This window comes from Juglans microcarpa x Juglans regia, chromosome 4D (assembly GCF_004785595.1).
Source record: "Juglans microcarpa x Juglans regia isolate MS1-56 chromosome 4D, Jm3101_v1.0, whole genome shotgun sequence".
Taxonomy (NCBI): domain Eukaryota; kingdom Viridiplantae; phylum Streptophyta; class Magnoliopsida; order Fagales; family Juglandaceae; genus Juglans; species Juglans microcarpa x Juglans regia.
The window spans coordinates 8,464,529-8,536,617 of NC_054600.1; the positions used below are offsets into that span (position 1 = coordinate 8,464,529).

At 33.7% G+C, this 72,089-nt stretch overlaps 5 protein-coding genes and 1 long non-coding RNA gene across 10 annotated transcripts; 4 read left to right on the forward strand and 2 right to left on the reverse strand.

The window, feature by feature from the left end:
- The first annotated feature begins 1,582 nt into the window (after positions 1–1,582).
- LOC121259186 (calcium-dependent protein kinase 28) lies at positions 1,583–7,209 on the forward strand. The gene is made up of 12 exons (XM_041160690.1): positions 1,583–2,284; positions 3,177–3,307; positions 3,499–3,540; positions 3,716–3,827; positions 3,987–4,065; positions 4,234–4,403; positions 4,764–4,890; positions 5,143–5,258; positions 5,349–5,456; positions 5,579–5,641; positions 5,792–5,965; positions 6,661–7,209. Exons 1-12 carry the CDS (start codon positions 1,880–1,882, stop codon positions 6,823–6,825), a joined length of 1,692 nt encoding a protein of 563 aa, XP_041016624.1. The 5' UTR covers positions 1,583–1,879; the 3' UTR covers positions 6,826–7,209.
- A 10,283-nt stretch (positions 7,210–17,492) lies between these two features.
- On the forward strand, positions 17,493–21,260 carry LOC121259187 (transcription factor bHLH121-like). The gene is made up of 5 exons (XM_041160691.1): positions 17,493–17,975; positions 18,309–18,430; positions 19,956–20,083; positions 20,163–20,630; positions 20,705–21,260. The coding sequence occupies exons 1-5, from the start codon at positions 17,875–17,877 to the stop codon at positions 20,855–20,857; spliced, it is 972 nt and encodes a 323-aa protein (XP_041016625.1). The 5' UTR covers positions 17,493–17,874; the 3' UTR covers positions 20,858–21,260.
- Positions 19,368–20,905, reverse strand: LOC121259189. 2 transcript variants are annotated; one of them, XR_005939530.1, is made up of 3 exons: positions 20,764–20,905; positions 19,661–20,610; positions 19,368–19,563 (listed from the first exon to the last, which is right to left on the reverse strand). It is a non-coding gene; the product is annotated as an uncharacterized LOC121259189 (long non-coding RNA). The 2 variants fall into 2 exon arrangements; XR_005939529.1 differs by having other exon boundaries at positions 19,368–19,585.
- Positions 21,261–21,553: 293 nt separating the features above from the next.
- LOC121259190 (DNA-(apurinic or apyrimidinic site) endonuclease 2) lies at positions 21,554–27,022 on the forward strand. Of its 4 annotated transcripts, none has more exons than XR_005939531.1 (12): positions 21,554–21,756; positions 21,841–21,952; positions 22,061–22,285; positions 22,415–22,500; positions 22,970–23,085; positions 23,221–23,301; positions 23,608–23,811; positions 24,314–24,465; positions 24,878–25,593; positions 26,161–26,249; positions 26,401–26,485; positions 26,655–27,022. XR_005939531.1 is itself a non-coding variant. In XM_041160693.1 (12 exons), the coding sequence occupies exons 1-11, from the start codon at positions 21,649–21,651 to the stop codon at positions 26,233–26,235; spliced, it is 1,800 nt and encodes a 599-aa protein (XP_041016627.1). In that variant the 5' UTR covers positions 21,556–21,648; the 3' UTR covers positions 26,236–26,249; positions 26,401–27,022. The 4 variants fall into 4 exon arrangements, 3 of the variants coding, with proteins under 3 accessions (XP_041016626.1, XP_041016627.1, XP_041016629.1); XM_041160693.1 differs by having other exon boundaries at positions 21,556–21,756; positions 24,878–25,060; positions 25,136–25,593; positions 26,401–27,022; XM_041160692.1 differs by having other exon boundaries at positions 26,401–27,022.
- An 871-nt stretch (positions 27,023–27,893) lies between these two features.
- LOC121260805 (RING-H2 finger protein ATL79-like) lies at positions 27,894–29,040 on the forward strand. The gene has a single exon (XM_041162836.1). It carries the CDS (start codon positions 28,116–28,118, stop codon positions 28,698–28,700), a length of 585 nt encoding a protein of 194 aa, XP_041018770.1. The 5' UTR covers positions 27,894–28,115; the 3' UTR covers positions 28,701–29,040.
- A 7,099-nt stretch (positions 29,041–36,139) lies between these two features.
- On the reverse strand, positions 36,140–36,817 carry LOC121261641 (chaperone protein dnaJ 11, chloroplastic). Its single transcript, XM_041164108.1, has one exon. The coding sequence runs from the start codon at positions 36,727–36,729 to the stop codon at positions 36,289–36,291; it is 441 nt and encodes a 146-aa protein (XP_041020042.1). The 5' UTR covers positions 36,730–36,817; the 3' UTR covers positions 36,140–36,288.
- Between the last annotated feature and the right edge of the window lie 35,272 nt (positions 36,818–72,089).

Consider the following 72,089-nt stretch of genomic DNA (forward strand, 5'->3'; position numbering starts at 1 on the left):
GGCCATCACCCGCCACCCACTCTTTGCCTCCTCATTCGTCGTTCCCACCCAGACCACAAACCCCCGTCACTACCATTGGACTCCTCATCCCTCTCTTCACTTTCCTCCCACGGTCATGACCTCAATCACTCATTCGCACCCGACCCAGATGCCCCACCGGCGGTGAATCGTTCATCCGGGGCATACCCAGTGGCGGCGATGGCCAAGGTGGACCCTCGAGCACAAGACGGCTTCGTCAGCTTCGGAGAAGTTGAAGCAAGCACTATTAGCCGTGATGGTGCTAATGGCGGTGGAGGTAACCGAAGGTTAAGATCAAATCTTTCGATACTAAGGAGGATGAGGTGGGACAACATGGTGAAGAAGGCGTTGTCAAGGATTTCTGGGTTTGTGCTTTGCTTGATCTCCTTCTCGGTTATGGCAGCTGACAAGGATCAGGATACCGATACATGAGATATTAGTGAACCCGATCCCCAAGTATGGTCGTTATGCGTTGGGGACCGGATGATGCCAAGATTTTTCTTGAATAAATATAGATAGAAGTTATTGTTGGAAACAACCATTTTGTATACATGATGTGGCATCATTTAGACTACATATTTTTCAAGTCTAAAATAAAAAAGTAGAAAATTAAAAGTAATCATGTAGTGAATGCAAAGTGTGCACTGCTACAGTGACTTCTCTCTAATATTACTATTTTTCCTTTTATTACTAGTTGCAAGTTGAATCAAGACACCGTTTTTGTTTCTTTTTATTGCCATTATTGCTTTTTGAAATATGCTCGTCTTGTAAAAGCCTATGTCAGCTTCATTCAACGCGTATAGAAGTTTGATCCAACTTCTTTGAAACACGCCTCATTAGCAAAACCAGCTGATGGTAACTCAATATTTGTATTCTCCTTGATCTTTTCATGTTTGATTATTATGGGGAAATTGTTTACATAAACACTTGTTTATATTAAAAAAAAAAATCAGTGAACTAAAGATACTTTTATTAATTTAAAATTAAAAAAACAGTAATATTTGATATAATTTTAAAGTGTATAAATTCTCAATTTAAAAAGGTTATTTTATTAAACTAGAAGTGCATAATATTAATCATTATTCATTAAAAAAAATATCTTATGATTTGAAAGCTAACAGGAATTTATCAATATCTCAATTTAGGACAATTTAATTAGTTTAACAAAGAATAAAATAAAAATAATAAAAAATTATTTTAAAATATATAAAATATGTAATGTGCGATGATGAGTAGCCTTCCTATTTCTTTATTTTATCCATCCGATAATAGTATAAAGTCGAACTTGAACTTTGAAGCAAGAATGAATATCATAAGGCTGAGAAAGATGAACAAACTTGACACTGTCAAAAGGAAGATGATCATAGTTTATAAAATGAAGATGTGATAATAATAGAAAAAAAAAAAATTATTTTTTTAATAATCATAATAAATCCTACAAAATTGTGTTAATACGGATTTACAAGCAGCAAAAATCACCGAACCCAGTAAATGATGGGACATAAAAGGAAAAAAAAAAAAAAAAACTCCAAATTGTTTTTTCTGTTTGAAAATTTTAATTCTCCGGTCAGAAAAAAATGGGGGCTGGGGGAGGAACTCCTTGCCTTCTGCACCCTCCCTGCACACTCTCTCTCTCTCTTGCATTCTTCAAAAGTCTCTTTTTGACCATGCTCTCTTTCTTCCCTTCTTCCTCCTATCTGCTCCAGGCTTTCCTATTTGCTGTCCCCTCATTCATTAGCTGTATCTCTCTCTGTTTGCATATAAATGACTGCTATAATTTATTCATGACCATTGTCAAGGTTTTGATCCGTCAAGACCTCTAAAAACTCTGTTTTTCTTTCTCTATCTCTGTTTCCCAATCATGGGTTCTTGCTTTTCTACCAACAAAGTCATTGGCTCTAGCAGCAACACCACCAATACCCCCAACACCACGACCACCATCATCAATCACAACCGTAAACAGAACACCGAGTCCCATACGAGAACTACCACTACGACGAAACAGGAGGCTTCGAGCAATCAGCGACAGAACAAAGCGAACGGGAGGAATTCGCATCAGCTGAGACCCAAAGACAAGCCCGTCTCGAGGCGGCAGGGCGGGCTCATCCCCTGTGGAAAGCGTACAGATTTCGGGTATGCCAAGGATTTCAGCCAACGCTACACGATTGGGAAGTTGTTAGGACACGGGCAGTTCGGGTACACCTACGTCGCCACCGACAAGGCGAATGGGGATCGAGTCGCGGTTAAGAGAATTGAAAAGAATAAGGTAAATTTGTTTCTCTGTACGCGGCTTTCCCGGTCAATTTGTGGGATTTACTGGTCTTTCTGACCTCATTTGACTATATGTGAATCCGGGTTGTTGGGATTCGTTTATGTTCTCTGTAAATTTTGGGTTATTTCAATTGAGGTGTTATTTGGTCAAGGGATTTGGGAGAAAGCTGGGATATAAAAGTTCGGGGCCTTTTTCTGAACCCCGGTTCCAGACTTTGATTGTGGATTAGAAATGGTGGTCTTGGTCCCAATATGTCTGTAGGGCCTTCTCCTTTTGATATGAATACCTGGATTCGGCAGTTGGGTTTTACGTTGCCCTGTATTTGCATGAAAATGTTGTTTGAAGTCTTTTCTGTTTTCTGGTGTCCGGAAGATCGCTTCTATATATGAAGGTTTAGCAATCACCAGGGACACCTGGAGGATATGTCTGAGTCATTATTCATAAATATGATGAGTGGTAACCTGTTTTAAGCAGTGTTTCTATTTACGTTACTAATAGGTCAAGAGAACTTACACTGTTTGATCGCTATGATGGGCTAAATCTAAGTATGATATCGAGAGTAGCAGGTTGCAATATCGCAAGTGTTACAGGTAGTTGATTCATGGTATTGTTTTGCAAACCCACTCAGAATAATGGATCTCTTCTTAAGGTCTGTTTGGGGAGAGATAATTGTTTGTATTTTTCTCCAGTTGGGTAAAATGTGGTGCAAGAATCACTACCAAAAATGGTCATGGAAACAAAATAAATGAATATACCCGACTCAATTGAGCTTGAAAGCTTCAAAATCAAACAGCTCGAATTATCTTTAATCATGCAGAATTTGTGCCCTCTATTTTTGGTGAATATTTTTAATGAAGTTTCAGAAAACCTTTGGATCTGGTGGCAGATGGTTCTTCCTATTGCCGTTGAGGATGTGAGGCGGGAGGTCAAGATACTGCAAGCACTTACAGGCCACGAGAATGTGGTTCACTTCTATAATGCGTTTGAGGATGATTCATATGTGTATATAGTAATGGAGTAAGTTTAGCTTTTTATGAACTACTTTTTCATTTCATGGGCTTCTTTTCAACTATTCCAGTATTCATTGGTTTTGTTTTTCTGCTTGCTTGAACTTCATTTATTTTTTGGCCTTTCTTACCTCCTTTTATTTGATCCTACAATCTGTTAATATATTTAAATGATGGTTTGTTGTTTTTGTCCGTTATCAGGTTATGTGAGGGTGGCGAATTGCTAGATCGTATATTGGCAAAGTAAGTATCTTTTTAGTCATGGATATAATTAATTAGTGCTGCCAATAGTGGCTGCTTTTTAATGTGTCTATCTAGTCAACGGTTTGTTATAGTTTTTTCTGGAAGTCATATATTGCCATATTATTGTGTTTTTGTGTTTATATTAATTATTAATGACACTAGTTACTTAACTCAGGAAGGACAGCCGATATACCGAGAAAGACGCAGCAGTAGTTGTGCGCCAGATGCTCAAAGTTGCAGCTGAGTGTCATTTACATGGGTTGGTACACCGAGACATGAAACCGGAGGTATAGCCTAGTTCCCTTAAAGGCATGGATTGTTCAGCTTACCACCTGAACTCTTAAATCGAATTAAATCGAATGGATATAGTAGGTTTCACAATAGCAGTCTACTACGCAAACTGGTCACGTGCTTGAGACTAATTCCCTTGCTTTTGTTGCATGCAGAATTTTCTTTTTAAGTCAACTAAACAAGATTCACCACTGAAGGCCACGGATTTTGGTTTGTCAGATTTCATTAACCCGGGCAAGTAGAGCTTCTATTACGTTGCTTTTATGTGATTCTATCTTTTTAAATATATAAATATTTTTTCCAACTTTTTGCCTTTCTGTTCATCTGAAGCTGTTGTTCTGCATAGATTTATGGCTGTTTGTACATGATAGTTCTGAAGGCATACAAAATATAAACATGCAGGAAAGAAGTTCCAAGATATCGTTGGCAGTGCTTATTATGTTGCTCCTGAAGTATTAAAACGCAAGTCAGGACCTGAATCGGATGTCTGGAGTATTGGTGTGATTACCTACATTTTGCTCTGTGGAAGGCGCCCCTTTTGGGATAAGACTGAAGATGGTATATTTAAGGAGGTTAAGTACAGTATTCATTTAAACTATTATTTTTCTTTTTCTGTTTACCTGTGTTACAAATCATTATATATTTTTACTTTTATGTGAGTATTTTCCTGACTATATGTTCCAATTTGTAGTTCTAGTATCTGATGGAAAACTGCACACTGCCAAAAAAAAAAAAAAAAAACTTGCACGACCTTTCTTTTCCTTAGCCAAGTTACTGTTAGTTAGATTTTACTTAAATCTCTTTATGTTAAAGAACCATTACAATTGTCTAAGCAGTGCCTATGTTGGGAGGTCACCAACATGTGTCGTACTTTTTGCTATTTTTTAATTTGATTATTTTCTAGAGTATACCGAACTGTGACTTATTTGCAGGTTTTACGAAACAAGCCTGATTTTCGCCGCAAACCATGGCCAAGCATAAGCAATAGTGCTAAAGATTTTGTAAAGAAGTTACTGGTGAAGGATCCTCGGGCAAGATTAACTGCTGCTCAGGCCCTATGTATGTATCCAGTTCTTCTCTTTAGTAAATAGTAATGTTGAGTATTTTTGGCATATTGGAAATTGGCTAATGTGATTACAAATTTTTAGGTTTGTTGCTCTGAGTAATATTCCCTTGGTTTGTCTTATTTCTACATTTTAGTGACCAAGGCCAATTTTCAAACTGTGTTATGTTCTTCCCTTCCTTTTTTTTTTTTTTCCACTGAAACTATCAGAAATTGGTTAGCTCTTCTAATTGGTTTCAAACTTCCAGCGCACCCATGGGTTAGAGAGGGAGGAAATGCTTCAGAGATCCCGATTGATATATCTGTTCTAAGTAATATGCGGCAATTTGTAAGATACGGTCGATTGAAACAGTTTGCTCTAAGGGTGAGATTTTCTTTGAAATTTTTTTTTATGGCAGAGGCAAGAAGTTTTTTTTTTCTTCGATGACTCTTTTGAATAATGATTGTCTTGCAGGCACTTGCTAGCACACTTGATGACGAGGAGCTCGCAGATCTTAAAGATCAATTTGCTGCAATCGATGTGGATAAAAATGGTTCTATTAGTCTAGAAGAAATGAGACATGTAAGATTTCTCCTCCACATTCAACTTGGTTTACATGCATATATGTTATCATTTGTCTGATTGTGTTTTTATTTCTTTTGTTAGTGTCTTTTTTGGTCCTAACAAGGATGGCTTTCATGCAGGCTCTTGCTAAAGATCTTCCTTGGAAGTTGAAGGACTCGGGCGTCTTAGAGATTCTGCAAGCGGTGAGCATTCCCCTTGAATTGGAAATAAGAAACTATCAGGCTACTCTAACTCACCTACCTTCAGCAATCCAGCATCTATTCATAACTTTACTTGTCACTGGCTTGTGAATACAGTTACTTTTTAATTATAACGGCCTTTCGCTGATGCAGATTGACAGCAACACAGATGGCCTTGTTGATTTCAATGAGTTTGTAGCAGCCACGCTACATGTGCATCAAATGGAAGAGCATGACTCTGAGAAGTGGCAGCAGCGGTCTCAGGCCGCTTTTGAGAAATTCGACATTGATAAAGATGGGTTTATTACTCCGGAGGAACTGAGACTGGTCAGTATATATCTTTGCATCAAAAGCCCATCCTCTTTATTTTGCTGACCCTCTTCCCCCAAAGAGAGTAAGAGAGAGACCACAAGAAAAGAAAGAGCCAATACAACAAATTATCCAGGGCTGTTTCTTGGGTTATTAATATTTTATTATTAAGATAAGGATGGGGTTCATTCCTCCTTCCCCTGATTAATTTTGGTTCTTATCTTTGGCAAAATCAGATTAGAATTTTAGCAGTTCCGATCTTCTCCAGTGGTCTTGTAGTGGGCATAAGTTTGCATGAAATGAATAACAACATTGATTCAATGTTCTGAACCTAGAGTGGACTAGTGATTATTGTACATAAGCATCTATTTGGGGGGACAGTGTACTTGTAGGATATATTGAAGATGGCCTTAGTCCCTGCAGCCATCTTTTGATGTTATTCTATAGGTTTGCTCCTTCAGCTGTGCAAAAGGCCTCACTTTCAGTGGCAGAGTATCGATGCGCTTGTGCTGAATTTATTAGGACCAAATCCTACAACGTGCGGCCTATGCATATATAAACAGAATGTACATGAGTTCCGGGGTTGGGTGTGCTTGTCAGAGTATAAGTAAATTTTGTTCTTCAATATTTGAGCTTTATACTTTCATTAAATAATTGTTCTGATCATTTAAAAAAAAAAAATCCAGTACTGAAATTGCTTCATTGCTTTGTAGCATGCGGGTTTAAGAGGCTCCATTGATCCGCTTCTTGACGAGGCTGATATTGACAGAGATGGGAAAATAAGTCTATCAGAATTCCGCAGACTTCTAAGAACTGCAAGCATTAGTTCACGAAATGTGAGTAGCCCCACCGGCCATCGGAGTTCCCAAAAGATATAGATCCAAACTAGAGTTTTGAAGATTTAGAGAAGTGATAAGAAGCCAATAGCTGTGGTGTTCCTTTTCCCAGATTTCATTTACTTTGTACTTGATCCTAGAGATGTCCTCAATTACTTCTATCACCGTTCCATGGATCTACTCAAACTCAAATTTAATGGTAGGAGTCTGGATAGGATTGTGAATACATTACGCCCAGGTGTTTGCTTTTGAGTTGGTGTGGAATCTGCATGGGAGATGGCTCCAGGCATGATGGTTATGCTGGTGTGAATAACGAATTCCTTTTTTTGAGTATGGAGGATTTCCAGGTCATGCCATACAAAATTGTAATGTGACTTATAAATGAACTGTTGATGAAAATAGAGGATTAGAATTCATTTGTGTTTATATTATGTTCTTAGAAGTATTTTCTTCCAATTTATTTTCAGGAATTGGAGTGTATTCAGTGTAATATTTTATTTAATTTTTAATTTTTATTTAAAATCATTTCATCTCATCTTATTATTCGTATTCAGCCCATCAAAGTGTGTTCTTTGGAACTTGGATATAATGATCTCATCTCAAGCTGAAGCCTGACATCCCAATCTTGAAATTGTGGACCGTCCATTTTCCTGCACTCATCAGCAAACTCCATCCAGATTCCACCCTTTTCTCTATGCAGCTGACAAAATCCGACACTCCTATTTATTGTGTAATCAGTAATATTTTTAGCAGCATTGGTGATGGATGGATAATATTTAGTTTTGGGAAAATCTTCTTAAATTTTATTTTACAATTTTTAGGTGGAAGTTGATGATGATCAAGACATGTCAACACAGCTATTCCTGTGGATTTTGCTTGTAAAGCAAGTTATTGCATTATTTTTCATTGTGTCAGCTTCTTTGGGCTGGCATTGAACACAGTCAACACACATAAATACAAAATTGAGTGCACAAGTCGGGATGCAGAGTCTATTTTTGTTTTAAATACAAAATGAGTTGAAAATAAAATTAAAAAATTGAATAAAATATTATTAAAATATATTTTTTAATATTATTTTTATTTTAAGATTTAAAAAAATTAAATTATTTATTTTATTTTATGTGAAAATTAGATAAAGTTATAATAATGAGATGATAAGTTTTCAAAATTTTGAGTTTTAGTCTTGAAAACAAACCAGTAAATTGACTCGCGATAAATTTTTTTAACATATTTAAATTTTTTAAAAAATAAAAAAAATATCAATATATTAATAGTCACTTCTTTAATTAGTAAGTAAAAGAAAAATTAAATACATAAACGGTTAAAATAAATAAGTAAAATGAGACAGCATAGTAACATTATTCTAATTTTTAATATTTTTATTGACGCAGCAGGCACATTACTGATGTGGAAGCTGGGAGATCTTATTTTAGCATTATCAAACACCCCCACATACTTATGTTGCATGTGCTTGGTATAATACACCTTAAAAGTGGTAAACTTAAATATGTTGCTTTCACAAGCAATGGCCTGGTTGTGGTGCTTGCATAAAAAATGTTATTTCAAACTATATTATTTTTTTAAATTAGTGGAGTATCCTTTGTAAGCATTTTTTCCTCTTATTTTGTTATGCTGTGTGTTTCTTATTCTTAAGTTTTAATTTAAGAAAATACTCTAACTACAAAAAGATTATATAAAAATAATTTTATAAATTGATATAGTTTGATGTGGTTTATTAAATTATTAAATTATTTTTATTATATAATAAATCTAACAAATTATATGAAATAACATCAATTTATAAAATTATTTTTATTTATTTATTTTTTCCATTGTAGTGTAGCAGTGCTCATTAATTTATTTATATAGGGCTTCCACATCTTAAGTGCTGACGATTCTGGCTTTAGCTTTCTGCAAATTCTTAGAAGGTAGCCTTTAAGTGGGACCCCAAAAGGCTTGTCTTGTTCAAGTAGTGAGGTCCATGCAGATTCAATCATTCAGCACTCTGCAAAGCTTTCTTGCTCCTCCTAAAAGAAAGAAATAAATAGAGAAAGGAAGTAAACCTTTTCACAAACTCATCAAGTGGATAGAAGTATGATCGAATTAAGTAGATTATAAGTAATCTAGCCACTAGATTATGTTTTAATTGAGTTGATTATTAATTACATGAATTTAGAAAAATAATTTGTACAGCCTTAGGATTGCGAATCTCGCTCACTCATTTAAAAACAATGAATAAATCTAAAGCTCACATGAGAAATTTTACTTTTTAATAATGAATCATACTATTTTTAAAAAAAATTGCGTCAGATTCGCACACTCTATATTTATATTTAGCATTACTCATAAACTTAATTAGCTTGATTAGGAGAAATAAGTATTAAGACTTGACTTGAGTCTAAATTGTCAATTGATCCGTATCCAAGGACATTTCGGGCTCGTTTGGATACATAAACACTCACACCTCATATTATCTCATCATTATAATTTTTTTAAATCTAAAAAAAATAATAATATTAAAAAATAATATTTTATTCAATTCATCTAAAATTATCTCATCTCATCTCATTTCATTTCATCTCACTATCCAAACGGGGCCATATTCTTTATTCTGTGAGGTTCGCAGGATCCTGACTTGGGTTCAATTTAATACGATCGAGTTTAATGTTCTTTAAAAACATTGTTTGGAAGTCAAATTGGAGTTAAATTTGTTATTTCTTATGGTTATAAGAATGATAAAAATTGATAAGCCTGTTCATAATTCCAATAGTAAACTATGAGGCATCTAATAGAGAGAAATAAAAATAATTAAGAAATCCAAATAAATAATAATATATTATAAATTAAAGAAACATATAATGATTTGTTATAGAAAAACAAAAAGGTAACCGCATGACCACTTCAACTGTTAAGATTTGATGTGGGTAAGTTGCAACTTATATTTAAAATTAGACGACTGTGAGCACTTTTATCGGATAAAAAGGAATAATCATTCCCATGAATAGTAAAGGCTGGTATGTAATAGTTTTTATTTTATTTTATTTTATTTTTACAAAAGCAGGAGTTCGAATAGTATGTCATCTGATTTAAAGGAATAGTTATTCCTATTCTTTAATGTGGTTAGAGTTGAACAAAAAAACCATGCACCCGACCTAAAAGAAAACCCGACCCGTTTAAGGGCAAAAATGGAAATGGAAATGGGATACTTGAACCTGTTTTCTTTTTTAAACGGGTAATACCCAATACCTAATTTTAGCCTAAAACGGTGTCGACCTTTTTGGCCTTTCACATAATCATATCTCAATTCTCAGGTTTCCTCTCATTTCTCCTACTCGACGCTCACTCTTTTCCTCGCAACAGCAACTCTCATCCTCGATTCCTCTCGCAGTCTCACTCTCAAGTAAATTGGACCCAACAACTCAAGATGTGGTTTTGTACTTCAGAATCAGGGTTAGCGCATAGGTTTCTAGAAAACTCTGCTTTGTAATTTTGTTGATTTTCTACCATTGATTGTAGGGTTTGTTTTTGTATAAATGGATTCTTCTTCTGTGTTTTTTTTTTTAATTTTTTGTAAATAGTTGTTTCCATTTCAAACTATTCTATAGGAAGAACGAGTCAACGTGTTTGAATGTGTAGAATAATTAAGCTAAAAAGTAAAATCATGGTCCCATGTTGAAGTTATGAAATTCTTTGATTATGCTGTTGAATAATGAACTTTGCATTCAGACGGTGCAGTATGACTATTTACTTTAGAAAATTTTTATTTTCATTGAAATTTTTTTTTTTAATAAAAATAGATCATTGAATGAAACTGAAGTTACATTTGTGACTGATAAAAAAGGAAAAATTTTAGATTACAAGTTAAACTATTCATCTGTTTAGAACTTCTTCACACACAAATTTCTTTGTGATGAACATTGTTTTAACTTCTATAAACTCTATAATAACAAAAACTTTTGAGATATGAGATTCTATAATATCAAAGATTTCAATCTCAATTTATCTAAGAATATAACACTCTATAAAAATAAGATAACCAACCTCCACCCTCCAAATGAGGAGAGGGGACAACTACCCCCACCCTCCAAAGGAGGTGAGTGAAAATCACCCCCCATCCTCCAAAGGAGCAAGAAAACTATCTATTATTATGGACAACAAATCAATAGTCTATTTCTTTTTATTTTTATCTAACACAAGCAACTGAACATGAAAACATAGGAAAAACTGAAAAAACAGAAATACAACAAAATAAAAACTTGAAATACACTAAACATAAAAAAAAAAACTGAGCAAAAAGGCTGTAATGACTCGTGAAGGACACGCACTACGCTAGGAGTGTGCTAAACTATCGATCCTGAAACTATTGAGATCGTTGACTCCAGAAACGTCGCACTTGGCGACAACAGAGCCCTCTGTGTGGTGGTGCGTGGAGGTCACGCACTCACTTTGACCTGCGCGTGTGGATCACGCACCGCTCTTTTTGGCGAAACCTTTGGCAGTCTTAAAGATCGATGGTTTAGGAACCCCACAGTGGGGCGCGTGGTGGTTGTTGGCTACCGGAAAACATCAAACGCCGCTTCTCCATGCTTTGATTGAAAAAAATAAAAACAAAACCAAAATACCATCTGAAAAATTAAACTCTTGGAGAAAACTACATCTAGGAGGAGGGAGGAAGGGAGGGAGGAGCCAAAGCTCTCACCTATTTGAAGAGGTTTTCGGTTTGGGTTTCTAGAGAAAAGATAGAACTTATCTCTAGAAATATTTAGGGCCGGCTCCCAGCCTTCGGTGTGAAAACTATTTTCATTCAATTTGAACTTTGCATTCTGGCAGTTCATGTGCTGTTGGAGAATATTGCATATCGTATACACTAGGTTTTAAACATTTGATACATTGGGAATATTGGGTGCCATCTATAATCTTTTGAATGAGACCGTGACCTTGGATTTATCTCACCATGGGGGGGTGTCATCAGTAAAGCTGCAAATGGCGTTGGAGGTGTACGTTCTCGGAAATGCTAACTCCAATTAGGACTATCTTTGGTGGTTCATGCGAGTGAGAATACTTCCCTTCTTATTATCTTTCGTGGTTTGCATCTGTCCCCTTAGTACGTATTGTGATTTGATTGAGTTGAGGCTTCAAAATATGGGAATCTTCGTCCTGTGTTCATCACAGCGATTTTTTTTAGGAGGGGGTCTGGTGGACTCATTAAAAAAATGACTAATGCTGTGTAAATGGAGAAAGAAGTGTAGCTTAATATATTAAAAAAAACTTTGATGTGGGCTTGCAAATCAAGAAAGTAGGATTTTTCTTGTATGATTGTTGGAGTAATCTGCACTTCTGATCTTTTTGTTAATACTATGCGAGACAAAAAAATATATGGTTGTTGAGATGTCAAGGCGTTAGCATCTCATATTCAGGTCTGGTTTGGATATATAAAATCATCTCATTTTATTTTATTATTATAATTTTTTTAAACTCTCACATAAAATATAATAAATAATTCAACTTTTTTAAATTTTAAAATAAAAAAATTATATTGTAACAATATTTAATTCAACTTTCAACAAAATATCTCATCTCATCTGAATTGCGTAACCAAATGAGACAATGTTAAACACAAGGTAGTGATGGAGCCCTTCATCTGATTTTGCTGCAACTATATGTATCAGATATTTATAATTCCATCATGCAGATGATGATTGGCAGATAATATTTATGAGGTTATGACATGAGAATAGAGCAGTGCATTTTCTAAAAATGGTCAAGGTTGAAATCATATTGGAATCAAATTTTCTAAAATAACCTTAAATAAATAAATAAATAAATAAAAACCTTAAAACTCAGCTTCCTATGATAATGATCACAAAAACGAACATATAATTGATGAAGCACCCTTTATGATTGTAAATGCTGAATAATTATATACATCTTATAAGCAAATTCAAAGGCTTTTTTTAGTCGCATGACCTAATACGTACACTGCAAAAATCCTCCATCTTTAAAGGTGACACCCACCCATGCAAAATGTGAATGAAGCCATAAAAAAACGTCATGAATCAAGCCAGATAGTGACCGACATCCACACCAACATGCCACATATATCCAAAGGATTCAAATGTGTAAAACGAGCAAACAAAGCAACATTCACGATAAAAGAAAAAACTTTCAACTTTAAAAAAATAAAATAAAATAAATTCCTAATAGTTTCATTTATTTGACCATTTCTTAAATGTTTCTAAGCGATATTATGATAGTTTAATGGAAAAATGTAATTTTCTTTGTATATATTAATGTCACGAAAAATACACTTGGCGAGTGTTAAGTACTATATATTTTTGAAATTTCCTATTCAAACCATCACTTTCGAGACAGTATATATATACAAATATAGAAGTTAAATAACACATAAGATTGACTAACCGATTCAAATTTAATGGACTTAAATAATACATATCCATAATATACTTGAAAATATTCTCATAATATAATCTCTTCTTGTTTTTGTATAAATTTTAATTATGGTTTAGTTCATAAATAAGGATTAATCAATAGGACATAATTATATGATATTGTATATTGAGAGATATTATAAATATCAAAAGATATGAAGATATTTATCGTTAGTAGTTAGAGAAAATATTTCAAATGAATAAAAAATATTAAAAACATAATATTTAAATGATATAAAGAAAAAAATAGATAACTTGATGTATTATATATCATAAAAGTTTATATATAAAATAGAAAAAAAATAATTTTTAACAATGTATTTTAAATGATAGGATAAATAAGCCATTAAGAATGCTCTTATAGTTGTATGCTAGTGTAAATTACACATCGTTCGAGAATTTGATTCTATAATTCTAAGCGTCTCGTTTGAATTAAATCCACTTGTGCACAGTGCATTCACACCATCATGCAAATGTATTTATACACATACATACATACATATATATATATATACATATTTATATTTAGAGCTATTGATTACTTCATACACCATCATACTCTTAGGATGGCGCATGGCTCCCACGCGCCATCACAGTCACTTTTTTTTTTTTTTTCTTTTCAAGGTTGAAAATGCGGTTCTATGTCTTTCTAAGATGTAATTCGTTTTTTTCATGTATCTTTAATTTCTATTATGTCTTTTTGCTTTAGAAAAATAAAAACAAAAAATACAGTCTCTTGGACTTTTGTCCAGAGAGTGTGTTATCTACTTCGTCTTTGATAGAACATGGGGTTTGTAAACACTGTCTTGGACAATGTTGTGCTGTCTCTCAGACAGTGATTTGTAGAGGTTTGTAGCATGAATTAGACCATGTCAATCACAATTGTGTACTGAAAAAATATTAATGTTATAGTTGGCTTGTTATAAATGTATGTTTCAGGTAAAAATTGTAATGTCCATTTTTAATGAATGCAGTATGCTTTATAAAAAAAAAAAAATGAAATAAACAAAAAATGTGAAATTATGAAACATATAACAAATCAAATGTTTAGAACTCATTATACTGAAATCATAATAGGACATGCATTGCTCTACTTATTATAAGACCAATTAGATATGTACAAAATAATAATAATAATAATAATAATAATTTTCTGATAAATGAAGAATTAAAATAAAAGCATTACAATCAGATTAATATGAAAGGCATTACCATAGAAAATAAAACAATGGATTTGATAAATTAAAGATCAATCATGGATTAATGCATAAATTGGAACATAAAAATAATAATTACATTTTATAAAATGATAAATAATATCAGTCCAATGGTTATTATTTATAAAATTTTATAAATTCTTGTACAAAATAAAATAAAAATAATTGCTATTTTTTCAGAATATTATTATTTAGGAATAATAATATTTTTATATTTAAAAAGAAATATAAAAAGTATTTTTATGAATTATTGTGCATAGAGTGCTCGCATGGTAAAACCTAGGGCTGAAAATTGATCTGGTTTGTTTGGTTAAGGTCCAAATTTAAAACAACCAAAATTAAAACAACCGACCGGTTTTTATTTGTATAAATCCGGCTGAGCCAACGTACAAAGGGTGAGAAAAACCGGTCGGAGTTCCTGTCAGTTCGGCAATCTTCTCGTCGGTTTTCCTTTTAGAGTCTCTTAAGAAAAATCTTCAACTTTCCCGAATCCAAAACATCGAAAAATAATTAGAAAAACCAAACTCTTAGACATGATCGGTACAATTAACAAATATGAAGCAACATATCACAACTTCAAAAATACTATACATTCATATTACTAAATTTCATAATCAAATAGATATGAAAGCAAAGTTAGCAAATTGGGACCTAGAAAAATTAAAAATTAAAATCATATCGAGAGTGACGACATTGGGGCGAAGATGAGTCGTTGATTTGAGAGAGAAAGAGACAGAGAGAGAGGGAGAGCTGAGAAATGTGAGAGAGATGTGAGAGGGAAGGTGAACTGGGAGATGATAGAGATGCAAGAGAGAGGGAGAACCGAAAAATGAGAGTGATACGCGTGAGAGACAGCCAGATAGTGACCACTGCCCACTGGCCAAAGGGAGAATGGAGAGACACCTGAGAGGTAATAGAGTCTGAGAGAGAAACAACACTAGAGAAATGAAAGGAGGGGGAGGGGGGCTCGACCCAAAACGACGCCGTTTGGTGTATTAAACCAAACGATGTCATTTCAATTATATATTTTTTTTAAAGAAACTGTTATAAAATGAAGCCGTTTAACTCACTAAGTTAAATGACGTCATTTTATCTAAGAATAAAATTATATATATATTATCTCGGTCGGTTCGCCAGTTTGAACATAGTTCAAATCGAAATCGAACAGACTGACGTTGGTTTCTAATATTTTCTACCGCCGGTCGACCGGTTATGCATCGGTTTCGGCATGTTCCAGACTCCAACAACTGGTTTCGATCGGTGATGGTCGGTTCCGTCAGTTTTTATACAGGCCTACTCACACCAGGGCAAGCAAAGAATGCTCGCAACTTGGGGCGAGAACTTTGAAGAGCAACAATGCTCTAGCCAAGACGAGCAGTGCAAAAGAAATGTTTAGAACTTATTATATTGAAATCATAACAAGACATGCATTGTTTTATTTGTTATAAGACCAATTAGACATGTACAAAATAATAATAATAATTTTTTTTATAGCTAAAAATTTGAAATAAAAGCATTACAATTAGATCAATATGAAATGCATTGCCATAGAAAGTAAAACAATGGATATGATAAATTAAAGATCAATCATGAATAAATGCATAAATTGGAACCTAAAATAATAATTGCGTTTTATAAAATGATAAACAATATTAGTCCAACGATTATTATTTATTTTTATGAATTATCGTACAAAATAAGATGAAAATAATTACTAGTTTTTTTGGAACAATAATATATAGGAATAATAACATTTTAAAATTTTAAAATAAATATAAAAAATATTTCTAAATTATTGTACATAGAGTGCTCACACTAAGGCAAGCAAAGAGTACTCGCAACTTGGGACAAGACCTTTGAAGGTCAACAATCCTCGCCCCAAGGCGAGCATCATAAGAGATATGTGAAACTCGCCCTAGAGTAAAGGGAAAGTACTCGCCCACGGGAGAGAAAAAAAAGTATGTTCGAGGCAAGTATAAGTGATGGCACCTGAAGCAAATAGAGAGTGCTTGGTCCGTGTCAAGCAACAACAACTCGTATTGAGTGAGCAACAACATTTTGTGCCGGGTTGGGCAACACCATCAACTCACACGTGACGCACTGGGTGAGTAAAGAGTGCTCACAATTTTGGACAAGCACTCTAAAGAGCAACAATGCTTGACCAAAGGCAAGCACAATGGAAGGAATGTGAATCTCGCCCTTGGTTGAGTAGAGTGAAAAGGGAGAGTACTCGGCCTTAGAAAGAAAAAAATAAAGCTCAAGTTAAGCATAAGTGCTGTCACTTGAAGTGAGCAAAGAGTGCTTGCCCTGAAGGAAGCAACACTATCTCGCATTAGGGCAAGGAAAGAGTGCTTGGAACTTGGGGCAAACACCCTGAAGAGCGACAATGCTCACCCAAAGGCAAGCACCGTAGGAGGAGTGTGAAGCTCTCCCAGAGTGGAAAGGGGAGAGTGCTCGTCTCTAGGAGAAGAAATTAAAACCGAAACGAGCATAAGTTTTGACAGCCAAAGCGAACAACAACATTTCCAATTAGGGCGAGCAATAATGGCTAGCATTGTTGCTCTTCAAGATTGTACTAGCACAATTGTGGCTAGCAGTGCTACATCCCCCACTTCACACCATGGATATTTTAGGCAAAAGCCATACGATAATTAAGCAATTTCAAATCCGCTATGAGCATCAGTCATAGGATATCATCAGGCAAAGCAACAGACACGCATCAGTAATAGGGATACCAACATTTCTCACGAAACACAACCTAATTACAGATGAAGATGACCACATTCTGAGATAATTTAGACCTAACAATCAAATGACGAAAAACACATCCGAAAGAAATTAATGTCCCATGTCATACAACCTAACACATCACAAAGCTCAATGGTAAAAATATAATGTCGCCATCAAACACAAATTACAATTCATGTACGATAGCCACTTTTGTTGTAGAATAAACATATTCATTATTAATACATAAGTTTTTATAATACAATAAACAACTTTGAAAAGAGACTACACATTAAAATGCAATAATGTAAACGTAGGATGAACTGAAGCTGACCCGGTTGTGATTCCCCAGGTAAGCGCCCACAACTTCAACAAATTTTGGAAATATTTAACTAAAATAAAAAATAAAATATTAATTTCAGATGGGTGAGAGGTGCTCGTGGCTTGTGTAAAGCACAAGTCCATTCTCTCATTCTCTGTACTTGTTGCTTCGCCATATTCTCAATCTCTCACTGTCTGAATTCTTGATCAGATCACTGTTTCTTCTCTACTCTACAAATCCTAACCCCCCTAAAAAAAAACCCAAGATGAAGGAGGAGAAGAAGCTTCAAAATCCCTAGAAACCAGGTTGAGCTTTGGTGGTTAATGTGTTAGAGAGAGAGAGAGAGAGAGAGAGAGAGAGAGAGAGAGAGAGAGAGATGGATCAAAGGAAGACAGACGAGAATTTGAAGGCGGATGTAGCACCTTCATCGACGTCTAAGCCTCACAATCGCTGCCAAAATACGCAACACGATTCCAGGTTTCTGTTTTTTGACCCCAACAATTTAATTAATTTATATGACTACTGTTTGAGTTAGTCATAATCAATAAATTAGCAATTAATTTAAGTTCAACTTAAATCTCTTGAGAGAATCAAGTGAGCTTTACATTTGAAAACCCAATAAGAACATTGGATTGAAAACTCAAAGGCATAAGTTCTTGAGATAATAGAGTTGCTAGTTTTCATCTATACATAAATATCACATGGAGTCGTTGTTGGGTTATCGTGTCGTTGGGGTCGAGTTGAAGAAATGCTTGAATTTGTCGTCTTGTGTTTTTTGGCTTGACTTATTATTTTCGGGCTACGTCTCAGACAAAGGGCTGATGTTGAAATGAAGGACCCAATTGCAGCGAGAAAGGTTCAGAAGGCTGACCGTGAAAAGCTGAGGAGAGATCGGTTGAATGAGCAATTTCTTGAGCTGGGGAACACATTAGGTAGAGTATTGCACCTTTTAAGTTTTTTTTTTTTTTTTTTTCAGTCTCGCCTCGAACCCGCTGTTGGATTTGGTTACATGGGAAAACCAAAAATAACTAGAAACTTGAAATATCTTTCTCAAAATAGTTTATTTCCATTAAGGAAAATGATCAATCCCCAACGTTTATGATGTTATTCTGCTAAAATCTTCCAAAAATACGTCACAGGTCTATAAATCTGGTTTATGCACATGTTCGTATATTTTTGAACATTTTGCTCATGTGTCACAAGAAGAATTTTACTCTATGGTTTGGAGTTGGAGAGAGATAAACATAGTGCGTGTCCTTCAGCCTTTATTGCTGCCTGTGTGGATCTCATCTCCCAAGTGACATTAGATACTTAATTGATGCTGTAGGGCCTGCACTCGATGTCAGTGAGTTCATTCCTGGGTCTATGTATTTACAGTCTTGGATATGTCTCGTATGTTTGTGTATGAATGACACTTTGCAGAAATTCTAGCGAGTTCCTAATTAAGTGATCAGCAGCATTGGTTTATATCCTCTTTATGACACTTGTTTGCTATTTGTTTTGCTACTTCAGTCAGTTCAGTAAGGCGGTGAATTGAATGAAAAAACTATTCACCATTTGCTTATATATTGAGCTGATAGCACTATGAGAACTGCTGGGTTGGTTGAAATATTTTATAGTGAACATTTGCTCATATACAGCACCCTTTTTCCATGAAAGAACTGAGATTTTTTTAGAGTTGTTTGTGTCATGCCAAAATAAGTTGCTCTTGCAAGGCTTGAGCTTTTCTGGATTTCTGTGCCAGTTGATCAGTTACACCATTGCTGGCTAATTCTTTACTGGCAGAGTCTATATATTAAGGTGCTGCTAAAACATAGGTTGACTTCTTTCTTTCTTGAAGTTGCTTGCCTCTACTTTGGAACTTGGTTTTGAACTGGCTTGTTTTGGTTTCTCATTATATAGAACACTGTTGGCTTACTTCACATATAAAAAGGTCAATATAGTTTTTGTTGAAAAGAAGTTGAGTTATAGCTCTCTCACCAGATATAAATTCCACGCAGGAACTCAAATGGCTCTAAAATATATCTTCTCCTTTCCAACGGTAGACTGAAGCCTCGATAAAAGACTGAAAGGCAAAAAATACAAAGCTGTGGAAGTCTTAGTAATCAATTTGATCTCTGTAGAGGAACTTAAAATTAATGGAAGCTATTTCATATTCTTACTTTTGAAATGATATAGTTTTAGTAAGTGGTTACTAATTTTCAGCCGAAGACTTTCTGTTGATTGTGGTATATATCGACTTTAGACAGGCCCCAGTTACACGTGCACTTGCTATGATTTGATTTTGCTAATCCATACTTGTCAAAGTGGAATTGATTCTGACTTGAGAGCTTTTGTATTTAACTTGGCTGTCAATGCGTCCTGCTGCTCGAGCATTTACTTTTCACTGGACTTCTTACTCTGGTGATTATAAATTGCTTCAACTTTAAATGTTTACAAATTACATTCAAAATGCAGATCCAGATAGGCCGAAGAATGACAAGGCAACCATCCTTACAGACACAGTCCAAGAGCTGAAGGATTTAACTGCTGAAGTCAGCAGACTGAAAGCTGAGTGTGCAGCACTTACTGAAGAAGCACGTGAGGTGATGTTATCATCTTGTTACCTCAAGGTTGTGAAGCCCATTTATGCTGATATTATCCCTCGTTTTTCACTATATACAGCTAACACAGGAGAAGAATGAGCTCAGAGAAGAGAAGGCATCATTAAAATCTGACATTGAGAGTTTGAATGTTCAGCATCAGCAAAGACTCAGGGTTATGTTCCCACGGGCTGCCATCGATCCTTCTGTTGTAATGGGTCTGCCTTATTCATATCCAGTTCCTGTACCTGTCACTCCAGGCCCAATTCCTATTCATGCATCTCTGCAGCCGTTTCCCTTCTTTGGGAATCAGAATCGTGGTACCATTCCTAATCCCTGTTCGACTTTCATCCCTTATCCAACTCCTCCCAACCCTCCAATGGAGCCTCAATCAGCACAACATGCATCCACTTCCCAGATTTCAAGCAAACAAGAATCCCAAAGTAAGTCCCTAGATCATCACAGGACCAGCAATGTTGAAAGATCTGATGATTCTAACGATGTCGCAACAGAACTTGAATTGAAGATGCCTGGATCATCAGCACAACAGGTCAGTTTAATGGACTTTAGAAGCAATTTTTGCGGAAAATCTCAGCGAATGAAAGACTGAATTGGTTAATGCAGGATCTATCTTCCGGAGGAAGGAAAGGCAAGCAATCACAGAGGAAGGAAAGAAGTGTTACTGAAAATAGTTCTTCATGTAGGTATTCTTCATCTCTAGGTCTTCAAGATAGCTCCTCCAGCAGTGCGAGTGACATGCCGAAGTCCAAAAACTGAGAACTTCTATGGTTGTCTGAATCCATCTCCATCGACCTTAATGAACTGCAAAGCTCTCAAAGATGTCTCGACTATGATACCCTGATTGTATTGTCGAATTTGACTTTCATATCCTGATATCACCTCCTCCAACTGCATCTCCAATTCGAAAGCAAGAGATATTCTTTTGGTGGTTAGGAATCTCAAAGAAAGTTGTGGAGTTGTTGAGTAGATGAAATATGGTTGTGATTTATATGTAGGATGTCCCTATCATTTTGGTAACTTGTAAATGGGCTAATTGGCACTTTTAGTTTTAGTAATATTATCTAAAGTAATGCTATATACAATCGTGGAATGCTCAAGTATCATGCAGTGGCTTTGAAAAAGAGTGATGTTTATTATTAAAAAATTATTATTATTTTTTTATATAAATTTCATATTTATTTATTTTTTTTAAAATAATTTTATACCGCTTGCACACTCGATTATAATTATTGTTTCTCTATCATCCATCATTTTGGCCTAATACACTTTGAAATTAAGGTGGCAAAGGCAAACCTCACTTTTTCTATCTACACTTTTTTGGCGGGCCGTGGCTTTCTAACATTCCTAGAATACTGCGAAAAGGGCTGGAAAAGGCATCTTCTTGCTTTAAAGGAAGTTTAAATTTAATGCATGAAAATTGCATAGATTAAAACGACGTCGTACCACATCAAAGACATCCGAATTTAACGTCGCCCGGAGACTGGAGTGATGCATTCCTCGGGCGATTTCCCTCTGTTCTGTTGGAAGGAAATGATGAAAGGTAGAAGATGAAGATCGTAACGTATAACGTGAATGGGCTTAGATCGCGCATTTCTCAGTTCGGCTCCCTCCCCAAATTGCTCGATTCCTTCGATGCCGATATCATTTGCTTTCAGGTGCTTCTGTGTGTTTGTGAGTGGGTTTGAATTTGTATGAATTCGCGTTTAGAATTTAGTTTATCCGATTCTGAAATTAATCAGGAGACCAAGTTAAGAAGGCAGGAGCTGACGGCGGATTTGGCAGTGGCGGACGGTTACGAATCGTTCTTCTCGTGCACGCGTACGTCCGATAGAGGCCGAATGGGGTATTCCGGTAAGGTGATTGCTTGATTGTCTCAACAAAAATAGACAAGTATTGATGTTGGTTTCGCTCGCGCGCAAACACTAAAGCGCTGTGTTAACTTTCCTTTATTGGCGGCAGGGGTTGCTACGTTTTGTCGTGTAAAGTCAGCTTTTTCGAGCATCGAAGTGGCCCTGCCGATTGCAGCTCAGGAGGGCTTTACGGGACTTGTTGAAAACTCTCAGAATAGAAAATGCGAAGCACGCAATGAAATAGTGGATGACCTTGAGGATGAGTTTGCCAAGGAGGAGCTTCTTAAGGTTGACAGCGAGGGGCGATGTATTATCACGGATCATGGTTATTTTGGTGAGCGTTAAGCGTGACATATTATTATTGCTCTCTGAAATATGCTTTCCTTTTCAATTGATTATATAATGCAATTTTTGCTTTTTTGCTCTTTTTTTTTTTTTTTTTTTCCCTCTTGGAATTGGCTAGTTCTGTTTAACTTGTATGGGCCTCGAGCTGAATGCAATGATGAAGAAAGGATCCAGTTTAAGCTCAAGTTTTTCAAGATATTACAGGTACCCGAATTGTGTTCCTTAGCATCGGACTCCCCATTTATGCATTCTGGGTTATGATGTTACATTCATTGCATGAAGAGATATGTGTTGGGGCTTTACTTCTGAGTGTTGGCTCTAAAAAAGCTTATCTAATCTTAGCATTGCTTACAGTTGAATTCATATGTCTTAACTCTTCTGAGCGGGAAAAGGGGGAGATATCAGTGTATGGACCAAACGACTTTGTGTTCTCGCAGTCTAAATTCATTAGAAACTCAAACTGGGAACTTAGACAGTTCAATAATAAAGAAATGTACATAGATAGGAAGCCTTTTCCTATATTAAATTCACCTGCTGAGTAGTGGATATTCTGCAGGTTTAAGTTAGTGACCACGCCTGTTTATGAAGTTTTGTATTTTCTGGTAACGGGATGAGTACAAACTAGAAGCATTTATTTGTTAGTCCTTAAGTGACACTGGTAATTCATTTATAGAAAAGGTGGGAGTCTCTCTTGCGCCAGGGAAGGAGGATAATTGTTGTTGGTGATTTCAACATTGCACCCACTGCAATGGATCGTTGTGATGCTGGACCAGATTTCGAGATGGATGAGTAAGCTGCTTGTCTGATTTATGCACCGAGATCTTTTCAGTCAGTCATGCTGTTATGTTCTTGTAATTTACTACATTATGATTTACAGTTTCAGCGGCCAAAGCTCTGATATTTTTTATACGAACTGCTTTGTAGATTCAGAAGATGGTTTAGATCCATACTAGTGGAAAGTGGAGGCCCTTTCTCTGATGTTTTTAGAACAAAACATCCTGAAAGGTAAGAACTCCACATCGATAGTTGATCAATGACTACTAGTTTCCTAAAAAAAGTTGAATCTTGGTCTGACTGTTAAGTTTTATTTTGTCAGCAAAATGTAGAAATACGATATATTTGAAGTTCTTTTAGTGTAGTTTGTATCTCATTTTCATTTGTTTTTTTTCACCTTTCACAATTTATTTTTTCTTTTTAGACATGCTATCACATATTTTGTGGTGATTGGGCACTTTCATCATTGTTGTTAGAATCTAACTTTTGACCTTTCTTGATTTGTCCTTTGTTTGTCCATCTTGAGTTTTCGTACAGAAGAGAAGCATACACATGCTGGCCGCAAAATACAGGTGCTGAAGTGTTTAATTACGGCACAAGAATTGATCATATTCTGTGTGCTGGATCATGCTTACATGAAGAGCATCATGACCTGCAAGGCCATAACCTTATGACTTGCCACGTGGAGGAGTGTGACATACTGATACAGTACAAACGGTGGAAACCTGGGAATACAGTTAGGTAAAGGATCTGGTTATGTATTTGTATTGATTAATCAATGATTTTGCAAATACTTTTAAAGATTGTAAAGTTAATAGTAATCTCTCTCTCTCTCGGTTTGTATGTGTATGACTGCTTGTGTGTCTTTGTGCCTTTATCCACGTGGTTGTCTTTGCATGGTTATGCTACATTCTGAAAGGGAAATGCTGTTATGCAAGGAATTTGAGAAATTTTTTCCTTGTCCAAAATGTTTAAACCAAAATTATAAGAGATGGCTATGTACATGGAAACTTTATTTGTAAGTCATAATTCAGAAAACATCTTTTGCAAACAATCTTCTTATTTTCTGCATATCTTATATGAAAAACGGAAACTCTTATAAGCTAATTTGCAGATGCATGTCCTCCTTTTAGTTCCAAGTACCAAAACTTTTCGCATAGATACCCATCATATGGTAGAAGATTGTCATTCCTGCTTATATGCGTAGACTTCATGTATATGTAGTCTGCATGTTGCCCTGCAGGTGGAAAGGAGGGCGAAGCATCAAACTGGAAGGTTCCGATCATGCTCCCGTTTTTACAAGATTGCGGGAAATTCCGGATATTTCCGAACACAGTACTCCTGCTTTATCTGCTAGATATATTCCCATGATTCATGGCGTCCAGCAAACTCTTGGTACAAAAATGCTTCTCATTTTGTGGATCATAGTCTCAGCATATTATCAGATCTTTCCATTCTATACCAATTGATGAAGTCTGCATTGACATTGAGCGGTGAACTATTTTAGGATGATAAGATTTGAGGAGGAAGTGGCCACTTTCTTGGTTCAGTTTCATAAAATTTGGTTGCTATTTTAGATTAAGTATCTGCCATTAATCAAGACTTATAGATGAACAACCATTAGGGTTAGTGGAATATCTAATGCTTTGCCATCCTGAGCAGGTGTAAACTTCTGCAAGCTCCCTGTGCCCTTAGTTTTGTGCAGTGTTGATGAATGAAAAGAGAAGGGTGCCACTTTTTTCTTCCTTTTTGCTGCTGATTTTCTATGTTACTACTGCAAACTTAGAAGGCCCATTGTCTCGTGCAGTGTCAATCTTAACGAAAAGACAACTTGCTGAACAAATTAGATCCTGTGAGATGTCAGGTTCACTTTCAGATGAAAATATCACATCAGAGACTTGCAATGAGAGAGTGAAGAGGTCATCCAACGCCTGCAGTATATCTGGTGTATCCCCTGTTGAGTCTTTTTCTTCAAACCAAGAATCTGAAGGTCTCATTTCTAATACAGCTGAGCATTCCAGAGGTTTTGATGGTGATGCTGCTTGTAACATCTGGGTTATTTCAGGAAGTAAGCAGAGCAAATCAATGCCCAGAAATGAAACCATGAAAAAGGCAAGAAAAAGTCAAGGGTCCCAACTCTCATTGAGGTCATTTTTCCAGAGAAGTCCAAACCCTATCAATAATGCTAAAGACTCTAATAGTGGCATTTCAATCAGTCAAGCAGAAGTCCTACAGCCTGGTAGTCTCTCCAATACAAGTTCTGTGGTGGATGTTCAATGCAGCGGTTCCCAGCAGCATGCATTGAACTCAAGTACACCCACTCAGGATGACTATGAACTAAGTTCCTCTACTTTGGAGCGGGAGAAAACTAATGCTGCTTTATTGGAGTGGCGAAGGATACAGCAAGTCATGCAGAATAGCATACCTCTTTGTAAGGGACATAATGAACCTTGTGTTGCACGGGTAGTGAAGAAACAAGGTCCTAATTTTGGTCGCAGATTTCATGTCTGTGCTCGAGCCGAGGTACTCTTTTAGTCATGTCTTATATCTCAATTAACATTCTTTTGATATCTCTAATATACGGACTTTTATCATGAAAGAAATCGTTACTTTTAAATTGAAAGAAAAAAGTTAATTACTTTTTAGATATCCATTGAATGATATTCAAGTGCATGACTATAAAACTAAAGGAAAAGTAATACTGAAGCCTATTGCTTGTTTCCTCCATTTGAGTTTCAATTAAATTTGATACCTCTGTTTTAGAATATTGATTGCCGGTGTGTACAGTTCAGCTGATGTTAGCTTCTTGTAGTTATAGTTACATCAACAGTGCAAGGATCATCGGTTATATAGTACGCACTGGAATTTGATGTGAATAGCCATTCAGGAATTTTCTGCAATCCATCCTGTCGAAAACCTTGGAAAATTGATGATAGCTATATATGATTCTTAGATTGTCTTTTCACCAGCCTATTAGGTATTCTGTCTAGGCAGGGTACAGAAAGGAAGTTAGATTGTGTATATATATATATATATATATATATATATATATTAAAACTAAGTGCAGAAATATCTGTTTTCTTCTTACAGGGACCTGCCTCAAATCCTGAAGCAAATTGTAGTTACTTCAAATGGGCTGCTTCAAAATCTGGGCACTTACGATGATGGCGATTAAAGATGTAAAAAATTCAGAGTTATGATTGATGGATTTACCAGTTTGTATCCTTTTTATTTGTCTCACTGATGATGCTGCGCTGAGAATCAAATTTTGTAATTAAAATCTTTAGGTATTGAGTTCTTCCATTAATCTTTTGTTTGCAATCCTCTCAGGGAGATTTCAATCTGCATTTCCGGGGAAATCTAGCATTTGCTCCTATGCTGGAAATCACATGTAAATTAACATGTTAGTTTTCAGGTAAGTTAAAACTGCAAGGCCATCTTTATTTGCATTGTTAGTAATATGGTGCCCTAGAATGAATCTTCAGGCCCTTCTATTAGATTTTCTGTAATAATGTGTAGGTTCACCGGATCCTTGTTATTAATTAGTAGTTTTCTTCCCATAAATTATAATAAATAATTGGCAGAGGAGAGAAATGGAAAATTATTAGGTACTCTCCAATAGGGCTGTATAGAAATCGATGGGACCGACCTGGGATTAATAAACCTCCCTTCTTATTCTCCCGTCTTCTTCTTTTCTCTGCTTCTTCCCACCAACGGCACAACTTGCCGCTCCCCTCCTCCGCAACGACACCGAAAGCAGACCGATGAATTGTACCGACTCATGCTGACACCAAGGTTGCCAAGTTTTTCCCCTAATTGGCCAGTTCTGAACCTCTCCTAAAGCACCGACGAAGTCGGGTTTCAGCCCTACTCTCCAAGTACTGATGATCATGTAGTACACTAGTCCTGATTTATAAGTTTTGATGAATGCCAAGCATAATGCTTAGCTTTACATGAACAAAAGCCTCCTATTGATTAAGTTGATTGGCACTTCAATCTTGTTTTAGTTGGATGCTTACTTCGTATAATAAGACAATACAACGCCAATATATATATATATTTCAAATTCATACCAATGCCTAGCATATATACCTCTTTGAATTCTATTAATTTAGTTGCCATTTTACTTGATTAAGACCATAAATACACGCATTTGGCATCGCAAGAATTATCCAACAGATGAATAACTCGTGACATTGATTCATTGATATTAATGATCATTCATACCTACATACACACGCATATACACATATCTATGGACAATGCTAGGGCGCACTCCAAATGTGCATCCCAAATATGCACATTAAATGATTTTTTTTTTTTTGCTTTTCTTTTCTGTTTTTTGAAGTATTTTTTAAACATTCTTAATCATTAAAAAAAATATAAATTCACTAATAGTGGGTACATTTGGTGGGCATATTCGGAAGTTGTAATATCATTTTCTTATATATATATATATATAGTGAATGTGTGTGTAGCTGTTAAAATAGAGAGACCTAGCATGCATTTAAAACAAGAAAAAAGGGCCAAAAGTTGGGAAAGGAAAGGTGAAGCAGTCTCCGAAAACAGATAAAACCGGAACGTAAAAGAAATAAATATTCAAAACGCCGCGTCCAAGTTTTTGAGAAAATACAGCAAAAGGCCAACAAAACTGCTGCATGTCATATATACAATCAGTCGAAAAGATAAACATACCCTTCCAACACTCCCATGATTACTTGAACCCGTGGTGGAATTCCTTACAGTACCTGAGGATATTTTCATCTTTTTCTAAATAGAAAAGCTAATAAATAATAAGTTGGAAGAATATACCGGCCAGAAGCTTCCTGAATGCAGATTGGTTCCCTGCATGAAACTGTTCTGTCACTGATCTACCTCTTCATTACAAACTAAATCTTGCGTACAAAACACACGTGTGTGTGTGTGTGTCTCTCTCTCTCTATATATATATGTATATGTATAGAGCAGCAAAAACCCATTGATTTTCAGTGGCCATTAGGGTTTGTTTCGATGTGTGTGTTTCTCACTTCTCACTGTTGAAAACCATGAATCCATTTTCAACACCACAGCATTCTCGCAAACTCCTAAATGCGATGAAGGGCTCGGCCTTGGCACCACAACCCCACGTTAGACCCCCAGAAAGAACCATAAGTGTTGTCATCACCATCATCGTCATGGTCATGCTCATCTGCACTTTGGTCATTCACTTAATCTTTACTTGCTTCCGCCGACGCCAACACTCCGTTCATCAGCCTCCACCTGCGACATCGTCATCTCATAGCGACGATCTCGCTGCCCTTCCTACTTTCATCTACTCCGAAGACTCGGTCTCGGCTTCTTGTTCTTCTTCCATGGCGTCGTCATCGGACTCCCAGCCGATTTGCGCGATATGTTTGGCGGAGTTCGTGCATGGCGAAATTCTCAGGGTTTTGCCTAGGTGCAACCACTTGTATCACAAGGAATGTATCGATCAATGGTTGGTGGTGGGGTCCCTCAGCTGCCCCATTTGTAGGGACCGAACGATCGATCAGGATGTCGAGCCCAAGAGGAGCCGCTGCACTCACTCTAATGGGGTCGGCGATCCATCCATGTTTCCGACTCTCAACTTTACTACCAATCACTTGCAGTAAATTTTTGTTTTTCCTATTTTCTTATATATTTGGTTCATTCTTTTTAAGCTTAGGCTCTGTTTGGCTTCTGGGAAACCTCTGAACATGAAGAGGGCTCAACAACAACCTCAGCAACCAAACATAGCGCGAGATCCTTGGTGAAAGTTTGGGTATTGATTTGAGTCTGAAGAGTACTATTTGCAATCAAACAATTTTGTCAGCTTTTGAGTGTGAAATATTTGCGGCTTGATCAGATCTTGTTTCAATTATGTGACATTTGGTATTAATGATTTTGTGTTCTTAATTGTTCTCTAGTTCCTGAGAATAAATATTCTTGCTTGATTAGAATACCAAAGTTTTATGACAAGCTGATGACACAGTACTTGGCATCTACAAATTGCTTTCCTATTCATTAAACTCGCAGAATCTCTTTAGTTTCATATATATTTTTTCATTTCGATTTCTCATTTTTTCTGATCTGGATTTGCTAGCTAGCTTAATTTGAATCGTTAAAAGTCACTACAACACATTACAGAAAACTTGAAAAAAGCCACCCGACAAACACATGAATTACAACCTTGTCACGAATTAAATTTTGTGACGATTTACTGTTCATCAATCACAAAGAATATTTTTATGATGATTTGTAATTGCGTCCCAATGTTTAGTTTAATGTTCGAACGTGATCAACTTTTAATAACATGCAGTTGGATTCTTGATATGTAATTATTTCTTCTCATGAATAGAGAAAAATCCTCATCAATCCCCAACTAAAATAGTGCTTAATTAATTTAAAGTTACAAATTAAGCTCAGGTTGCGTTTAGATGTTCAGATGAGTTAGATTGAGTTGGGTTGTGAATAATAGTATTTTGTAGGTTCTATTGAGATGAGTTTAGCTTTTTTAGGTTAAGATGAGTTTAGCTTTTTAGGTTGAAATGTATGAAATAGGTCGAGATAGCTAAATTTAACTTTTTTATGGAAAATTGAAAAAGTAGTGGGTTTCATCAATAATAATTAGTTTGAGATAAGTTGAGATTAGTTGAATTGAGTTTAACAACCAAACACACCCTAAATCAGCCACCACAAGATCTCCCCTATACGCACAACCAATTAAGCATAAAGATCTATAATATTGTTTAGGGCTTTGTTACTCATCATCCCACACACCATACTTATTTTTATTTTATTTTAATTTTTTTTGATTTTATTCTTCTTAAACTAATTAATTTTTTCTACTCATCATCCATACACTACACATTTGGTAAGAGAAAAAAAAATAAAAAATAAAAAAATTATGTGTGATGTGTGGCGTGAAGATGATGAGTAGAATACTAGAATTTGTTGTTTGTTTAATTCTTTTCTGATCCCTATATATTGACTTTAGTTTTTTGCCATATTCCCATATAGAAGAATTTTATATATTAGCCACTAGTCACTACCTCACACCCTAAACCTTATTAAAAACACCCACATACTCTATGAAAAAAAAAAGAAGCTATGGATGTGGGGTATGAAAGTGAATAGTGGCTAATACATAGAATTCATTTTCCCATATATATATATGCCAGTAACCAAAGGTTAGAAAAAAGAATAGCAAGCTCATGAGTCATGATCATTTCCATTCTAATCCCAAAAATGGGATAGGAAGACAAGCTAGCTGGTTCCTTGCGGCATCATATCTATTCAGGTTCCACCCCGGCCTCTTCCATAAGTCACTTAAGTGTGTATATATATGGAAAATTTTATACACCATACTACCATCTCACTTTCATCATACTAAGTAAGATATGACGTATATAAGGATAAGTGTAAGATGTAGAGTTTTCTTTTCTCAAAACCCTACATATATATTATTCATTTGAATTTATAAAAAAAATACTTAAGCAACTAAAGGTAAAAAATAAAGAAATCTTTATATATATATATAGAGTTAGTCTACATACAATCCTCAAATGGGGATTGCTCATGAAAGCTCATACAATTATTTTTAAAAAAAATTAAAATTAAAATAATATCCTTTTTAAAATGATTTTTTCTTATTTTATCCTCATTCATCAATGAAACTGTACATGCAATCTCTCACTCAAGATTGTAAATAAAATTTCTCACATATATATAGAGAAATGAAGTCGTAGAGTGCGCAAGTGTCAAGTAATCATTTTGAAAAAAATGAGTAAATACAGAATTCATATAAAAAAAATTAATTTTTTAATAGTAGACTTCACTTTTTTTCACATGACTGTGTGATGCTTGGGCATTTCATGCCAATACATAATATTATATATATATATATATATATATATATATATATATATATTGTGATAACCCAATCATAAATTTGGAATTGTTGGACGAAATGTACAAGGGCCTAGCCCATTAGTAATAGAAAGGTCCGTCGCCAAGGCAAAAGAGGAAGTGACAAAACCGATGACAAGGGAAAATGTGAAAAACATAAAGACGGTAAATTGCGTTAAAAAAGTGGGAGAAAAAACATAAAGTAAGGAATAAGATTAATATATTTGTTTATCCAGTCTTATCTTATTTTAATATTCAAATATTACGAATATAAATACAAATATTTTTTAATTTCAAATCATCAATTTTTTATCTAATAATTACATAATCATTATAATTTTTTCAAATTTTCAAACAAAATATAAAAAATAATTTAACTTTTTCCAAATCTCAAAACAAAAATAATATTTTAAAAATATTTTAAATTTATAATATTTTTATATAACTTTTTCTCTCTTGACTTTCCCAAAATCATATAAAACATCTTAACTAAAATAATTTCACAACTATTCATAAACTGTTTCATTACTATTAACGAATTTCTTATCTCATCTCAATATGATCCAAATGAGGCCTTAAACTCAGAGGCATTTTCTTTAACCTCGCCTTAATTTGTATTTTTACTATTATACAAGGAGAATTGTGTGATTATGAGTGTTAATGCTTAAATTTGCATAACAGACCAGAATGGAAGAAAGAATTATCCTAGGTCCACAATGGTGATTCGGGCTTCGATACGACGCTCTTCACGTTCATTCATAAAATAATAATAAATAACCAAACAGAAATAAATAAAGAGAGATACATAGATTTACGTGGTTTAGCATAAAAGCCTACGTCTACAAATTGTTTGGGAGCAAAATCTATTATGATTAGCGATTTTATAATTTCTCATGGCCACACATATCGCTCAATACAATGGAGGAATTTAGTCTAAGCGTAGAGAAGTTGCAGAGAGTCTATCCAGAGTTTGTGGAGGGACCCCTCCTTATATAGAGATCTATTTTCTTAGAGTAATTGAGTCCAACTTGTCTTGTGAAACATTTTCCTCTTAGAAGTTTGAGCCAACTACTTTTGGTTTATCTCTTTCCTGCCTTATCTAAGCTTTATCTCTTCCCTTAGTATTAATGATAGGTTTTCAATGGGTTGAACCTAATTAATTTTGTCCCTAACAATGAGAGTCTATAAAACTACCAAATATAGATAATCCCGCCCTCAAAAGACTTATGAACGTAAACCTTAATTCCGAATTACATAAATTTTGATGTCTCTCTCTTTATTTATATTATGTTTAATTTATAAATGAGCATCCGAGCATCGTTGCGTCCAAGCATCACTATGGGTGATTCGATCATACTGTAACATCTTCCAATCTTGACGATCGTGAATCACCAAACAAAAGACGGTGTGTGTGTATGTGTGTAGATATATATGAATGATAAGAAGTCGACTAAGAGTTTAGGAGAAATCCGGGACAACATGTTGCATTCACAACTTGCCATTGCTGCGCTGGGAAAATCTCAATGCCTTCATACATATATTCATTTTCTCCGAAGTCGGCACCGCTCGAAAGAGACGTTTGCGGTACCAATTATATGTGCCATCCATAATTAATTAAGCCAAAATATAAACCAGATAATTAAATTCACGATGATCTAACTGTTAATGTATAACTTAAAAGTTTAAGATTGGTTATTGATACATTAATTTCATTTATTGTTTTAGTTTTTAGTTGATATATTAACGTCGTGTGTCGCACACTTTTTGCCCAAGCTCCATCAATTCAAGTTTTTAAAAATGGGTCTGCAAAAGATGAAGAATGCTGCAACTATGAATGGGTGGCCTCGGGGCGGGAGAACCAACGATTCCAAATTTAGTAAGTATTTTTGAAAGTTTGTAAATAAGTAAAAGTGTCTAAGGATCAAAGAGGGATATTCTCGTACCTCGGATCGAATATTTATACTATAAGTCTGAGGGACAGATTGTGCCTGCCTCCATGAAGTCCACCTCTTTCGTACTGTTCCCTGTGTCATAGTCTTTTAATGCGGCATAGTTCTGCGACGGCGTCATTAATGTGGCGTGTAGCCCGAGTAGTGGAGCCATTAATACGGCGTGGTTCTCCGACCTCCTTCTCCCAAACTATCTTCTTAATGGTCCATTGATGCCTTTCTTGTCAGTAGATCAAGAATTCCCAGCATATTACACATGCTATACGGGCGGGTACTCGAGGGCTAGACGCTACTCGAAAGGCCCTTAGATTGATGAGTCTCATTCTTGCAGCACCATCCCTCCTGTAGGTTGCGCTCATAAGACTTTTGCCATGAGCCGAGTTGAAAACTATTTGCCCTGGACTGGGCCCCTGGTCTTAATCCCCTTTCATTCACAGGCTTCTTGGTCTTAGTGAGGGGGAAAATCCCTTACATGATGTATAACTTAAATTATTCGCATAAGTGCAGTTTCACAAGACGAGTATACATTATAGTTTATACCAATAAAAAATTGAAAAATAAAACTTAGATTTTCTTTTGGCTAACAACAAAGAGCTGCACTACTTTACCGCTTGCAGCTTACCGCTGCAAGTGATTGCTAGTATAAAAGTAATGTCTTTTTTTTATTCACAATTTTTACCATTTTTATATATTTTAAAAAATATATAAAAAATACATCAATACACTAAAAATTACTTCTTTAATCATTAAGTAAAAAAAAAAAAAAAAAAATTACTGAATGGTCAAATGGGACGGTAACTATTGGTCGGCATAGTAGTTTTTTCAACAACAAAATGAGTTTTCAAATTTCATCACATAAAATGTTTAATCTGTGTTTGCAGAACGCATTTAATCATGCCAATGGCAATAATATGTCATCCGGCGTAAAAGCCTTTCCACCTTGTCTACCTTTTCTCAAGAGCACAAACGTTTATTTGAATTCTAAAACAAGAAAATTAAATATTTGACTAATTAATCAGCAGATAATAAAAACCGCTACTTGTGTCAACTTGTCCACAAAAGTTCAATCATAGCTAAGCGTTAATGGTCACTACAATTATTTCATAAAACAAATTTCATCCGAATCTTGACTTTACAAACATGAGTTTCTTTTGTTTATGGTTCCTGGTGTAGCTACAAGTTTTAAAATAGATTTTTTTTTTTAATTTCTCGTGAAGTATTTTGCAAATGGAATTAGCTAGTTTTGTCATGCAACTTCCATTTTTTTTTTCTCAAACAAAAAAGAAAATTGGAGAAATCTCTTTCATTCCGATTTAATAATGATTATTTATTATTATTTTTAATTAATGTGGCATATTCAAGTAACTTTATAAGTTTACCATTTAAATATTAAAAATTACTTGAAATATGATACATCGATTCACATAATTGAGATAAAAAGCATCATTTTTTGAGACAGATTCTCATTTTAATTAATATAACATCAAATCTTGATCTTTAACATCTTTAAAGATAGATTCCTCAAACCCATATGCCTTTCTACCACTCTCTATACTATTTGGAATATATATATACATATATAGATTCTTAATGTCTCCTGTTCCTCCAGTATGCTCGCATATGCATATAAGACGCTCAAACATGTCATTATTCCATCGTTATTGGTTCCTTAAGAATAATATTAGTGGTGGGGTTTATAAAATTTAAACTAGGGGTGGGCAGCGGGTGCCTGCACTGCCCCGTTCGCTCTGCCCTTGCCTGGGTGGGGTAGGGGATCTGTTCAGCACAGACGGAGGCGGGGGCCCCTAGCCCGTATAAAAGGGGCGTTGCGGAGGTAGGGACGGAGGAGGCTCAGTCCCGCTCCGTAAATCCCCTGCCTCGCTCTCGCATGTCAAACCCCCCCTCCCATTTCCTCAGTTTCTCTTTCTCTTTCTCGAACTCTCTCAATCTCTCTTCGTCTCTCGAACTCTCTCGTCCCAGACCCAGACTCCCATGTACCCGAACTCCCTCAATCTCTCTCGATCTAACTCTCTCGATCTCATTTGCCATGGAAGTAATAGACGCTGGCAGAGAGGACTCGACTAGGTTTGTTGTAACAGACGTCGCTGAAACTGAGAGGAATCGTTATCATTTACCATGAAAGTAGCAGACGCTGAGGTAGATGAATCTCTCTTGAGTTTGTTCATTATTGTAAAAGATACGGAGATGAATCTCTCTTGGATTTGTTCATTGTTGTAAAAGACACGGAGATGAATCTCTCTTTGGTTTGGGTTTGTTATAATCGATTGGGAGAGCCGAGGAGAGGGGAGGAGGGAGGTGGGGGGCAGACGGATGGAGGTCCACCCCCGCACCCCATGCAACGGACGGGGTATCCCGTCCCCGCATGGACGAAGGCGGATTATGGGGGAAAAATCCCCACCCTTGCCCATGCGGGGTTAGGGGATGAGGGGGGGGGGGTTAGGGGATGGGGAGGGAGTGGCCCCACCCTGTAAGGGGTGGGTAGCACCCTTAATTTAAACGTGCATACATTATATGATGGTTGATACTACGCAACCCTTTGAGTGTACCATTAGTGCATTTTAATTTAATTTAATTTTTATATTTTTTAAATAAAAAATATGTAAATTTATTAGTAATAATAATTTTAATATTAAATAAATAAATACACAAACAATACACAAGTCTCGTTTGGATGTTGAACTGAGTTGAGATGAATTGAGTTCTTTGTGAATAACAGTGAGTTGAGATGTTGAAGTAAGTTTTGTAGGGCCCACCTAAAATGAGTTTAGATGTATTTAGATGTTAAGATGAGTTATATTTATGGAAATTTGAAAAAGATTGTGAGTTCTGTGTGTAAAGAAGTATTGACTTAAAAAATATCGTAGGTCATACGTGAGTTGAGATGAGTTTAGTAATTTAAGAATTGAATATTTAAATGATAAATTCAATTTAAAATTAGAATGAACTGAATTGAGTTCAATTTCTAAACGAAACCTTAAGTTGGCAAACCAGCTTTTCATTCTATGAAATGTCTTTATATTTCCATTTCCGTGGTTGATTTCTAGTGCATGCCACTATAAAGCAGAAAATTTTATTTAACATCATTGATTTAATATATATTTTTCCACCGATATGTTTATTTTTCTTTTTCATTTTCTTATGCATTATAAACCAGAAAATATAAATTTCATTTTATCTATCAATATTTCTAGATCTCATTTATAAATATATTGATTCCTTTTTCCGACTATCTACAATCAACTCAGTAGGAAATAAGATATTTATATATATCGGAGTAATCTGTCATTATCTTCACTGTAATCTAGATTAGTTATCAACTCGGCGATCCGGCGAGTAAACTCAGTCACCAGCACTGGTCCGTCTCCCAGTTTTTGCGGGAGTAGCCGGAGAACCCCGAAGTCGCCGTCAAAGGCTTGTACGGCCTGAAAAGCTTGCGATCGTAATCTGCGCGCTTATGGGGGTCCGATAGGGTGGAGTACGCAGCGTGTATCCTCATGAACTCGCCGGCGGACGAGTCCTTCCTAGCGGGGACGGCCACAACGTCAGGGTGGCATGTCCTCGCCAATCGCCGGTACGCCGTCTTGATCTCCTGGCACGTGGCGTCCGTGTGGATACCGAGGATTTCGTACAGCGAGGTGCACGCGGTGGCCATATACGATGTCGTGCTACGGCTTTCGGAGGAAGTGGCGGCGAAGGCGAGAGGCGGAGCGAATCTGAAACGTGTCGATGCTTTTGCGGAGAAGTTCGGAGCGGTCAGAAATTTAGGGGAAGGGGCAGAGAGCATGGTACGGTGAGGCGTAGTGCGGTTGTGACGGTGAGAGTGAGAGAGCTAGGAAGCTGCTCGATGGGGGCTGAGTCTGGGGGATCTGGGGCTCGTGTTTAAATATAGTTGGGGGAGAGTACGGGTTGGGCCGGGGGTTAATTTATTTGATTGATTTTACAATTATTTTGATTTTATCTCGTTATTATATATATTTTTTAAATTTTTATATAAAATAAAATAAAAAATTTAAATTTTCTAAATTTTAAAATAAAAATATGTTTTAAAAATATTTTATTTAATTTTTAATTTTTATTTCATCTCAAAAACAAACGATGAATTAACCAGAATTGGTGGTTAGTCGGTCAACCAGATGAGAGAATAATTCTTATCCACGGGGGCTGGGATTGGGTGCTGAGTCAGCAAATTGATTATCCAAATTTCGTTATTGGATGGTTCATGATGCACCGCTGCGTGGATAAAGCTATTATTGTCCAATCCGATGAAGCCTTTAGTTTCGTTGAAATCTTTCCTTTATTATAATATATTTGCTATTAATTAAGACATAATTTGACCCTTCATTCCATTCTTAATTTATTATATTAATTTCAACTATCCTTTAATAAATACTTTTATTTTCAAAATAATAGTTCTAATAATTGATGAGTCGGACTACTCTGCTATCCAGAGTAGCCCGCTCCACTTTACCTCTAGTTGTATTTCAATTTTTTTTTATTCATATTTTTTTAATATATTTAAATATTTTTAAAAAATAAAAAAATTATACCAATATATTTAAAATCACTTCTTTAATTATTAAGTAAAAAAAAAAAAAAAAATTTCACCAAGCGATACATGTGAGTTGTTAGTTTCGAGCGACATAGTAGCCTTTTTCATAATTGATAAGTCTTTCTACTTGTAATACTATTTAAAACTGAGATTTTCTACAATTCTCTTTCCTAATCGCTTTCTACAATTGAAAAAGAGATAGACACAATAAAAATAGTAGAGTCCACATCTAGTGTAATCTCTCACTTCCACACTTCGCGTACACATTAATCATCGAGTTGTATTAGGGGTGTCCATCTCGACCGTCCGAATGTCGGCGCTGGATTGGCCACCTTCTTCGTCTTGCCACTCTATCCAAGGCTACACTTAATCCCAACAAGCTTGCACAAAGCAAACTAATGGATCTTACAAATCCAAACAAAAACCAAAACAAATTTATAGATCAAACCAAACAAATTTATAGATAAGAAAAATCTCACAAATCCAACAAAAAAAAAAAAAAAAAAAACTCACAAACTTACAAATCCAACCAAACAAATAAGAGAAATGATATATACAAACCTCAAATACATAAGTCTCGCACAAGCCCTTAATAAAAAGTGGACCCCACCATAGAAAAGTGAGAAAAACTCAATTTTTCTTGATAGGACCTACATTTTTACAAAAAGCCTGTATATTTGGAAATTGTACCTAGCATTAATCAACAAATAAACACAACCAAGTAGTAATCGATGAATCGTACATATTTGAAGATCTATGCATAGACCCACGGGCCACAGCCACACTCATGGGTCATATAGATATGTGCACAAATCTTTATAGATTTGTGGGAAAATCTGTATTCCATGGTCTCCATGGTTGTAGCTGTGGGTCATCAAAATTGCAGACCCATCATGGTGTCTCCCACAGTTGTAGTTGCTAGCAATGGGTCTTTAACAAAATTTGACCCACGACAATGGAAAGCTATACAGAAGTTATAACTCATAGTCTCCTACTGTAATCCACGACAACAGAGAGAACTTGAATACCAACCAATCACTCAATTCCACAATACAAATTCAAGTTGATTTCCATCTTCTTCAATAGACCATGTACTTGCATTTCCTCCTTTACCAGACCCAAAGGAAATACGCTTTCAACACCAAAGAGAGAGTAAGCTTTTCCACACAAACGACATTCTCAAGAATCAAAGAAAACAAAACCAAGGCTTGTCTTGGTTTAAACCAAACCCATGTGAATATAATGTAATAACAACATTCCAAAGAAAGGAGACCTTGTGTTCTTGGAAAATTTGAAAAGTGTCACATTAAGAAGACGTAGTGATGAGTTTGCGCCTTTGCGGTGAAAAAATAAAATTGAAAATCATTTTGGTTGTGAGAGAAGTGTTTTTGATAAACCCAGATGTTATAAGTCTCGTATAGTTAATATTCTTATATGGAAGAATGAAAACACATAATTTTAGATGATGTTTTACAACATTCAAGACACACAAGTGGATGGTTGTATGAAGATATCAGTATTCTTGATTCTTGTTTGGAGAGCAATAAAAAGTAGAAAGAAAGAGAGAGAATGGAGAAAGGAGAAGGGAGAAGAGAGAAATAGAGAGAAGAAAAGACTTTCGTATATTTCGTTATTACTGTATTTGTGTATTTGAACTTATATATATCTTTTACATCAGCTAAGCCACATCATCTAAGTAACTAAGTAACTCCATATATCCCATATTTAATTTGTACTCTATAACACTCCTCCTCAAGATAGAGAATAACTTATGAGTTTCCATCTTGCTAAATGAGTGAATAAAAATTTCATAGCCAAGTGGCTTGGTAAAAATATCACTTATTTGATGTCGAGAGGGAACACGAAGAGTATGGATTATACCTGCTTGAATTTTGTCTTGAATTAAGTGACAATCGATCTCGATGTGCTTAGTTCTCTCATGGAAGACTGAATTGGCAACAATATAAAAAGCTGCCTGATTGTCACAAAAGAGAAAAATAGGTTGAGAAAGAGAGACTTGAAGATCATGAAGAACCGTTAGAAGCCAAGAAACTTTAGAACAGGTTGTTGCCATAGGTCCATATTCAAATTCTACTGAGCTTTTGGAGATTGTAGTTTGCATTTTAGACTTCCATGGGATTAAAGAATCACAAATGAAAACACAATTACCAACAAGGGACTCTCGAGAATTAGGACAATCAGCCTAATCCAAGTAAGTAAAAGCCTTCAAATCTGGTTGAGAAGCAGTAGAATAAAACAAGCCTCCACCTATGATGGACTTGAGATATCATAGAAATCTATAAGCAGCAGTGGTGTGGTTTCCTTGGCTAGTCCATGAACTAGCTAGGAACTTGAGTTGAGTATGCAAGATCAGGTCTGGTGATAGTCAAGTAGAGTAATCTTCCAACAATATGCTATAAAGGGAAGGATTTTCAAGGAGATGACCATTAGTCCTCGTCAACTTTAACTTTTGTTCCGTAGGTGTAGTAATTTGAGCACCAATCAAACTAGAATCCTATAGAAGTTCAAGTGCATATTTCCTTTGACATATGGAAATACCACTAGATGATTGAGCCACTTCCAGCCCCAAAATATACTTGAGGTTGCCAAGATCCTTAATCTTGAACTTATCATCCAAATAAGACTTTAAAGAATTCACTTCGGTCAAATAATCTCCAGCAATAATGATGTCATCAATGTATACTAAAAGAGTACTGAATGATGAATCAATAGACTTTGTAAACAATGAATAATCGGCTTTGAATTAGACGAAACCAAGTTGTAAAATAGAATCTAGAACTCTGGCAAGCCATTGCCTAGAAGCTTGTTTTAGTCCATATAGGAACAACAAGAATATACGATGCAATTCTTAATAGGTTTGAACGATTCCTTTTCTCAACCAAGAAGCCAAATTTTGCTTTTAGAACCCTTATCACCATTAAGGAAAGTCTTTTCCTTGAATGTCCTAGAATAAAGGTAATGAGTGATTAATGTTTCTTCACTTTTTTCTTCCTTTAAGAGTGCTACACTAGCAACAAAGAGTCAATGAACTCCTGCACAAAAATCTGGTGGCAAGAATTTGAACATGCAAAAGGATAAGCCTTTCTGTAATCACTGTGGACTTATTGGGCATACAATAAAAAAAATGTTATAAAATTCATGGGCATCCACTTGGTTTTAAGACTTCCAAATCAAGACTTGTTTCTGCCAACAATGTTTTTACAGAATCTTTTCCAAACCGTGGTGTTATGGTTCCTCAATTGCCTATTACTAAAGAGTAGTTCCAACAAATTTTGAGTTTCTTACAACGATAATCTAACATTGAGGGTCATGCTTTTGTAAACCAAGTAGACCATTTTCAGTTAACTCCTCTTCCAACTCAATCTCTAATGGAAATGTCAAGTAAACATTCAGTTTTTCCTGTATTAGATTCTCAAACTCACTATGTTTTTTCTTCTATTCATGCTTCCATTTTTTCCAATATATTCTCTTATATACTTTGGATCATAGAAATGGGGGGTATAGATCACATTGTGGTGCTATGATACAATGAAGATATCAGTATTATTGATTCTTGTTTGGAGAGCAATAAACAATACTAGAAAGAAACAGAGAAATAATACCATGAAGAGTGTTTAACAGGTTCAACATGGATAGAACTAAGCTAGTGAGTACACCCTTGAGAAGTCACTGCAGACTTAGCAAGGATTAGTCACTAAAGTTAGAGGAGGAATGTGATCATGTGAATAAGGTACCCTATGCCTCAGCAGACCAGACATTACCCATATAGTAAGAGTTGTGAGCATGTACATGAGTAATCCAGGAAAGCAACATTGGGAGGTAGTAAAGTAGATTCTGAGGTACCTAAGGGGCTTCTCAGATACATGTGTATGCTTCATTGGAGTAGGGCTGAAAGCTTGAAACTACAGGGTTATATTGATATTGACTTGGCTAGTGACACTGTAACACCCTGCTCCCCCAGAGTCAAGAACAATGTCATTTTTTTGAAATTGTAGAAATCAGAGTGCTACTACTGAACTTGACTTAAAAATATTATTATTATTATTTTCTAAAGAAAGCACCAAGTACAAAGACTTTTTATAATAAATAAAGTCATTTTGAGTTAAAATACTGAAATCATAAATGAGAGTGCGCATAAGCATTTGTTAAAATTTCTCAACATCTGTTCCATAAAAATCATAACTTAAAATCTCTGTATATGATTTAGGCCACTATCACACCTCCTTGGACTTAGTTCTATCCTACATCTCTACTTTTATAAATATTTTGACCCAGGTGGTTTAACAAATAAAAACAAACTAAAATGAGTCAATGACTCAGTAAAAATCACATTATAATGTAAACATGCTTAACATAAGGTTTTCATAAAATATTTCATGCTGAGCTTAAAATCACGACTGATCATACTGATGCTTATGTTATGCATGATTGATTTATCTAAATTAACTGACTGATTTTATTTATCTGACTGGCCAACACACTTAACCATGTGTGCGAGGTTGTGCACCGACTCCATGTCTCGTGGCCGCAAGGGGAGCCATTGATAGTATTATAGCATACTATGGTGGACTATGCTTGAGTCCGTGGCTTGTTCATCCACCTTGAAATTGCGTTGGTACCATGCGTTTGAATGACCACCTAATTAACTGTTCTGAGTTTATCTTACACTTGATCTTATAAAAGTTTACATGTTTTATACAATGTGAGATGCGTAATACATACATAACTATAATATACGGAATGAAACATAATGAATGATGTGCTTGCAAATATCATGACATGCGTGGTACATAAACATTGGTTTCGAAAGAACTGGTTTTAATAATAATAATAATAATAATAATAATAATATATAATTAGCTAACGTATGTTAATCCTAATTTATGATCAAGCTACTTACCTCGTAGTGTTAATCCAATATTTTCGACATGAAATTGATCATGTGAACTAGAAGTAGAGAGAAAACATGAGGGATGTTGTAAGAGGAATGAGGCAGTCGACTATTGGCGTGGTGAATATGGGACACGCATGGTGTTAGAATGAATATCTTGGGTTCAGCTGCTAAACTTATGGAGGTTTATGATTTTCTTTCAAATAACACACGGAAAAGAAGATATTTATAGAGAGATTTGGGAAAGGGTGCGACGAGCTCGAGCTCGAGCTCGAGTTGGACTAGGTCGCGATCATTCAAGAAGAGAGTTAGAATTTAAAAATATGATCTAGTAGTTTATTCTAAAAGGAACTGCGTAGGGGATTTCAATCAATGATGATTATAAATTGAAATAAATTTCTAATGACCGATCATTAAATTCTAAAAGGAATCTAACTTTTTCAATAAATAATAAATGAAATTTAACCTAGTTATTGAGCCTAATTAAAACTCTTAATCAATCTCAATAATTTGTCACTCGTGGGCTTATTCAATATAGCCCATTAAATAAAATTAGGCCCAATAAAAATTATCAATATTCCAACCTTAGAATTATTGGGCCGAGTTGTTATACAGCAAGATGAGTACCGCTGGTTTTGTATACACTGTGGGCGGTACTGCTATGTCTTGGGGTTCAAACTTGTAGAAAACTGTTGCATTGTCTACCACAGAAGCTGAGTATGTTGTTGTATTAGAAGTCACAAAAGGAAATGATTTGGTTACAAAGTTTCTTGGAGGAGTTGAGTAAGAAGAATGAGAAGAGCACTCTCTACAACAACAGTAGAGTGTCATATTCTTTGCCAAGAATCCAACATTTTATTCCAAGACCAGGCATATTCAGATCAGATATCATTTTATATGATCTTTTTTTATGATGACCAGTTAACACTTGTGAAGATTTGTGGAAGCAGAAACTCAGCATGTGTGTTGACTACGAGTGTTACGCTTGAGAAACTGAAATTGTGCGCGACTTTAGTTGGTCTTCTAACTTGAGAATAGGAGTTATAAGCTGCAGAGGTGGAGGATTCAATTCTAGATTAGGTACTTGATACATGTGGTTATACTAGTCACCAACTGGGAGAATTGTTGGGTTGTGGAGCCTGGTTCTTGACTCAAGTGAAGTACAGGCAGAGAGTTCTCTCGAAAGTTAGTTTGAGTGAAGCCTTGGCAAAGAGTTCGCTCGAGTCTCGCTTGACACCTTACTCGAGCGAATAAACCGATAATTGCTGCCTTAGGGCTTTTCACTACAGCTTACACACTCACTCACACACACACACACACACACACACACACATATGTTTTAAAGCATAGAATGATTGATAGTTTAGTACAAAAGGAACATACGAGAGATTTTACAGTGAAAAGAGAGAGAGAGAGAGGTGGCCTAAAGAGAGTGAGAGGAGTGAAAATCTTGTATTTCCACAGTGTATTTTGAATTTCTTCTCAATAAAATTTTCTGCAGCTCTAGATGTAAACACATTACCAAACCACATAAATCTTGTGTCATGTATTATTTATTTCTCATTTTTTGTTTTACTATTTTCTCTGTATTGTTCCCAACACGCTCACGCGTAGGAAAGAAAAGGGTGGCATGCATGCAATGATCGACGTCAATATATTTATGTAGTTTCTAAATTGCAGATTAAGGCACTGTTTGGATGTTGAATTGAGTTGAGATGAGTTGAATTCTTTATGAATAGTAGTGATGAGTTGAGATGGTGAAGTGAGTTTTGTGGGGTACATCTAAGATGGGTTTAGATGTATTTGAATGTTAAGATGAGTTTAGATGTATTTATAGGAAATTGAAAAAGGTTGTGGGTCTCGCGTATAAAGAGGTGTTGAATTGAAAAACGTTTTGGGTCCCATGTGTAAAAATGAGTTGAGTGATCTGGGAGTTGCGTGTTTGGATGTTGAACTCAGCTTAAAATTAGACTTAATTGAATTGATCTTAGTTCAATCGAAGTTCCAAACGGACCCTAACTTAACACCGTTGTATTCTTTACATCCTCTTATTTGGTGATCATCAAGAGCCATTGATCCTTAAATAGGAAGAACTATTGGCATTTGCTGCAAACTTTCCAATGCAATCGCCACATGTGAATAGTTAATAGAGTAGTGTCCATCCTTACCACTTCGATAGCTACTTTACCTTTGATTACCTTTTATTGAAAAAAATGGCAATTAAATAATGATTATGCTCACATGGACAACTGTTTAGGCATGAGGTAATCAAAGCATAATTATAAGTGGAAATTAATAATATTGTCGTAGAAGTAACACTATATATATATATCTACTATATATATATAAGTGCAAATAGAGATGAATAGTATTTTTGTCTAATTGTTTTCCCATTGTACCCCTACTTTTATTCCCAAATTTCAGTTTTGCCCTTGATCTGCTTCCTATTTTGCCCGTGCTTCTATTCCCAAATTTTGTTTTGCCCTTGGTTTCTCACGCGCGCGAGCCCTTCCTCCCCTCTCCCCCGCCCATTTCTTCTTCTCCTGCAGTGCGCCACTGCATGCCGCCGTTGCCGACACCGCCCCGCCCATTCTCTTCCCTTCCGGCCAGCATCCTTCCTCTTCCAATCTTAGCCCTTCTCGTGTCGTCGTTAATTGCCAGGAGGGAATCCAAGCCATGACCCGTTCGTTTCTTCCTCGCCTCCTGTGCGCCCCGCACACTAACGTGGCCAACACCATCCTGCCCATTCTCTTCCCCTGCGGTTGGCATCCCTCCCCTTCCAATTTCAGCCCCTCTCGTGCCGCTGTTAACCGTCACGAAGGAATCCAAGCCGCGACTCTTTTTCGTTCCAACTTTATCGTCACGCCGCCTTTGGCCACCATCTCTTCACCACACCACCTTCGGCCATCCAACCACCTAAACCACCCAACCTCAGCTTCGATATGCCATCATTGAAGCCTCTCTACCTCATTTCTCGATTTGGATATTTTGGCCTCCAACAGTTGCCCATACCGCCACCCGCGGCCAACCACCACCACTATTTGTTTCACCAACATCTCTAAATGCTTCTTCGCCATCCCAAGTCTTAGATTGTTCCTATTCAAAATTTGGTCTTTTGAGACTCACGACCATAGTCCAAAATACACTGTTACATTGTTGTGCCGCCACCTCTTGCACCTTATTGATCAGTTGAAAATTATATTTCATCATTGTAAGTAATTTTTCAAAGAACTTTGTGAGATGTGAATATATTTTTGCACTAACAAATTTTCTGCAGTCTGGTTGGTTGTGCCGGACTTTGAGTCCGAGGAGTATGTGGGTGTGTTGGATGTGCAAATGTGTTGTTTCTTTAATTGAATTATGCTTGTGTGCATTTATGTTGTGTTTGGCATCATGGCATTTATTGCATCATTTCATGTATGCTCATGTGTCGTGAATGAAAATTGGGTTTTCATGCGATAGATAATTTTTGGGTATGTTTGAAATGAATGGATTGAAAGGAATAAGAAAAAAGAGAAGGAACTGTATGGGTGATGGTAAGCAAAGATGGTGGTAAAGTCTCGTTTGTGGTTTCCGCCTACAATGCACGCGATAAAGATTGTGGTAAGTTTTGCCTACAGTGTAAGCGGTAGAGATAATGATATTGATAATACTGTTAATATTGTTATTAATAACATTGTTAATAAAAAATTTCATTTCCTTTAGTCTTTTATTCTATTTAGTTTTAAATTCTATAAATATTGAATTTATTTATTATATCTGTTATTATTCTTAATATATTAATATAGTGTTACTTAACAAATACAACTACATAATTATTGTGTTTTATTTCTCTAGCTAATATCTTTTTTTTTTTTAAAGATCTCTCGCCTGTGTTTTTATTTCGCTTTTTCTCATTCTACCTATTGTTGGTCTCTTCTGTTTGGACAATTCTTTTATTTGTCCTCTATTTTCTGATATGTAATTTTGTCTGCTACAATATTATACTCCGTTCAATTTCCAATTTTATAAATGCTTGTCTTGTTCATTATGTTTGTTTTCATTCTTAATTTTTTATTATAGCGACATTCAATAAATAAAATTTTAATTTAATTATATTTTGTTTCTTTATATGTTCTTTGTCATGGATTAGCTGGTTTAGTTCTTATCTTGGTCGACAACATTTCACTACTTGTTCATCTGCGCTATTCTTATTGTTCATTTATTTCTCCTCTACATTCTGGTATTTTTTTTTTATCACTTTTACTTTAAGTATATTTTTTATTTTTGTAATATTTATTCTGTTTATTCATATGGCATATTTAGATTAGTTAATTTAATGTCCCGTTTAGAGACTTTTTAAAAAAAAAAAATAAATCCTTCCTTTTCTTACTTTAAATATAAATATTTACTATATCATCTATGTTTATATTCTTGTATGTATGCATGTATATCTGTATGTTTGGTACATTGTTATTTAATTCTTATATTTTACCGTTGTGCAACATCAATAATTTACCATAAAAAACGAGATTTGGTGAAACGATATTGTTAACATAAAAAATTATACTTAAAATTTTCAAATATCATCATTATTAACTCTTATGTAAATTTTCCTATAAAAAACATTTTAAAAATTTAAATGAAAAAACCTCAAAGAGAAATTGATATACTGTTCAATTGAAGGAGGAAAAAGAAGACGTTTACCAGAAGAAATCACATAATATGTTTGATATAAGGCTATTAAATAATTTAATAAGAAACAAATTATTTTAGACACCTCATGTCAATTAATAAATATCAATTAATATATTAGTAATAAATTTGATATTAATAACAATGTTGATGTTCTTATTCGTAAAATCCCTTATAATTAAACAAATTTAATAACTTTATTAATATGATTATAAATTTGCACCGAAACAAACTGAATGTGCTGTTTGTTAATGTCATTCGTGAGACAGCAAATTGAATGTTTTAAATATTTCCTTCAAAACTTGTCGCTCTTGTAATGTATATTTTAAAAATATCTATATATAATTGTGACTTGATTCTTGTAAGTCGTTATATTATAGTTATAAACATTATGCAGATCATATGTATAATGTATTCTAAATAGGAAAAAGGTTCTCAAAATATAGATAAAATTACGTTCGTTTGTAGTTAAAAATTTGAAACAGGACAAAATTGGTCAACTGGGCAAATGCTTACTAGTGTGTTTGTATATATATTTATATATATGTATATGTATATGTATGTATGCATGTATCTTTGATGGGTTAGCGACCCCCAAAGCACAAAAATATAAGATAGTCCTTTTGGAACTATTAAAGGTTCCTTTAGTCTTCTTTGGATTTTTTTTTTTTTTTTTTCCCCTTCACGATCGAACAAAATATGCTTTCCTTGGTGATCATGTAATATGTGCTGTGACACATGATGCATATGCATTGATCAGTTCTTGTTAACTTCAAAATCTGGACAGCACCTATAATATTTAATATTATACGCATCAGTCACATCCACCCAGAGAAAACGATAGATAGCTTGAAACATTCACCGTTTGTGCCGAGTGAATCTATATTAATGTACTAATATAGAAATATAATTAACATTTAAACAACTAAAGTAAAAAATCTCGAACAAAAACTTAAGATAATAAAACCAAAAATATATATTCAAAAATAAAAAAGACTGGCTGGGAAATTCCTCAAAAACCAGCCATGCATGGAAGGTGGCCGGCCGGCATGCTGGCCCGCGAACAAGTCTATGACCATCCAGGCATCCACCCACATGACCGGACGGGCAGCTTTCACTCATAAATCTATTTTATTGAAGTTGTTTGAGGTCGATTTTTTTTTTTTTAAATTTCAATTTTCTTCAATATTTTGCTTTAACCTTTTAATATTAATTGATATATGTATTAATTTTTGGTTAAGTTTCTTATTATTTTAGTTTTATATATTATTTTGATCATTTGTAAGTATTCTTTCTAATTTTATATTATTTTTCTATTTTAACGATTTTATTTTAATAATTCCTATTATATTGATTAATTTAATATTAATGTACAGGTTTTAATCTTTTTTATTTGGTTTGTAAAATAGAGTATTTCTAAAAAGCTCATTAGGTAAAATACACGTGTCACGATGCAATTAGAAAGCGTTTAAAATTCAACAAAACTCCATGAAATAATGGAGGAATATTCTGCAAAAAGAGATAATAATGCAACAAAGAAAGAGAAATAACAAAAGGAGAAATGGCTAAAGATTGGCACCTTGACAATTTTTGTCTGCTTTGGAATCTCCCTTCTAGAAGGGATAAGAAGTGCATATAATGTGCAAGTGGCATTTTAAAGTTGAGGCTGCAAGCTCAGTTGGGGATGATCTTATCTATGAGATCATGACTATTAAACTGTGAAAAGAATATGAATAGATTTATAATTAAAAACAAATGAGCAATCATTCATTTTTAGAGATCTAGAGACAATGAAGAGTCACTTGACAATGACCCACTTATTTGATAAGAATCAATTTGATTCCTAGCTAATTGTCCGCCTTTTCAGATTTCGTTTAGATGGAAGAAAAAGACCAACAAGGAGAAAGTGATCATGGGGTTTTGTCGTTTTGATAGGACTTAAAGTTCTTTTTCCCACATATGAATATGAAATTGTAGCTGCATTATGAGCTTATTTTGGATTGCGTTAAGAGTCTTAAAAAGTATTTAAGTAATTTTAAAAATTTTTTTATAAAAAAATTAAGTTGTTTAGATATTACATATTAAAATAATTTTTAATTTCAAATAAGTTAAAATGTACGTTTGGAAAAAAACACCATTTGATACTTTTCTTCAAACGTATTTTTTCGAAAAATATGGAACATAATTCAAATTTTAAAAAGATTATCAATGGGTGAAAATATCCATATAACTTTCAAATAATTAAAACTTTCAAAAATATGGTCATAATTCTTAAAAAATCAAATAATCGTCATTTCTATTACAGAAAGTAAGTTTTTTTAAATTTGTTTTCAAACAAATATAATATGTTTAAAAGTGTTATTGATGTCGTGTTTCACAACCTGAGCAGTACCACGACAGCTAAACTCTTAGGACCTGCAGCTAAGAGGAAGAATGGGCTCCAGTGACGTTCGGGGCCACTTTGATGCCAAAGTCAGTGAAAAATATTTGAGTGATGAAGAAAGCTAAGTAAGTTGAGTCGTAAAAGAGTTCAGAGAACTTTCCCCTAGAAGGGATGACTATATTTATATCTGGCTTGGACTTGATTGTCGAGGAAGATCATAGGGTGTTAGGCCGTGCTTGGGTCAGACCTGCCACCACCTTCCTGCCATGGCAGTATGTCAGGTTGTGGTTGTGCCGTCCTACGACACCTTAGGCAGCACGTCGTTGTGTGTTAGGCTCCCTGACATGCATTGAATGCGGCGTGTCTCTGGCCTGACATGCCCACAATCGGACACGCCTAGCCGCTTGTGCTCTGCTGTAGTTTTCCGTTACGTACCCTATTCCAAGGCTTGGTAGTTGGCTGAGGTCTCAGGCAATCATTGCCTTATAGTGGGCTCCTTGACCTAGTCGAGTTCGGTGCCAAGGCCTGTCTGTATGGGCAGGCGAGTCCTGGGCTCGGCACAACTTCTTGGGCTCATGTCTTGCTTCAGGTTTCCCCCTAAGGGGTCTGGGGCCTCCACGGCTTGATCTCTTTGGGCCTGAGCCTCTCTCCAAAGGGGTTCCTCACAAGTGTTTTAAACATATGGTTACTAAATAGTAAATAACTCTTAATATTAAAACTTATTAGTTAAACTATAAACTATAAATTCTAAAATTCTAAATTATATTTTCCATCCCAATCCCTACCATTCATATATATCCTTCAAAGCATTTCTTTTTTCTCAATTTGTTGTACTTCCCTTTAAATATGGGAATTTGAATTATGGAAGATAGTACGAGGATTGTTATGTTTTCATCCCTCTTCCACGTTGATTCCTTCCACTTTTTCTGTAGTTTTTTAGAGTGACTTGTGAAAGGACACGAGAGATATAGCCATTGATGCTGATATGACATTTTAACGGGTTGTATATGATTTTTTTTTTTTTTAAACAAGCTTTAGCTGTATATGATTTACTTATTGAGATGGTGCAAAATATATTTTCCCCCATCATGATCATTACCATAGAATTAAAGGAAAATTTTATAAGAGCAAGTACTTATATAAATAATCAATCTGTATAAATTATAAAAATAAATATTAAAAAAATACTGAAATTTAAATATTTATAGAAACTACATAATTAGTTAGCTATTATGAATTATCCCGTTTTACTGACGTCATCAAATCATTTTATAATTCTTTAGTTTATATTATTTTTAATAATAATTGGTTAAAAGGTTATTAACCAATTATTACATTTTCTATAGTTTCTACATTTTCATGTATATATAAAAAATTCCGGTATTCTCATGGGGAAGTAAATAACCTCTCCAATTTTTCTAAAAAATATGTGAATTAATTAAAGGTAGCTGCTACGAGTAAAGTTCTAAAATGCTTTTATTAAAGCAACCAAATGAGAAGTGTTAGATTGGCAAAATGATTTTAAAAATAAATTTATAAGTTGGTTTGGTTTGATATGATATGATACGTTAAATTTATTTTATAATTAAATATATTTTAAAATTTGACATTATATTAAAAATTATATTATTTTATAAACTTACTTTTATAAAATCACTTTATGATTGGTAACCATCGTGACGAAAGATCATTATTTTTGTGATGGGAGAACCTACTAGCATACGTTCGATGTGGTGTAAAACTTGGTTCTAACTATCGGCCAACCATAGGTTGCTATCTCATGTTTACACAATTTTCAAATTAAAGTAAACCATGCAGGTATATTACTTAAACCCTAAAGTCTCAGCTCAAAAAATACAAGCCCTAATTATTTTTAGAACAATAATTTGTCACTATTTTGACCGTCAATCGGGGTGGTAGGTTGGTAGCTACCACCAGCCTTAACCAGTCGCTATCCCGAGAGACGATTGAAATAATTATAGGGATCCTATGGAGGACAATTTGCCGGAATTTGTGGCTATAATTTGAGTAACATAGATCATTTAATCAGTACTCCGTTTAGGAGTGTAATCAGTTTGGTATAGTCAGTCCATGTGGAGATTTTTGGACTGGATCGAAATTTCGGTTCACCCATTTTCCATCCCGAGACTAGACCAATTAAACTTATAGATAAGACCATATTGTTATCTATCGATGCGGTTGGTCCATTTGGTCCAAGTTGATTCGGCCCAATGTACAAAAAGTCTAAAATTTTAGTTGTCAATAGCATATTAGTTAATATTTAATATTATATTTAATATATGTGGTTAATGATTATAGTTTAGATGAAAATTACATAATTATGTTATACAACTATTATATAAAAAATAATTAAATATATGTATCTATGTATTTCGGTTGGTCTGGTTAAGTCTAAAAAGCCATAACTTAGGACTAGACTGAAAATCAAACTTTTGCAAATTAATGGAGCAAGACCATTATTGTTATCGGTCTGGTCCAGACTAATTGGAACCATTCAGTCCAATCAGTTTTTCGGTCTAGACCGGTTAACTTACACCCCTAAAGTCTCCGCTAAAGTATTAATTAGGTAAAAAATAATTTTACTTGAATGCCTTTACACTACACATATTATTCACGTTACATAATTTGATTTAGAAGATAAACTTTAAATTTTAAATATTACAACTTAAATTATGTCATGTAAATGGTGTACGGTGTAAAGATATCCAAATAACACTACTTTTAATAAATCTTATCCATACCTTGCAAAAGTCAATAAAAGAAAGAGATAAGTGTTGCCAAGGCATTTCAACGTCAGCATTTACAAGTTTCGTGCACAGTTTATCTAGTTTATGAACATTAACATCATCATGATTGCTAATGACTCCTCCTCCATCATGAAACCAAATTGTTATCAGCAGATAGCCTTTAGCCGCACATGCATCTCCATAATTCCTTGCGAAAGTCAATTAAAGAAAGAGATAAGTACTGTTGCCAAGGCATTTGAACATCAGCATTTACTAGGTTCATGCATATATAGTTCATCTTGTTTCTGAACATTAACATCATCATCGTAACTAATGACTCCTCTTCCAACATGAATCCAAATTGTTATCAGCACATAGCCATTAGCCGCACATGCATGCATGGTCATCATCATCGAAGGTTCTAATGGATAGTCTTTGCCATCCTTAACACACACACACCTTGTAAAAGTCAGAATATCCAATTTTTTTTGCAAATGTAACGGTTAGAAAGTGTTGGGCATAAATACTTGAAAAAATCTATTAATCATCACAACTCTCATCATCCTCCCATTATCTCATTGCAGGTGAGGAAAGAATGATGGACAACTAATGATGGGATTTAATACATGCGGTGGGTGAGAAAATGATAAAAGGTTGCGCGCAATGGTACCATCACGAGAGGTCCATGTAATATAGGTGACAAAAGGTTAAAGCTAAACAAAATACACAGTTTAGGATTATGGTAAGCCTCTTAGAGGGCTATCATAATCAGCAAAGAACCTCAATTGACGGAGTCTATCTCAAATCAGGATTCATGCCAATGAGATTTGCCCGGACCCCCGTCAAAAGGATACTATGAATTACATAATTGCACTCTCGATCATAAGATAAACCATATGAGACACCTCGATGTTTATAAATACATCCAAGGTACGTACTGTAAACATGATTTCACATGATTAAGAGTACACACCTTTCTCTGACTTAATTATCAGAAGTATTCACATTGGGTTCACCCGAGATTTTTTATCTGATTGCGAGGGACTGCTTTAGTTACAAAGAGATTATATAAATATAAACTCACAAATTGATGTGACTTGATGTGATACGTTAGATATATAATTAAATTTATATTCTTATTACTTTAAATTCTTAAGACGACAATAAACAAGGACTCCATAGAATATCTCATTTAATGATACATGTTTTAATAAAAATAATTATATAAAAATAAATTCATAAACTTTAAATGTATCACGTTAAATTATAAATAATTTGTCTTTCCAATCAATAAGATCCTCATTTCTAAATAACAAACACCGTAATAAATGCATTTGAATGGGAGAATTCTTTTAGGACTTCTAATATTATTATTATTATTATTATTAAAATATTATCTTTTTTTGATGCATTTAAATAAAGTAAAATTAAATATCTATAATAATTTAAACTCACTCCCAATCCCCTTTGATAGAAATATGGATCTCTTATAAAGATATCGGAATCCACATTCCCATGTTCACTCAAGTAATAATATACTTTTATTTTAAAAGGACAAAAATGCCTTTTAATGCTACTTTTCTTTTTTTCATTGCGACCATTTGTAAAAATCTGTATATGAGACTTATGAATTATTTTATTCCACAAAAATATGAATATGTCTCATTTGGTTATAAATAAAAAATGAAGAAAATATTTGAGACGGTATATTTAGTTTTATGTTTCTTAAAAGGGAATAAAATTAGTAATAAAGTTTATATTTCATTTTTATTCTTTGTAGTTTATTTATAAAGAAAACATATTAGTACTTGTGAAAGATAGATAATTCTTATTCTACTTGGATGCCTAAGAGTAGGGCTGTAAATGAACCAATCTGTTCGATAGCCCACTCGGTACTTATTCAGTTAAACTCGAATAAAACTCGACTCGTGAAAAAAAAAAGTTCACCCGTGAAAGCATATACCCGCTCGATTAGTAAATGACACATACTCGGCAAAACTCGACTCGACTAGACTAAGGCTCGTTAAGACCCACTCGTTTATGCTCAAATTGACTTGTTAGCTCGAGTTGATTAAATCTTATTCATATATATATGTATGTATTAGCTAATGATATAAGCATAACACTTTTATAATTAAATATATAATATGTAACTTAATTATTGATATCTATATATTGAATATACTTTACAGTTATATTTTATAATTTATATAATAATTAGTTGATAAGATTTAATAATTTTATATACTAGTATGTGGGAATCATACATAAAATAAATATATGCTATCATATTATGTATATGTATTAATAATTTGTATAGGCATATAATATTTTGTTATTATAGATAAATATCAACTAGTTAGGTATTAATGATTTTTAAATTTTTTAAATTTTATAATTCAATAGATGTTCTACTTGTTAGTTATACAAATTTAATATTAGATTTTTATTTTTATTTTTTTATCTATCTAATTTATTAATTATTAAAATCTTATTCAAAAAATAAAAATAAATAAAAAATTTGAGCTAAGCTCTAGCCCGAGTTAAAAATTTAGCTTACAAAGTCAAGCTCAAATAAAAAATAAATAAAAATCTCAAACTCCGTATGACTTATATTTTATATCTCCTATCCTAATCCAAATAAATTGATACTTCTTTATTTTTTGACACTTCTCTACTTATTTGTAATAACTAGTGATAAATGATACTTGAGAAAAAAGGAGTACAACGGCTTGGGGCTTGTTTGGAAAAAGATATTATCTCAAAATTCTCATCTTCTTTTTAAATATAATTCAAATACAAAATTTTCAAATTAATCATTACAACTTTTTCAACTAATCATTATAATTTTCTCAAACTTTTAAACAAATAATAAAAAACAATTCAATATTTTCAAATCCCTAAATAAAAATAATATTTAACTTTATAATATTTCTAATTCAATTTTTTCTCTTTCATTTTCAAATCTCTAAACAAAAATAATATTATAAAACTATATTCTATAATATTTTAATTTTATAATTTTTTTATTCAACTTTTTCTCTTTTATTTCTTAAAATTTAAAAAAATATTCAATTCAAACTATCTCATTACTATTCATAAACTATTTTACTACTATTTACGAAATTATCTCACTGTCCTACCCATCCCAATATCATGGATAACGACAGAAGAAAAACTACTACAATTCAAAGACAACTTTACTTTAAAAAAAAAAAAAAAAAAAAAAATCCAGTTTTTTGCACTTTAATTTAAAATCCCTATCAAATCACATGGAAAAAATTGATTTTTAATATCTAATTGGCTAAGTGTAATTGAGTTGGAGGACAGCTGCCATTATATTGTTTCCCTTTTTTTGGATGAGTCAGGTACTTGTTCCTATCCCCCAATCAATCATCATGATCTGTTCCTATCCAAGTTTCAATCTTGTATGACTTCTTTGAGTGTAATCCATGTGCTTTGTCCCATGTTTTCATTTTTCTTTTCCTTCGCTTTCCAAGTGGTTTGTGCTGGAGCCAAACGTAGGTAATTGGATCAGAATTTCCAAGGATGGTAACTATAGTCTATTGCCGGTGCTTGCACGTTGGGTTTGATACATGCAAGGAATGATGGAAATTATATTGGAGTAACCATATATATACAATTTCTTTTTTATAATTATTTATATAATTATATTTTAAATCAAGACTAATTCATTAAAATGATGTTAATATTCATAATTTAAAATAGAATTATATAAAATATTATAAAAATAATTATATGTATATCATTTTCTGTTACATTAAACTCCGTTTGGATAGTATATATATTTCATTTCATTTCATATCATCGCATTATTATAACTTTTTCAAATCTCTACACAAAATATAATAAATAATTTAACTTTTTCAAATTCTAAAATAATAATAATATTAAAAAAATAATATTCTAATAATATTTTATTTAATTTTTAACTTTCATATAAAATCATCTCGTCTTATCTCACTATCTAAACCGTATCTAAGAATCTTTGATACAATCACGAGGAATTCTTGGGATGCGGCAAAAATTAGTGCTTATCATGTAGATTTCATATTTGATCTGATTTTTCAATTTTACTTGTCTTCCTAAAAAAAAGAAAGAAAAAAAAAAGAAGAAATTACTTGTCTAGTCACTACAACAGAAAGGCTCTTTTGGGATGAAAATTTTCGTCCCAAAAGATAGCCATTTCGTCCCAAACTCGTTCCAACAACACTATGCCAAAAGGTATAGGCCCTATTGGGACGAAAATCACCATTTCGTCTTAAAAAATATCTTTTGAGACGAAATTAAAGGAAACCGTTCGAAGACGTTCGAACGGAAATTTTTTTTGTCACAATTGAAATTCATCCCAGAATATCTTTCAAACGGAAACAATTTTACGTTTGAATAGTAGTAACGTGTTTGAATGATTGCAAAATACATTCGAACAAAAATAAATTCGTTCGAATAGTATGAATTTTGCTTTGCGTTCAAATGTTAAAGGGTCAGATCGAACGGTATATGAGTTCGAACGGTATAAGTTATGTTCGAACACTATGAAAATAAATCACGTTCGAAAGTTGTGTGATCATTCGAACTCTACGAAAATAAATTTCGTTCGAACATTATGTTAACATTCGAACGCTATAAGCATTCGAACGTTATTTGGTTGTTCGAACGATAACTATTTTATTTAAAGTCAATAATAGAAAACTAGATAGACATTCATAATATTTGAAAAAAATATATTACAAACTGTTTAACAGTCACAAAAGTTTTATAATAAGTACGAACTAATTAAATAACTGTGACACTGGCATTATTTGTACATAAATAGATAATCCCAAAATTTACACGCAAAAAATATCAATTGCTTGGAGGCCTGTACTGTTGCATAAGTTGCTGCATTTGGAGTTGCATCTGTCTTCTGAACTCTTCTTGTTGTTCTTCATATTGTTTGAGGCGCATCTCCATATCTGCTTGTTTTGCCAATTGAGCCTTTAACTCATGCTATCTTGCAGTCAGTTATTCGATTCTGGAATTCGCATTCTCTAGTGCTATAGAAGTCATAGATGCATTCTCAGAAGAAGAGGAAGAGGGAGAAGGCTTTACACAGCGACCCAAACCCCTCAAATATCCTGAACTTTGACCTAGGACTTGTGTAAAAATATCAATATCACTTGTTGAGGAATTTTGATCTGACACAGATTCAGCACGTAGGGCAATCATTTTATCCTAGACATATATAAGATAAAAAATTAATATCGTCATAAATATTCTAATATATTAAAACAGGTTATAATACTTACATAATTTTCATGGGCATCATGATGAGTCCACTCTCCATTACGATCAGTGTGCGATGTAGCATATAATTTTGTCAGATCATAATTGGTATCTGAATCTTGCTACAATAAATGTGTTAAGATATAAAGTCAGTATGATTCATCCAAATAATTAACTATATCCAATAAAAAAAAATAGTAATACCAATTTCTTAGAGAGGCGATGGAAAGATCTTGAGCCTGCATGATGATTAATCTTCAATTTTGATCTATTTGTTTTGTTTATAGAACTTCGCTCATGCAAAGAAATTGAAAATATTATGAAGGGAAATGACAAATAGGACAAGTAAAATAATTAAATTTAATTATATATGATATGATGGATCCTCAAATATGTCACAAAGTTTTTCTCACTTAGAAGGACGGACATCTAGAAAAGGATGTTGGAGTGCATCTTCCTTTTTCTCAAACTTATTATAATACTCATGACACCTCGCCTTATATTTGCGGAATGCATTACTCATAAGCTCTTCCACAGTCTTATGCTCCTCTCTCCGACCAAAATTTAATTCGAAATCATCCTTGAAAAAAATATTCACAAACACATTATCATTTATAATATTCTAAATTTAAGTAAAATATAGAAATTTGTTCTACTAAATCAATGTTTTAAACATTACCAAACAACGCTTCTTGATAAGTTTTTTAACATCTTGGGAGACTTTCTTCCACGAAGTCGTTGCTAAAGGTGCGTAAATTCGTGTAAAAGCACCCACATGCGATGCAAGCCAAGCTGCTGGTAGTCCTTCGCCACCGGTATGTTCATCAGGATTGTTAACCTTGATCTTATCCACCTTATGATATTTTTCCAACATCACCCCTCTAGTGGTGCCTCGACCTTGACGAGATTGTACGGTAGACTCTATAAAATATAACATTGTAATCAATTTCATTTATATGTCTATTATAGGACCTTAATTAATAACTTTTATGAGTATTAGATTTTTACCTTGTTCTGTAGAGTCAATCTCTAATGGTGAGTCTGAATGAGAGCTAGGAACAGGTGGAGATGGGTTGCGAACTTCCTTCCTCTTTGGCGGCATAATTTCAAACTACTGATACATTCAATAAGTAAAATATTTGTCATCAAGTATAATGTTAACACATAATTGGTCAATCATAATTTGTATCAGTTTTATTTGACAATTCACTCTCATCATCTGTAGATACTTCAGATGATTCAACATTTTCTTCAACTGTCGCATCAACAATTTCATCCTCAATATCTTCTCTATTTAATGGAATCATTTCATACTGGCTCAAATCTACAAACAAATTTAAGGTGGGTTGACTCTCTTGGTATGTTTCTTGAGTAGATGGGATATCTTCTTCTTCATCTTGTCCTTCCGCCTAAGGGATAATATCATATATATTTCTTAGAGAATATTTTTGTACTACTCGCCATTGATTTCCTAACTTTGGGTCATCTAAGTAGAATACTTGAGATGCTTGAGAAGCCAAAATAAAAGGATCACTTTCATACCATTTTTTTTATATATTAACACTAAAAAAATATTCATCATCACGGACTCCAGTACGAGGATTGCTTAAATCTCACCAATCACACTTAAACAAATACACCGCAAGCTCTCCTAAATATTTCATTCCAATTATATCGACAAGAACCCATAGAAATCAATATTTTCTCCATCTTGACTTCTTTCAACTAGGACACCACTATTTTGGGTTTTCCTATAACAATCTCGATCCATTGTATGATACCTATTTCCCCGAGAAATACATGCAGAATATCGAGCAGCGCGTCTCGATGGGCCATGCACCAATGCATACAGTTCATCCGATATATCATTTGGATTATTCGCATGCATTTGTATAACTTACATATTGAGTAGCATATAATATATCAAAATTTAAATCAATAGTTTTGCATTGGTTATTGAGTAAACTTCATGTTTAATGTCATTACTCGTTCTTCAAACCATCTCGGGAACTCCTCTTCATGTTTTTGGTTTATATCATTTACTCCCAGTTCCTTGAGCACGTTAATATGATCACTGAAATTGATGATTACCACAAATGTTTTATATTCTTAGACTTTTTTTTAAAGTAAATGAGCGAATTTAAATTAAGAAAAAGTTATAACTTACTTCAAGTAGTTCTCTATTTCAGGGCAATTGTTCAGCACGTACCACTAAGATTTCTCAAACTTTCTTCCACACAAGTCATAACCACGCACTGCACCAATTGGACGTACTTGTCGAGAAAACACAGAACACACATTCCATTGTCTTGCTCGGTCAACGTCAAAGTATCTTTCCGGCTGATCAAACCGAGTGTCAATTCCGTGGAAATATTTGTATCAAAAGGTATGCCACTCATCGTCAATATATGCTTCTGCAATTAATCCTTCTGGGCGGGCCTTGTGACCCACTGTACGTTTCAACTTTCCAATAAATCATTCAATGGGATACATCCATCTATATTGAACTGGTCCTGCAATTCGAGCCTCACGTGGCAAATGAACGGCTAGGTGAACCATGACGTCGAAGAATGACAGTGGATAAATACTTTCTAGCTTACACAATATTATGACAATTTCTCGTTCCATTCGATCCAAAGTTTCTACATTCAACGTCCTAGCATATAAGTCTTTAAAAAATGCACCCAACTCAGTTAAAGCCACGCACACATCTCTTGTCAAGTACGCACAGATACCAATAGGCAAGATACACTGTAAGAAGACATGACAATCATGACTTTTTAATCCAGTTATTTTTCAATCATTTGTTCTCACACACCTTGTTAGATTCGAGGCATAACCGTCCGATAATTTTATCTTCATTAGCCACTCACAAAATGTAACCCTTTCGTTCATTGACAATGTATATCACCCAATCTGTATGTAGACAGACGAATCATTTTATTGCAATTGCATTTCCCGTCTTATTCCCAACTGCTTCAAATCCTTTTTTGAGTTTATTATATCTTTTGTTTTTTCTTCAATTGACATCAATGTTCCCAATACGGATTCGCATATATTTTTTTCAATATGCATAATATAAAGACTATGCCCCAATTTTAATTTCGACCAGTACGGGGAGTTCAAAAAATATACTCTTATTTTTCCAATTCAACTCATTCGTGGCTCGTTTTCTCTTTCGTTATTTTTTACCAAATTCATTACAACCAATATCTATAAATTGTGCAAGTACATCTTCGCTAGACAAAAATGGTGGAGGTTGGCCCCATTCAACAATTCCATCAAACATTCTAGAATTTCCATGCCATCTATAGTCACAGGTAAAAATCAACGATGACCCATGAAACATTATTTCCTCCCGTTCGTAAGCCATTCTGATTTGGTATGTTTGTTACAAGTTGGATATGCCATTTTCCCCTTAGTACTTCAACCTGAAAAATTTTCATAAGCGGAAAAATCATTTATCATCCACAACACCGCAACATGTATCTTGAACGACTTGCCTGTTGATGAATCAAATGTACTATTCTCGCACAAATCTTTCAATTCTGCAATTAATGTCTGTAAGTGTATGTCTATATCATTTCCCGGTGACCTCGGACTTGGAATGAGTAAACTCATAATGAAATATGGATCTTTTATACACTTCCATGGTGGTAGATTATACGGCATAAGTACAACTGACCAAGTACTATGACTAGTACTTATATTCTCAAACGGATTAAATCCATCTGTTGCCAACCCAAGTCTTACATTACGTGGTTCTTCAGCAAACTATGGGTGTTCCTGATTAAATTCCTTCCACACCTGAGAGTCAGCAGGATGTGACAAAATATCATCGTTCCTTACTCTGTCTGATGAGTGCAATGTCATGTCTACAGCAGTTGCGCGTGACATAAATAATCGTTGTAATCTAGGTATCAATGGAAAGTGGCGTACGACCTTTTGCAGAACATTTTGTTTGTCCGATGTCCATCTTGACTCGTAACATATGGGACACTTGTTCAACTGCTCATTCTGTCGTCAAAATAATATGCAGTCATTCTTACATGCATGTATTACGTTGTAATCAAATCCGAGTCTTCGTTTTAACTTTTTTGCTTTATAGAAGTTACGAGGTAAAATATTGTCTGTCAGCAATGCCTCTTTAAACAACTCAAGTAACATATTGATTGCCTTAATAGATAATCGACACATTGATTTTATGTGAAGCAATCTTACGGTAAATGACAACTTACTGTGTCTTCTGTATCCTGGATATAGCTCACGTTGTGAATCATTCCACAATTGTGTAAAAGTGTTATGGCCCCCATCATTTAAGCTTGATGTATCCATGTCACCTTCATCCATAAACATTCTAGCACTGATGTCATCTAACATTTATTCCATATCTTCATCGTATTCATCTCCAACAATCTCTGGTTGTAAATCTTCATCGATCTCTTCTTCTTCATGTGGAGCCTCAAACGAAGTTGGATATAGTTTGCCGTGTAAGACCCAATCAGTATAACCCTTATCAATTCCTTTGACAAACATATGCTCTCTCACCAAGTCTATTTTATGAGAACGCAAATTTCTACATTCTCTGCATGGGCATCTAATACGTCCATCATTATCGCATGTACCCAATGCGAACTCCAAGAATTTCTTAACACCTTCAGCATATACATTGTAATTCTGACTCAATCGATCGCTAACTCTCATCCAACTCTTATCCATGCCGACTATATTCATTACAAACAATCACGTGTGCATCAGCAAACAAGCATGTATCATATATCAATCAAGGAGTATGCCACCTTTCACTGGGTAGTTGGTCCTATCCCGTTTGGGATTGTAAGATCAGAGTCGCCAACTATGATCTATTATTTGTCACGTCCAACAAAATTTCGGCAGCATCTCCCCATAGTTCTCCAAATATGTTCATTTGGTTGCGTGCACTGACGATTAACACGTCGTTGCACAATCACCGAAACTGCATATCCGGAGAACAATGGATGAATTTACCAAAATCATAATGTTGGACGACAACAGATATAGTTCGATAGTTTGTGAGAATGATCTTATAATCTCAAACTGTCCACTCTGGACAATTCAAGAGTTATCAATCAAACATTCATCCGAATTGATAACTCTCGAACAGGTCTAAGGTTTATTTTGATGAACAAATAATGCAAGATATGCTAACATATGTTAAACAATAACAACATATTATTTATACAACAATACAACAAAAATATAACCACTAGGTATTATTTAAAGATTTAGTAGTAATTCAATTTAATTATTAATTTTATTAATTTAGAATTAACTATTTAAGTGTTATTAAATCCTAACTATTTCTATTTTAATTTAAAGATTTAGTAGTATTTTAATTTAATTATTAATTTTATTAATTTAGGATTAACTATTTAAGTGTTATTAAATCCTAACTATTTGTATTTTAATTTAAATACTTGATTTTATTAATTTAGAATTAACTATTTAAGTGTTATTAAATCCTAACTATTTCTATTTTAATTTAAAGATTTAGTAGTATTTTAATTTAATTATTAATTTTATTAATTTAGGATTAACTATTTAAGTGTTATTAAATCCTAACTATTTGTATTTTAATTTAAAGATTTAGTAGTATTTTAATTTAAATACTTAATTTTATTAATTTAGAATTAAGTATTTAAGTATTATTAAATCTTAACTATTTGTGTTTTAATTTAAAGATTTAGTAGTATTTTAATTTAAATACTTAATTTTATTAATTTAGAATTAAGTATTTAAGTATTATTAAATCTTAACTATTTGTATTTTAATTTAAAGATTTAGTAGTATTTTAATTTACAAACTTCATTTTATAAATTTAGAATTAAGTATTTAAGTATTATTAAATCTTAACTATTTGTATTTTAATTTAAAGATTTAGTAGTATTTTAATTTACAAACTTCATTTTATTAATTTAGAATTAAGTATTTAAGTGTTATTAAATCCTAACTATTTCTATTTTAATTTTAAAGATTTAATAGTATTTTAATCTAATTATTAATTTAATTAATTTAGAATTAACTATTTGAGTGTTATTAAATCCTAACTATTTGTATTTTAATTTAAAGATTTAGTAGTATTTTAATTTAAATACTTATTTTTATTAATTTAGAATTAAGTATTTAACTATTATTAAATCTTAACTATTTGTATTTTAATTTAAAGATTTAGTAGTATTTTAATTTACAAGCTTCATTTTATTAATTTTGAATTAAGTATTTAAGTGTTATTAAATCCTAACTATTTGTATTTTAATTTAAAGATTTAGTAGTATTTTAATTTAAATACTTAATTTTATTAATTTAGAATTAAGTATTTAAGTATTATTAAATCTTAACTATCTTTATATATTTGTATTCTAATTGTAAATACATTGATGTATAGTTTACATTCGAACGGTGCTAAACTATGTTCGAACATAACATACACGTTCGAACTGTAATACTAACCCGTTCGAACAGATTCATTCCAGATTTCAGTCATCTTCAACAACGGAAAATCTCATTAATCACGAACTCACAGCAACATAAACAACAATATCAAGAGCATACAAATTTCCAACATTGCAAACTATTATATTCAAACTAAAATGAGAATATAAAAGGCATACCTGAATTTTTGGAGATGAAAAGGCAAGGAGATTGATGGAAAGTGCTGTGCGAAGGAGCTCCCATTAAGTAGTAATCCGAGAATAATTGAGTGAAATGAAAACTCTTTTAAGTTTGGGGGTTAGATTGAGGATTATACCTGGTGTCGTGAAGGGCCTCTGTTTCGTAAGAGACTGAGAGTGGCGCGAGAGGAGAGGGAGATTGTGAGGTTCTGTCATGTATTTGTAGAAGATTTAACGTTCGAACGGTTATTTACTAACCGTTCGAACGTGAAAATATGTAGCGAGAAAAAATTCCCTCCATAATTTCACGTTCGAACGTATAAATAATATGTTCGAACGATAATGGATGCATTCCTGGTCGAACATTAACTGTTTGAAAATTTATTGTTAACAGTTCGAACAGTTTGGTAATGTTTAATAATATTTTTTTTACACTATACCTTCAAATAAAAGAACAACATTAATATGTATAGACATATTAAATGATACTATAGTTTAGTAACATTGTAATATCACATTATAATATATAATCGATTGTATAATCTAATTAGACTATAACTAAAATATATTATGTTAATATATTAGACTATATATATAACATATAATAGTATCATATATAATGTCATCTATAGTACTAGCATATATAATGTCATCTAATTAGACCATAAATACTTAATTAATATCTTAATATATTAGACTATATAGATAACATATATATAGTATCATATATAGTGTCATCTAATTAGATTATAACTAAAATATATTATGTTAATATATTATACTATATACATATAACATATACATAGTATCATGTATAATGTCATCTATAGTACTAGCATATATAGTGTCATCTAATTAGACCATAAATACTTAATTAATATCTTAATATATTAGATTATATAGATAACATACATATAGTATCATATATAGTGTCATCTAATTAGATTATAACTAAAATATATTATGTTAATATATTACATTATATATATAACATATACATAGTATCATATATAATGTCATCTATAGTACTAGCATATATAGTGTCATCTAATTAGACCATAAATACTTAATTAATATCTTAATATATTATACTATAGATAACATATATATAGTATCATATATAGTATCATCTAATTAGACTATAACTAAAATATAATATATTAATATATTAGTATAATATTTAAATATATTGAAGTAAACCGTTCGAATGTATTTTAACCATTCGAACGGTATCGCATTAATAAGTTCTCGTGGACGGTCATTTTCACGGACGTTCGAACTATTAACTTCACTTCGTTTTCTCCAAGTGAACCGTCCATCTCTGCCGTTTAAAGCCACCGTCGCCACCGCGAACAGTACCCAGTCAAAGCCTCTTCCTCTAAGCACCAGTATGCTATTTTTCTAACTATTTTTCCATTTGTATTTAGGTTTTTTATAGATTATTTGTTTAAATTAGGATAAAACAATTTATCCATCAATACTCACCGTAGATTTGCTTAAATCCATTGTAGGAGGGTTTATTTAAGTCTCTTTGTACCTGTTTGTTGAAAAATCGATGGAATCGAAGGATTTCATGGATTTCAATGGTTGAGTCAACTCAGCGTTGTCGCTGAGTTAGATTCGTATATCGTTTGAACGATGGTTAGGGCGTTCGAACGGTACTAACCAAACATGTAGTTTACCGTTCGACCGTTGTTTTATATGTTCAAACGGTATACAAGCCAAGCAGGTTTGCATACCGTTCAAATACTATTTTAAGCGTTCGAACGGAATAATTAATTTTAATAATATTAGTGAATCGATATTTTTATTCCATATTGTAGTTCTATTAAATCTTAACGAGAATATATATTATATTATAATTAAATTAATCTAGAAATTGATCACATTTTGTTAAATATTTAATTTCTATTAATATTAATCTAATTAATATTAAATAATGTGATATTATTTTTATAAAATTATGTTGTTCACAATGTCTCACTTTATTAAATTATTATTCGTATATAATTTATTGATTAGTTATTTATTATATTTTTATCGTTAATGTTGTATTGATAAACTCTTTAATTGTAAATTTCAGGTTGATTAAATGTCTTCTTCTAGGGTGGGACGTAAGCGACGCAATCCAGTTGAGACTAGTATCAGTCTAGGCAAGGAGAGGACTGTTTCACTAGAGCGACAAGTGAAGCTTTCTGACTTCCAGAATCTTGTCTGGGAGGGTCATTCCCTGCCATCAGTCTTCAGCGATCGTGGTTGGGGACCTATCTTAGATGAGCAGGAGGAATCATTGGAGATCGTCTCCTATATTGACATTGTTTATAAGTTCTATAGAGAGCTCGGTAGTGTCAGCCCAGATGACGAAGGGTCATACAGGATCTCTGTCCGAGGAGTTTCAGTTGTATTTTCACGGGACGGACTCGCTGAGCATCTTGGTATTACTAGGCTGCCAAATGCATATCCGAACGTGGTGCCTAGAGAGTCTGATCCTTCAGCTAAGGTAGAGACAGCTGAGGAAGAGGCACCAGTTTATACAGATGAGGTCGATACCCTTGCTGATCATGTGGTAAGGGATTTGGTTGTTGGTCCAGATGCTCCCCCATATGACGGGACGAAAAGCATCAAGCAGACAGATCTATCTTCTTTCTTCAAGATCCTGAATTTGATCATCGCGAACAATATTGACTCTCGGCAACACAAGACAAAGGTTGGCATTGACCTGATGAAATTTATGATACGGGTCGCTCATGATATTCCTATCGACCTGGTGGGGTATATATTCGATAGGATTCGATTAGAGTCTCGGTACATTTCGATGGATATACTGCCATTCGGGATCCTGATCACTCGATTTCTGCTATTTGCTGGTGTCATGCCTGATGTTGCCGAGAGTAAACGGGAGTCGATAGGACCAATCAACAGCACCACCCTTTCACGCAGCATGGGACATTCGAGACTCCGTCTTCGTGGACATGTTCCAGACCCGGTTGATCCTTAGAGAGATGCACAACCAGGAGATTATGGAGTATCGGTCACTGGGACATCCAGACAGACCGAGGCATCATTACATAGCGCTACTCGTGAGGACATGGCTGAGGTCGTGCGTGCAGAGATCAGCGGACATACATCAGCGTTGATCGATGCAGTGCGTATGGAGGTCCAATCTGCTGTGTCTGAGTTTCGTATAGAAATTACTGGTACCATCTTTGAGGTACGTACGAAACTTGATGCCATGTCTGCGACTCAAGTCACCATCAGTGTGCAAAGAGTTGGGATTTTAGTACTTTCTATTTTTTATTTATTTATTTATTTATTTTAGAATGTACAATATTTGGTATTTTGTAAATTCAGTATTTAATTATGAATTAATATTAGTTTATATTTTCTAAACTAATTATTGATTAATATTATTCCTATTATTTAATTGATAAATTTTTTATAATTATTAGTTGATATAAATACAATTCTCTTAAAAAAAACATATGATCACCGTTCGAACCATGCGAATAACGTTCGAACGCTGAATATTGTACGTTCGAATGGTATATCAATTTCCCGCTATAATAATCTTACTTAACGCACCAAATTGCACATTCGAATAGTGCTGATTTATCATTTGAATGGTTAATTTGTACGTTTGAACGTAAAACATTTTCCCGCTATAATACTTATACTTATCGTGCCAAAATATACGTTCGAACAATGCTAATTAATCATTCGAACGGTTAAAATTGTCCATTCAAATGGTAAACAATTTCCCGCTATAATAATATTACTGAACGCGCCACAACGTACGTTCGAACGGTTAAGTTTAACAACTTAATCGTCTGAACGTTAAAACATTACATTCGAACGGTTTCATTATTGGAGACAAATATTTCGTCCCTAATTTGCGTTCGAACGGAATTGTTCTTCCGTCGTTTTTTGGGACGAAATATAAAATTCGTCCCTAAATCTCACTTTTTGAGACGATTTTCATTTCGTTCCAAAAGAAAATAGTTCCAAAAAGTCTTTTTTATTGTAGTGAGTATTACAAGTCTTAATACAAAATAAATCTCAAAAAGTATTTTATCGAAAAGAAAAACTTCGTTCTACCTAGTGCCCTTCACAAAACATAATCAACGTGTCTCAAAAGGAATTTTATGAGAAATTCGAGAAAGTTTCACAAACTTAAACTATAAAAAACAAGCACATAATTCTTCATAAATGAAATAAATAATAATGAATCGCTAGGGAAATAATTAAGAGGCCAAAGAACTTTACAAAGATCACCTCCTTTCATGGAAATCAAGGAGTGGTGAAATTTTTCTTCTAATACTGATGCCAATCATTATCTAAGAAGTAGGCTCCGAATAGAGACTTTCGTAGAATTATCATTCTCTCAAATAGGGCTGAAAATAAAACTCTCACTCTCTTCAATTTCCACAAAAATTTAAAAGCTTGTTTCACAGCCTTATAAATATTTACTACCTTTCCACGATCCTTTATGCTAGGGGGAGTTAGTTTGGCACCGTTTAAATAGTGAGATGAGATGGTATAATTTTATATAAAAAATAAAAAATAAAATAAAATATTGTTTGAATATTATTTTTTAATATTATTATTATTTTCTGAATTTGAAAAAAGTTGAATTGTTTATTATATTTTATATGAAAATTTTAAAAAATCATAATAATAAGATGAAATTATTTCTGTATCTAAACGAATCTTAGTTTCCGAAAAAAAAGTTTGGGCCATGGATTTCTCTTTTAATAGGGCAAGGGGTCACCATTAAGACCCAATTTCAGGATTTGAAAGATGGGCCGAGTAACTCTTTGCTGCAGATTGGCCTCTCTCCTACACGAAAATCTTGGATCCTCTAAAATCTCTATCTTAATTTTTGGATATAAAGGGAGATAGAGATAGACGCGTGAAATTCATTATATAATGCTATTTATAGTTATATTAAGAAATGTTTTGGACAGAATAATGCTACATATAGTAATAAGTTGTGCAAGCAATGCACATTTCTTTTGAAAAATAGTAAGTCTATCGTTAAAAAATAAATTTTTTCCAGTGAGTCATATATTTATTCATTTTTTTTTTTAAAAGGAGTGCATCTTACGTACTCTATGATTATAAATATCATTTTTCATAATAAATACTCGAAAAAATGTTGTAAATACTTCATATGTCTATTTTCTCTTCCCGTGAGCTAGAATTTGGATAGGAATATTGATTTAAAATCTCAAACTTGGGGCCTTTTAATTCCAATTACTGGTACTGGTTTGCAGAAAGAATTGTGCCAGTAATTTCTTTTCTTTGGAAAGCTTTTGGCCAATTATATCTCATGGAATTTAGAAAATGGAATTGAAATTCCCTATAATTTATTGATCCAAATATATTCTACAATTCAAAGATAGATAAATGCTGCATGTAGAACCCATTGCATTAAACGCTGAGGGTCCATATTTCCCAATAGTATTTAATGAGTAGTATTTCATGTACTAACGCTCTTTTTGGATTGCAAGATGGTCTTATCTTATCTTATCTTATCTCATTCTATCTTATTTTAACATCCAAATACTATTAACATAAACATTTCAATTTTAAATTTTTAACTTTTTTATAGAATCATTACCTAAACATTACAATTTTCCAAAACTTCCAAACAAAACATAAAAAATCAAAATAAAAAAATCAAAATTTCAAATTCCAAAATAAAAACAATTTTAAAAAAATTATATTCTAATAATATCTTAATTTGATAATATTTTGATTCTACTTTTTATTCGTCTCTTTTAATTTTCCAAAACTCCATAAAATATCTTAACTCAAACAATTTTACTATTATTCACAAACTATTTATAAATTTCTCATCTCAACATTTAAATGAGGCCTTATTGAAATCTACTTGTTGTTTTTATCTCTCTTTGAATTGTAAAAGTTGTTTAGGTAAAAAAATTACACGGAATCCTTTTCCAAATCTCAGAGTAAGGGGCTACGTAATCAAACTAGCTTAGGGCTGTAATTGAGTCAAGTTGAGTCGATTTTTAACTTGCTGAGCTCGGCTTGACTAGAAATACTCAAGTTTGAGATTTTTATTTAATTTTTGTTCAAGCTCAACTCGGTAAGTTAAACTCCAGCTCGAGCTCAAGTTGTTTACTTTTTTTTTATAATAAGATTTAATAATTAATAATTAGATAAGTAAAAAATAAAAAATCTAATATTTCATTTGTACAACTAACAAGTAGAACCTCTATTGAATTATAAGATTTTTTTAATTTTTTAAATAATTAATATGTAACTAGTTGATATTTATCCATAATAATAATATATTATATGCCTATATAAATTATTAATACATACACATAATATGATAACATATATCTATTTCTTATATGATTCTCACATACTAGTATATGAAATTATTAAATCTTATCAACGAACTATTGTGGAAATGATAAAATATAGTTATGAAGCATATTTAATATATATGCATAAGTAATTAAATTACATATAATATATTTAATTATCGAAGTGCTATGCTTGTATTATTAGTTAATGCACGCGTGCGCGTGCACACACATATATGTATATACATAAGTGTTTGCATATATTGATCAATATATGAATGAGCTTAAATAAAGCCGAGTTAATAAGCTGACTCGTGCATAAACGAGCAGGCCTTAAGGAGTCTTAGTCGAGTCGAGTTTAGTCGGATATGTGTCATTTATTAATTAAACTTGTATCTGCTTTTACGGACAAGCTTGTTTTTTTACAAGTCGAGTTCAATTCAAATTTAACCGAACGAGTATTAAGCGGGCCATTGAACAAACTCATTCATTTAAACCCTATACCAGCTTGACATACTAAAATGTCCCTTCTCAATCTTCATGCTCTCTCCTCAACTGCCTGGAGCATATCAATCAGGACTTTAAAATAAAATATAGAAACTGAATTTCTGAAATTTGGTACATTTAATTTATACGTGATACATGACAAATTTTTAATTTTTGGTTCTTGATATTTTTCTTTAATTATCCTGAAATCTAACACATTCCATGTGGTAGACTGGAAAAAAATAGAAGCAGCCCAAACGGTTCCATGTGTTCGACACAGCTAGGCCAGATACTCGTTTTCTTTCTAAAATAAAATTATAGTTTTTTAATTTAGATTATTTATAAATTATCATTATTATTATTATTATTATTATTATTATTATTATTATTTTTTTTTTTTTCTGAAGAAACTGAAAGGCAGTTTATTCAAGGACCTTCTCATTGCAGCCATTATTCATTAAATGATGTCATTTTCTTCTTCCTAAACCATTCTTTGAGAGATAACTACTGTTCATATGCTAATAAAAGAAAATTAGTAACATATTTTTGTATTTTACATTTCTCTAAAGATGATATTAAAAAGTCAAAGTTTATAACAATAAAATTTCAAGACTTATATGACTGTTCGAAAATCTTTATGCTTGTTTTATTTTTTTATTTTCTTGAGAAATAGTGTTGTGCTTGTTAATTGTAAAGATCTGGAGAGGCATGGTAATGAACTTTACGTGTGACATCTAACTTCCTCGTCTAGAGTAGACCTTAACAAGCTCAATGTCTGGGGCTTAGAACATCTGGCCAACTTAGCTAATTGGGCTGATAGTAAAATGGATATAGGCTCATATTTGTTAAACAAATAGGGAATTTGGCCCATTAATAAAAATAATTGTTTTTAAAGAGCAATGCTAGATATAATTTTAAGGTGCGTAAGTTTTACACACTTTAAGAAAAAAAGAGGCATACTATTGAAAAATACCATTAAAAAAAAATATTTTTTCATGTATGTCCAAATTTTGTCAATTTGTTTCTTTTAAAAGAGAGCGCACTTGCTCAAACTGTACAAATCATTTTACGAGTTTTAATTAAGTGCTACATACATTCCCTTATACGCAGTTCCCAAGGACT

Excerpts from the sequence above, each read along its gene's own strand:
- LOC121259187 (XM_041160691.1), top strand. The coding sequence starts at position 17,875 with ATGGATCAAAGGAAGACAGACGAGAATTTGAAGGCGGATGTAGCACCT. Across the intron at positions 18,431-19,955 it reads TGAGCTGGGGAACACATTAG|ATCCAGATAGGCCGAAGAAT; the intron begins GTAGAGTATTGC and ends TTCAAAATGCAG. Across the intron at positions 20,631-20,704 it reads CTGGATCATCAGCACAACAG|GATCTATCTTCCGGAGGAAG; the intron begins GTCAGTTTAATG and ends TGGTTAATGCAG.
- LOC121261641 (XM_041164108.1), bottom strand. The coding sequence starts at position 36,729 with ATGCTCTCTGCCCCTTCCCCTAAATTTCTGACCGCTCCGAACTTCTCC.
- LOC121260805 (XM_041162836.1), top strand. The coding sequence starts at position 28,116 with ATGAATCCATTTTCAACACCACAGCATTCTCGCAAACTCCTAAATGCG.
- LOC121259190 (XM_041160692.1), top strand. The coding sequence starts at position 21,649 with ATGAAGATCGTAACGTATAACGTGAATGGGCTTAGATCGCGCATTTCT. Across the intron at positions 21,757-21,840 it reads CCGATATCATTTGCTTTCAG|GAGACCAAGTTAAGAAGGCA; the intron begins GTGCTTCTGTGT and ends GAAATTAATCAG. Across the intron at positions 25,594-26,160 it reads ATGTCTGTGCTCGAGCCGAG|GGACCTGCCTCAAATCCTGA; the intron begins GTACTCTTTTAG and ends TTCTTCTTACAG.
- LOC121259186 (XM_041160690.1), top strand. The coding sequence starts at position 1,880 with ATGGGTTCTTGCTTTTCTACCAACAAAGTCATTGGCTCTAGCAGCAAC. Across the intron at positions 2,285-3,176 it reads AGAGAATTGAAAAGAATAAG|ATGGTTCTTCCTATTGCCGT; the intron begins GTAAATTTGTTT and ends ATCTGGTGGCAG. Across the intron at positions 5,259-5,348 it reads TGAAACAGTTTGCTCTAAGG|GCACTTGCTAGCACACTTGA; the intron begins GTGAGATTTTCT and ends ATTGTCTTGCAG.